Here is a 72,089-nt window from a genome sequence, read left to right as displayed (position 1 = left end):
GTAGATAGAGGCTTCATAGACTGAAGTGTAGAAATGTTGGATTGTTCTTTTGAGTAACCCTTTTTAAAATTATTGTCGAGTCAACGATTGTTTGGTCTTAACCTCAATTTATGAACAGTATATCATTAATTGAGTTTTACGCTAAGAGAATGTGATTGAATGAATGTGTGACCTTACTAGGTAGTTCGCTCGGAGGTCAAAAATAGCCTTCGAGTGCCAGCCACGCTTAGAGTACCCTCCCGGGGCGTGACAAATATGGTATCAGAGCCCAGAGTTCAAGAGTCCTAGGGAGTCTATGAAGCCGTGTCTAGTAGAGTCTTGCTTATGGGCGTGTTGTGCACCACACTTATAAGCAAGAGGCTATAAGGCATTAGGAATTTTTCCCCTTCTTTTGTACTCTGAATTCGTGCGATGGAGTTAAACTCTATAAAACTTCCCTTCTAATTCGTGCGTTTATACGTTACAGATAATGCCTCCAAAACGTACTGCTAGCCAGAGGAATGCCGAAAATGCAGATATGCCCCAATCCGAGGTACGCCCGGCAAAGGCTAGAGGCCGACCTGCGAGGTATGCGGAGGCGCCTCAAGTATCTGCTACTCTGCCTGCACCCACATCAGAGGCAAAATTTCGTGGGGCGATTGCAATGCTCACGCAATTAATAGCTGCCCAAAATGGTAACCAGAGTTTGTCAACTCTTAGCTCTAGTTCCCAAGAGCCGTCTGCTGCCGCCAGAATTTGAGACTTTTTGAGAATGAATCCGCCAGCATTCACGGGTTCTAAAGTCGACGAAGACCCCCAAAACTTTATTGATGAGATGTGGAAAATTCTGAAAGCTATGCATGCTACGGAAATTGAGGGGGTTGAGTTGGTGTCTTATCAACTCAAGGATGTGGCAAACATCTGATATAACCAGTGAGAGCAAGGTAGGGGTGAGGATGCTGAACCTGCTAGGTGGGATGAATTTGAGAAAGCCTTTCTTGACCACTTCTTTCCCCGAGAATTGAGGGAAGCGAAAGTGGAGGAATTTGTGAACCTAAAACAAGAAGGTATGACAGTTAAGGAGTATGGCCTGAAGTTCATCCAGCTGTCCAGGTATGCTCCAGAAATGATCCCAGATATGAGGTCAAAGATGAGGAAGTTTGTCTCCGGATTAGGGAGACATGTGAAGAAGGAGTGCAAAGCAGCATTGTTAATCTCGGACATGGATATTTCGAGATTGATGATGTATGCTCAACAGGTAGAGGATGAGAAGAGAAAAGACAGAGAGGAGGATCTGAGTAAGAAGGCAAAATCAGTGGGCCATGAGAATGAACAGAGGCAAAACAAGGGCAACAGGTCCTTCTTCTAGAAGAGGCCTCCCAATTATGCCTCATCTACTGCCAGTGCTCCTATGCCACAAAACAGGTATAATTGGCAAGGATAGAGTCGCCAGAATTTTAGACCCTAGGGTTCTCAATCCCAAGCTAGCATGGGTCAAGGTTCGCAAGGGAAGATACCATGCGTTAAGTGTGGTAAGCTCCACTTGGGGAGTGCAGAGCGGGAAGGGCTGGTTGTTATAAGTGTGGCCAAATAGACCATTTTCAGAGAGAGTGTCCAGCATGGGGAGACAGAGCTCAGTTCTCTACCACCGCACCGCCAGCTAGGGGAAATCAGAGGGGCACTACTTCAGGTATGAGTGGAGGTACAAACTGCCTATATGCCATGGGTAGTCGTCAAGATTAGAAGAACTCTCCAAACGTCATGACGGGTATGATTCGAGTCTCTTCTCTTGACTGTTATGTTTTGATAGATCCGGGTGCCACGCTATTTTTTGTGACTCCTTACGTGGCTAGTAAATTCAATAAAATTCCTGAATGTCTTCTTGAGCCTTTCAGTGTAGCTACTTCTGTCGGTGATTCTGTCTTAGCTGAGAGAGTCTATAGGGACTGCACTGTGTCAATCTATCACAAAGACACCTTGGCCGACTTAATTGAGTTGTACATGGTCGATTTTGATGTGATTCTTGGCATGGACTGGCTTTATGTCTGTTATGCCTCTATCGATTGTAGGACTCGGATTGTTAAGTTCAAATTCCTGAATGAAGCTGTCATAGAATGGAAGGGTAGTCCTGTTATGCCTAAGGGTAAGTTTATTTCTTACCTTAAGGCTAGGAAGCTAATCTCAAAAGGATGTATCTATCACATTGTCCGAGTGAAAAATGACAATGTTGGGTCCCCATCTCTCGAGTCGGTCCTGATTGTCAATGAGTTTCCCGACGACTTTCCCGAAGATCTACCTGGAGTCCCTCCTGATAGGGAGATCAACTTTGGGATTGATGTTCTCCCTGATACCCAGCCTATCTCTATCCCTCCATATAGAATGGCTCCGGCTGAGTTAAAAGAGTTGAAGGAGCAGTTAAAAGACTTGTTAGATAAGGGATTCATTAGGCCGAGCGTCTTACCATGGGGTGCTCCCGTCTTATTTGTGCAAAAGAAAGATGGGTCCCTTAGAATGTGCATCGATTACAGGCAGCTAAATAAGGTCACCATAAAGAATAAGTACCCTCTTCCCAGAATAGATGACTTATTTGATCAACTTCAAGGTGCCACTTGCTTCTCAAAGATAGATCTGAGATACGGCTACCATCAATTGAAGGTGAGGGAGTGTGATATTCAGAAGATCGCTTTTCGGACTAGTTATGGCCATTTTGAATTTTTGGTCATGTCCTTTGGGTTGACAAATGCCCCCACAGCTTTCATGGATCTCATGAACCGAGTGTTTAAAACATATCTTGATATGTTTGTGATTGTATTCATAGATGATATTCTGGTCTACTCCAAGAATGAAGAGGAGCACGCCTATCATCTTAGAGTCATTTTACAAACTTTGAGAGACCAGGTATTGTATGCAAAGTTCTCTAAATGTGAATTTTGGCTTGCATCAGTGGCCTTCTTAGGCCACATTGTATCTGGAGATGGTATTCAAGTTGACGCCCAAAAGATTGAAGCTGTGAAAAATTGGCTCATAGCCACATCCCCGACAGAGATAAGAAGCTTCTTGGGTTTGGCCGGCTATTATCGAAGGTTTGTAGAGGGATTCTCATCCATATCATCACCATTGACTAAGCTGACCCAAAAGAAGGCTAAGTTCCAATAGTCCGATGCTTGTGAGGAGAGTTTCCAGAAACTGAAGGCCAAGCTAACCACTGCTCGTGTCCTGACCTTGCCCGACGGAACAGAGGGCTTTGTGGTCTACTATGATGCATCCAGAATTGGTTTGGGTTGTGTGCTGATGCAGAAGGGGAAAGTGATAGCTTATGCTTCCAGACAGCTTAAGGTTCATGAGAGGGACTACCCAACTCATGACCTTGAACTGGTAGCTGTGGTGTTTGCGCTTAAAAATTGGCGCCGCTACTTGTATGGAGTGCATGTTGATGTATTCACCGATCACAAGAGCTTACAGTATGTCTTCAGCCAGAAGGAACTCAACCTGAGGCAACGGAGATGGCTTGAACTACTCAAGGACTATGACATGAGCATCCTCTACCATCCAGGTAAAGCTAATGTTGTTGTTGATGCTCTTAGCAGGTTATCTATGGGTAGCACTGCCCATGTGGAGGAGGGAAGGAGGGAATTGGTGAAGGAGGTACATAGATTAGCCCGACTGGGAGTTCGACTCGAAGAGAACAATGAAGGTGGAGTAAACATTCGAGATGGGTCTACGTCCTCCCTTGTGGCAAGGTAAAGGAGAAACAAGATCAGGATCCCGTCTTCCTTCGATTGAAGGAAGTTGTTTACAAACAAGGGGTGATGGTTTTCACCAAAGGGGGAGATGATGTGTTGAGATACCAAAACAGATTGTGTGTACCAGATGTCGATGGTGTTCGAGGAAGGATTATGGCTGAAGCGCATAGTTCCAGAAACTCTATCCATCCCGATTCTACGAAAATGTATCATGACTTGAGGGAAGTCTATTGATGGAGTAGGATGAAGAGAGATATTGCAGAATTCGTTTCTAAGTGCCCGAATTGCCAACAGGTAAAAGTCGAGCATCAGAGGCCATATGGTTTAGCCCAAAACATAGAAATTCCGGAATGGAAGTGGGAGATGATCAACATGGACTTTATCACTAGTTTGCCAAAGTCCAGAAAACAACACGATTCGATTTGGGTAATGGTGGATAGGATGACGAAATCAGCTCACTTCTTGGCGGTTAAGACTACTGACACCGCAGAAGATTTTGCAAAGTTGTACATTCAAGAGATCGTCAGACTGCATGGGGTTCCCTTGTCTATCATCTCAGACAGAGGAGCTCAATTCACTTCCCAATTTTGGAAATACTTTCAGAAGGGACTGGGTTCGAAGGTGAACTTGAGTACGACTTTCCATCCTCAGACAGATGGCCAGGCAGAGTGCACCATCCAGACATTGGAAGATAGGATTTCAAATATACTAACAGGTAACAAGAGTTTATACACAAACCTCGGTTTTTTAGCATACAATAATCCAACACTACTTCAAGAATTCAAATCGTAGACCAACCAATGTCTCAAGTTCCTCAACTTGTACACGATATAAACAACCTTGAAAATACCATTAAATGTCCTCTTAAATTTCTAGAATATCCATAATATTGACATAAAATAAGATTTATCAGTAAAAGTAAGCCTAACATATTTTCAACCGAACTATGTTACCAAAACAGTAACTTCGGCAAGCCAAGTACCTCAGGTTGTAACCAAAATTTGAAAATGAAAATGGAAAAACTAGACCTTATATCCTTCATAAAACTTTTAGATCTATGTCTTAAGTTTATAATCCAAAATAAATAACCACGAAAATCATTGTTTATAAAAACATATGCTCAAAACACTAACAATAATACATGTAGAGTTTGCAAAAACATAATTCTGGGCAGCACCTGCCTTGTACTTCCCCGTCCAGTTTCAAGTAAATACAAGACAAATAGGGTTTTGGGGAATGAACGAAAGTTGTAGGAAGATGAAATATCTTTATAGAACATCTTGAATCACTTAAAAAAAAGCTTTATACAAGGGATTATGCTAAAAACACTAACAGCAGTCCAGTCCAAAAATGAGTTTGTAACTTACCTCAATCGTGTGGAGTTGTTTGGGGATCAACCAAGGCAAGTCTTGATGACTGATTTAGTGGATGAATATTATGAGAGAAGAGAGGCTTCAGTGTCTTTTTTCTTTGGAGAAAACAAAATTGGAGGGGTGGTGGAGAGGATAAGAACCAAGGGAAATAAATAAAATAAAATGATAACAAAAAGAAAGGCTGCCCACTTTTGTAAATATCTAGTCCATTTATTAATTTAATAAGATAATCATAATAGGAGTAGTTTATATAACTACACCATAACACTTTAAACAAGTTTCAATGTCGTCAAGTTCACATTCAGGAAGTGCAAAGTAAAATATATCCTTACTATCAAGATACAATAAATCAAAAATTTAAGTATTTGCTAAAAAAAACTTTTGGGATGTTATAAGTGAGCTCCGACTGAGACAAAGTTCAAGATTTCATTATTTTAGAGATGGATCCGTCAAAAGATCTGTCCCGAGTATGTTCTTCTTATGACATTTCACCTATTCAACTACTTGTTTTCTTTGTAAATTGATCATTGTTTATTTTATGTGATTCGTATATGGATTTTAGATTAACCACAACCTCCTTCTGAATTCTTTTGTTTGACATACCAAGATTGTTTTGATTTTGTTGAAGTATCATGGTGCCTTGATTTGTTCTAAATATTCAATAATGTTTCTAACCGTTTGTACATAAGGTATTCCCTTTGGAAATTTTGATGATTAACAATGTCCTTGTATTTTTACACCGTTAAGTTGCTGATTCTTGGACTAATTTGGTAAAAACTTGATGTGTTGTTTGGAGTAACTTTGATATGAATTTGATTATTCACTGATTTTGGCATATCTCACTTCCTTAATTAATCATGTAGCTTGTTGAAATAAGAATATTTTGTGTATTTTAGCTTAATTATAGCACAATTTGACCTGTTAATTGATTACTTATTTTCAAAATTAATTATGGTAAGATATAGTATCCCTTGATCAATTTCCCTTTTTCATAATATTTATAGTTAATATTTGTTATTATTGAACAACTCTAATCCTTATTTCTTTGAGTTCTTACTTATTCTTATTATGGTAAATGTTATTGATTCTCTTTATGTGATTAAGGAAAAGACCTTTCATGATTCACTCTTAATTGATTCTACCTTTTATTACTATGCCCTCTGTTCTCCTTATAAAGAGATAACACTTGAACTTGATCATTGGCTCTATGCACCGGACATTTCCTACACAATTTTACTGACTAAAAAAAGAGAACAACTTCTCTTCTCCACTCCTTTTCACATTACTTATATGCTTTCATATTTTCCTTTGGTATTTGTTTTTTGGTGGTGAATATTACTACTCAAGTGTTTTGATCGTGATGGCTGCTGTTGACATCTCGAATCTTCTTCATCTCTTTATTATTTGATAATCTTCAACCGGTTAGTTCTTTATCGACTTTAAATTCCTCTATGATCTTTTCTTTGTATTTAGAGTTCTTTTATTAGTTTCAAAATAGTCGAATTGCTCGAATGCTTTATGCATTCTGTGGAAGTCATCCGGGTATGTCTCCTCAATTCATATGTCTGTAAACTTTATCTTTGGAGAGTTATTTTTTGAGAAGTATGTGAACCATCAGGACAACCTTAAGATAAATTCTTGTATAGTAAGTTATGCTACCCATTTTATTTGAAGATTTACAAGTATTAAAATCAGTGGGTTGTTCAAAACATGCTTGCTATACTTTAAATTTTTAACATTCAGTCTTTCATTCATGTTAAAAATAAATAATACATTTTTTGTATACTTTCTTTTGTATATTGCCTGTGTTTATTCTCTCGCATTTGTGTGTGTGTATTTTTTGGTGTGCTAACAGGGACTTGAATATTAAGTTCAAGACACGAAGAAGAGTTCGCTTGGGTCGAGACAAGAGTTGGATAGTTTTTTTTATGTTTAATAAATATTTCATGTTTAATTATTTTTTAAATTTCAATTTGTACTTAAACACTGCTATATATAATAAAATAACTTATGGGGTTGCTTAAGCGGGGGAGGGGACTTATGTGCTACATATTTTACTATCCATATTTTACTTATTAGATTTGGTGTTAAAATAGTTGTCTGTCTATATCACCTTATGCATGTTAGACTAGTTAATTAACCATCAACATGTGTTTAAAAGTATTTGAGTCTGGATTTTACTTAAATATCCATAATCATTTCAATATATTTGTATGTATTTAATTATGACTTCTTTGAACATCTACGTAATATAGATTAAACAAATTGCTTGTAACACCCCTCAAAAATTTTCCCTAAGATTCAGACCTTTCTTGTAAATGTGTAAGGTCGAACTCATTTATTGTGAAGCATATGCTTGAGCGAAGATGAGTCCCTGAGTAATTGAAGAGTGTTGGAAGTGATGTAGGGTCACAAAGGACCCCTAGGACCAAGCTAAGTCCAAAAGGTTTGTCGTGGCTAAGTTTTTAGATGAGTTCGTTAAAGGGGTCGACTTCTAACGACCCTATCTTTTGAAGGAAGACAATATGGGTGGCCCACGACCATTAAAGGTCATCGAGTTTTCTTTCGAACGCCACCAAGAACGTAAATTTTGAAGTTCAGAGTCAAAAGATATGACGATCCTAAGATAAACTAGCACGGCAGGGATTTCAGGCCTGGGTAGAAATTTCTGGAAAAATGGGCTTGCCGCCCCGGTGGCGCGATGCGACACTATCGCGCCAGAAACATGCCTCAATAGTTTGGTCCCTGGCGCGGCGCGCCACTATGAGATGTGCAGGGTTTTTCAAGCCAAATTCAAGAACCTAGAAAATATGGCCTTGGCGCTGTAAGGGCACGACGCGCTACTATCGCGTCAGAAACGTGCTTCAGTAGTTTGGTCCCTAGCGCGACGCGCCACTAAAAGATGTGCAGGTTTTTAGGCGTAATCAGCCTGGCGTTTTAATGGCGTGATGCGCCACTATCGCATCAGGATTTTTGAGAAGGGGCAATTTGGTAATTGTCCCAAATTATATATGTATCACCTAGACCATTTTGAGATCATATTTTCAGCTCTCTCTCTCTCTAAAAAGCCCTAGGAGCCTTTCTCTCTCTCTTCTTCTTTTTCTCCATTTCTAATAAGGAATTGCTTCCAAGAGTTTTAAGATTCGAGTTCTCCATTGAAGACCCAACATCAAGGTTTATTCAAGTCTTCACTAAGGTATGTAAGGCTATCCAAAACATGGGTTGAGTCCACCCATGTGCCCCCTACCTTCTTTGAGGATAAATGTCCATAGAAATAGAGTTTCTTACTAGGGTTGTGTTCAAATGAGTTTTGTTATCTATTGAAGTGATTCTTGTTATGTTGATGAGGTTGAGTCAAGAAACTTCTAAAAAGAGCCTTTATGTGAATATGAATTCATGAGGAAGAGTTGTTAAATATGCTTTATTGATTTTCTTGACTATGTAGATCATGATAAATGATATTGTTTTCTTAAAAGTGTTGCTTAGCTTGAATTGTTAATTTAAATCCTTGAGGTTGTGTTGAGTCTTAAATATTGATTAAACGAATAGAGGAAATGGTTGGTGATGTTTGAGAGTTGTTATAAATGTGCATTTAATTTCACTCTTGAAAAACATGATTTGGAGATGATTGATTGTGTGCTAGAGTTGATGAGTTGACGAGGTTTAAATGAGACTTGTCGATACGATTTGATTGAGTTGATTGGATGGAGTTTTATGAGCATTGAGTCTTGGGAGGAGTATCGAGCACCGAATTGGGTGAGAGTAAAGTCCATACTCGAACCCAATAACTACATCGCCAAACGTAGGAGGGGATTGAACCATTAAAGTTGGATGCTTCCCCAAAATGTTTGTCCTGACATTATAGGACTTGGTGGGATTGGATCCATGATTGGTTGACTCATTCATGCCCTGACAAAGCATGAACGGACTCGGCAACAACGTCGGCTTGTTGTATATTCACTGGCTCAAAAGTGATGGTTTTCGGGTAAGAGAAACTCCCACATAAGTCTTGATAGTACTCTGAGTCGGATTGAGTTGAATGGTATGCGATTGGTCCCATCTAACACGTATTCTTGTTTAGACCTAGGACACTTGATTGAGTTGCTATTTCTTTTGAGTTGAGTTTCCAATGGATTTGATGTTTCCTTTATGTCGTTTCAATCGGCCATTTTACATACCAGTACATTCCACGTACTGACGCCATTTGGCCTACATCATTTCATGATGCAGAGACAGGTACCAGAGATCATCAACCGGCGCTCTGTTGAAGATCCACATCCACTCCAGTTAACGGTGAGTCCTCCTAGTTCCGGAGGATGTTAAGCTCTTCTTGTATAGTTTTGATGTCACTTACTTTATTTTTATTGTTGGTAGCCATGGGCTTGTCATGGGCACCTTCTAGATTGTAGATAGAGGCTTCATAGACCGGAGTGTAGAAATGTTAGATTGTTCTTTTGAGTAACCCTTTTAAAATTGTTGTCGAGTCGACTATTGTTTGGCCTTGGCCTTAATTTATGAATAGTATGTCATTAATTGAGTTTTCCGCTAAGAGAATGTGATTGAATGAATGTGTGACTGGACCAGGTGGTTTGCTCGGAGGTTAGAAATGGCCTTCGAGTGTCAGCCACGCCTAGGGTACCCTCCCGGGGTGTGACATTGCTATTTTATCTTGGTGAAGCTAAACTGTCATAATGTTAAAATCATATGGATACCATTCTTACTTATTCTTATTATGGTAAATGTTATTTAATTTATGCCTAATTGATAATCTTTATGTGATTAAGGAAAAGACCTTTCATGATTCAGCCTTAATTGATTCTACCCTTTATTACTATGCCCTCTTTTCTCCATATAAAGAGATAACACTTGAACTTGATCATTGGCTCTATACACGGGACATTTCATACACAATTTTACTGACTAAAAAAAGAGAACAATTTCTCTTCTCCACTCCTTTTCACATTACCTATATGCTTTCATATTTTCCTTTGATATTTTTTTTGGTGGTGAATATTACTACTCAAGTATTTTGATCGTGATGGCTGCTGTTGACATCTCGAATCTTCTTCATCTCTTTATTATTTGATAATCTTCAACCGGTTAGTTCTTTATCGACTTTAAATTCCTCTATGAACTTTTCTTTGTATTTAGAGTTCTTTTATTAGTTTCAAAATAGTCGAATTGCTTGAATGCTTTATGCATTCTGTGGAAGTCATCCTTGTATGTCTTCTCAATTCATATGTGTGTAAACTTTATCTTCTGAGAGTTATTTTTTGAGAAGTATGTGAACCATCAGGACAACCTTAAGATAAATTCTTGTATAGTAAGTTATGCTACCCATTTTATTTGAAAATTTTGAAGTATTAAAATCACTCGGTTGTTCAAATCATACCTGCTATACTTAAAATTTTTATCATTCAGTCTTTCATTCATGTTAAAAATAAATAATAAATATTTTGTATACTTGCTTTTGTGCACTGCCTGTGTTTATTCTCTCGCATTTGTGTGTGTATTTTTTGGTGTGCTAATAGGGACTTGAATATTAAGTTCAAGACACGAAGAAGAGTTCGCTTGGGTCGAGACAAGAGTTGGATAGGTTTTTTTAATGTTTAATAAATATTTCATGTTTAATTATTTTTTTTATTTCAATTTGTACTTAAACACTGCTATATATAATAAAATAACTTTCGGGGCTGCTTAAGAGGGGGAGGGGACTTATGTGCCACATGTTTTATTATCCGTATTTTATATTTTAGATTTTGTGTTAAAATAGTTGTCTATCTATATCACATTAAGCATGTTAGACTAGTTAATTAACCATCAACATGTGTTTAAAAGTATTTGAATCTGAATTTTGCTTAAATCTTCGTAATCATTTCAATATGTTTGTATGTATTTAATTTTGATTTCTTTGAACATCTACGTAATATAGATTAAACAAATTGCGATTTTGTCTTGTGAAGCTAAACTGTCTTAATGTTATAAAATATTTGCTCAAGGACCAATTTTGTATTATAATTTGTCTTTTAGATATCATTTCTATAGACCTCTACTTATTAATTTTCAGCATACAAACTCATATAGCTACCATGTCCGTATGATCAAATAAATAAATTTCCATATTTAATTCTCCTTAAAGTGTGTCTATAGGATTTATTTAATATTTTTAGAATGTTAAAATTATATGGATACCATGTCTATAGGATTAAATAAATAATTTTTTTATATTAATTCTTATTGAAATCATGTTCACAGCATCATAATTGAGTTAGATATCATGTTAATAAATAATTTTCAACATGTAAACTTACGTAGCTATCATGTTCAAGATTTAATAAAATATTGCTTTTGTGTTATAGGAATCATGTCTATAGGAACTATATAATAATCCAAATAAGTTAAATATTTAGTATCATATTCACAAGCCTTATTATATTTTCAGCATGTTATCTGGTTATAATAAATATTTTTATGATGTTGTATCATATAGAAATCATGCCTATAAGGTTTCCATAAATAAATATGTTAAGCATGTGACACTTCCAGAAACCATGTTCATAAAATATATTCAATACTTTTAGCATGCCTGCAGAACTTATGTAAATATTTGTAGTTTATATTTAGCAGTCATGCCTATAGAATTTTAATATTTATTAATCATATTATTTTGAATCCATGCTTATAGCTCTTAATAAATGTTGTTATACTATTTAAGTCACGTCTGTAGTATTCTTTCAATATGTTATTCTAATTAGTAAATATGTTCATAGGATTCTATAAATCTTTTTAGTTAATATCTAAAGTTGCCTAAAATGACTTCTTATATTACAATTAGCCTATCAATTATAATCACCTTCATATGTTAAATAATTGATCTTTGGCCCCCATCATATTCAAGTTTTGTATTATGACTCTTGTATTTGCACACACAATTTATCATGGCCTTTACAACTTATATGTGTTTTCAAGCATACTAATTAATTTATTTAGAGGTTTATTTGAGATTTTATATGCTAATATTGCTCGTTTTATTTGATTTGTTTGACGATGTGTCTAAATAGGAAACTTATATTTCTTTTAGCCTAGAATCTACCCTAATAGTAAATCCAATGCCTCTTGGACGTTATGTTGGGACGTTAGGCACCTTTTAGGATGTTAGTTTTAATATTTCTTTTAGATCGCTTCTTAGGATAATAATAAATGAACTTACGAGGGGTAGGGGTAGATAGGCCCCCTCGAAAATGATGAAATGTGATTGGGGCATACTTCATGTATTTTGTCTTTCGATTAATAAGCTTGACGCTGATACGAGTAGGACATAATTATTTTAGTTAAATCCTTAAATATTTAAATGTTAATATTTTTATTTGTATTTATTTGGGGTAGCTTAACTAATAAAAATGATTATTTTCCTTCTATATGATTGTGCAAATTCTGTCTTCTCGCTTGTCTATTTCTTTTATCATGTTAGTTAATGTTTAATTTATGTTCTTTATTTCTTTGTTTTAAAATCTTTTCATCACTTAGTTATTCTTTAAGTTAATAAATAAATAAGAGACCCTATTTGCTATATTTTCACCCCCACATAGATTTATAAGATTCGGCTAGGAACCACACTTGTGGACCTCAAAAGGTGCCTAACACCTTCCTTTTGAGGTAATTTGAACCCTTATCCGATCTATGGTTTCGCAGATCTTTTTAAATTGATTTTTTATAGAATATAATGGTGCCCTAACGTGCCTTTAATTCGTTAGGTGGTGACTCCTCTTTTTTAAATCCTAAAAAGTATTGTCACGTCGTTGCAAACCCGTTTTTGAGAAAAATAGAGTGTGACATGTACTCTATGTAAAAACAATCTCATGGATGAAGATCCTAGCCAATTGCTCTGCATTATACCTAGTCTTCATCAGAATAAAATGAGCCAATTTGGTCAACTGATCCACAATCACCCAAAATAAATCATGCTAACCCAAAGTCAAGGGTAATCGAGTCACAAAGTCCATAGTAATGCGCTCCCACTTCTACTCAGGAATGGGCATTCTTTGCATAGAACCACTTTGTCTCTGACGCTCATACTTTACTTGTTGTTAATTCAAGCACTTGGCCATAAAGTCCACGATCTCCCTCTTCATACCATACAACCAATATTGTTGTTTCAAGTCATGAAACATTTTTTCTGCCCTTGGATGAATAGAATATGTTGAACAATGAGTCTCCTCAAATATCATATGCACCCAATCACCAATCTTTAGAAAATAAATACAACCACTGATCCTCAAAACTCCTTAGGGATCAAGGGAATTCGACTTAGCTTCACCTTTTAACACTTTGTCCCAAATTGTTCTTAACTTGTCATCATCAACTGGTGGGCACGATTCTGATCCATCAAGGTAGACCTAGATTCAATGAAGGACAAAACACTGTGAGGTTCCAAAATATTAAGTCGAACCAACTGTCTAGCAAATCAATGAACCTCCAATGCCAAGGGCCTCTCTTCTGCCTTAAGAAAGGCTAAGGTACCCATACTTGATGCTTTCCGACTCAAAGCATCCTCTACCACATTAGCTTTTTCCGGATGATAAAGAATGGTGATGTCATAATCATTCAACAGTTTCAACCACCTAATTTTCTTTATGTTCAGCTTCGACTGAGAAAAGATATACTTAAGGGTATGATGGTTAGTAAAGACCTCATAATGCACTCCATAAAGATAGTGTTTCAACACTTCAAAATAAAAAACACCACCGCTAACTCCAAATCGTGAGTAGGATAGTTCTTCTCATGTACCTTCAGCTGTCGAGAAGAATAGGCTATGACCCTACCCGTATTCATCAATACACCACCCAAACCAACACCCAAAATATCACAAAATACAATAAATGCCACATCCTCTTTTGGTAATGCTAGAATAGGTGTCGAGATCAATAACTCCTTAAACTTTTGAAAGCTCACCTCATACTCATCGGTCCACTGAAATGCCACAATTTTCTGAGTCAACCTAGTCAATGGAAATACAATGCAAAGAAACTCTTAATAAACTAATGATGATATCCCATTAACCCAATGAAACTCCGAATCTCAGTAGTGAAAGTAGGTCTCGCCCAATCATAAACCGCCGCAACCTTGGTCTGACTGACCATAATTTTATCCTTGGTCACTACATGACCTAAGAAAGTCACAGACTCAAGCGAAAACTAACATTTGAAGAACTTTGCATACAACTTCTCCTCTATCAATATCTGAAGTACGACCCTCAAGTGAAGCGAGTGATCCAAATACGATTGAAACACCGGTTCATCAACTCCATAAAAGCAACCAGGGCATTCTTCATACCAAAGGACATGACCACAAACTCATAATGTCCACAACAAGTCCTGAAGGCAGTCTTCGGGATATCAGAATTCCAAACTCTCAACTGATGGTAGCACGACCTCAAGTCAATCTTAGAAAATATCGATGCCTCTTGAAGTTGGTGAAATAAATCATCAATGCGAGGGAGAGGATACTTATTCTTGATTGTAACCTTGTTCAACTGTCGATAATCAATACACATCCTTATTGTACCATCTTTCTTTATCATAAATAAGATCGGTGCACCCCATGTTGAAACACAAGGCTGAATAAACCCTTTATTCAACAAATCTTCTAACTATTTATTTAATTCCTTCAACTGAGCCGAAGCCATCCCATAAGGAGAAATAGAAATAGGCTTGGTGCCCGACTACAAATCAATCAAAAAATCAATATCACGATCAGGAGAAACACCCGATAAGTTGGTAGGAAACATGTCCACGAACTCTCTCACCAAATTGTCTGACTAGATCTAGGTCTACCAATACCATTTGTACCCTAAATCACGACATGAACTAGTCTACCTAAATAACCTTAGGTGATCAAACCCAAATACTCTCTACCTTTAGATGAATAGCTACTAAACTGACTTTGATGATGAAACCTCTTGGCGTTGCCCTATCTAGCATGTCGTATACTCTCAATCATCCTAGCATTGTCAATAATACTCTGAATGTACCACCAGATAACATAATATAGGTTGTGGCCTCTTGAAGATAGCCGAAAAACCCCTTCACTAACTTATGGATCCGCTCAAACTCGATAGGAATACTCGATAAGGCATAATGAGACAACTTATGAAAATGAGCCTCATACTCAAAAACTGATAGAGAACCTTTCTCTAATCTACTAAACTCATCCCTGCAATAATCATGAAGACTATATGGCACATAACTCTCAGAGATGATATGCTTAAATTACACCTCCCTAAAAAAGTATAAAGCAACCGTTGATCAAATATAGAACCTAATAAAGGTTAGTGTCAATCTCACGAGGAATATGATTTAGACTTTGGATTAATTATTTATTATTTACCTTAGTAATTAATTTATTTCCGTAAAGAAAAGATGAGAATTTTTATAAAAACTATTTAACAAATCAAATAACAAGCATCAATGAACAAAGTGATGATTTAATGTGGTTTAAATCAATATGAAATGAAACTAGGGTTTTATGTGTTCTCCACGAATCCTTAACTAAATAGACCTTGTTTATGGGTAATCTTTTCCTAGTGTGTTACATGCAGAATCAGTAAGTTAAGTTCACCTAAGTCCTTGATCCGTCAAATAAGTAAATTTCACTACGCAACTTGATCCATCTACGAATGTGCTTTATTAACCCTTATCAATGATCCCATATTTAGCTATCCCTTGATCTGTTCAAGCTAATTAGATGGATGATTAGCCCAAATCTTGTTGTTTATTCCCTTTTCCTATTTGTTACCTCCTTGATCTGGGAAGTAGGGATAAGACGAGTTCTAATATTGGTCACTGTTAAAAAGTAATCAAAATGAAGGAAAAATAATTCATTCATGCACACTATTCACGAATTACTTTTTATTAAGTTCTACGTCGTTAATTCTTCATGGTTCCCACAACCCTAGTTGTGGAATTAGCTACTCATAACTACATGATAACAATCAATAATATTTTGGTTAAAAGCAATCATGAACTTATAATAGTAATTGTGAGAATCTCAAATTCTTCAATAAAATCTTAATGTAAAATATCGATAACAAACCCTGGAATTTAAGAATAAAAGCCAAAAAGTAGTTCAAATTCTATACTCAAACCCAAAAATATGCATAAAGTAAAATAAACCTAAGAAGTGTATTTATAGATAAATAATCCTAAGCAAATATGAATATGGAGAACATAGGAAACTTTAAGGTAGTCCGGTTCTACGGCTCATTTCTATGTATTGTAATTACTTTGACGAGTCGTTGACCCAGCTTGTAATAATTCACATTGCACTGAGGAACTCTTCTTCTTCACATAAGCTTTCTACTGCTCATCAAATGGAGTCATAGACACAACCCTTACTTCATCATTAGTAACTTCAGTTATGATTGTGTTCTACAACTCGTAGGAATATGAACGAGCCATATAACTAACTTGTCTTCTTCACTTTAATCTTTCATTTCTTCTTGACGACCCGTAAAGCTGAAAACTACTCGTGTAGTTTACTCATAATCTTCAGTTAAACCTTTATTTTTCTCTTTTATTTTTGAAGATTGATACCTACGAGTTGTAAGATGAACTCTTAAACACCAAAAATTCCTTCCTTCAGTTCTGCGATTCCTCAATAAATTCTCCGACTCAGTTTCCTACAAAATAAACACAATTAACATCAAATATGCTAACAAACACTTAAGAGACATGCAATTTCTTGAGTATAAAGTATTAAAAGTGTTGTAAATCCATGGTACATCAAGACCCTCAACTTAAAATAGTTACTTGTCCTCAAGTGAAGCGACTTTACTAAAATGACGAAATGTAATTATAAGATCAAGGATGTATAGCAATTACAAGGCTACTAACTTCCGACCCCTTCCAATGTCTATCCATTATACTATTGCAATCTATTATTTTAAATCCAACTAACTTATGTGGATCAATATTAGATACTTTAACACCAATAGACAATTTCACATGCAAAAACAACATTCATCATTTTCATGACTATTTAGACAACGCCACTTGTGCTGTCACTGAAAAGAAGTCTATTTTTCACACATATTGTAAATATTTCTTTAAATCTAAGGGACATGAGAAACATTCATGCTCACAAAAGAAATTCAGACCTTCATGCACAATACCATAGACTTGTACTTATTTTTAATGCTTAGACTCTTGAACCGTTTAATTAGGATCACTATATGACTTTTTTGGCTTGTAACATAGGCTCGGAGATAGGTGTGGTGTATTTATATTTAGTGAATTTTGGCCCTCCCCAAACACTACATGAACCTTGAGTCTACATCTTACAACCCACAACTCATTTCATTCCTTTTCTTCGCTTTTCTCTTTTGCTTTAGGTGTGGCTTTTGTTTGTTCGTTTCACAATATTTTTCTTATAATTTATACTTTTCATTTCTAACTCTTGCTAAGCTCTTTATTAATATTATCTATGCACCCTTTTCTTCTTCTTTTTTCTCTTCCTTATCACACATTTCTTTTCAAACCTTTTCTTCTCTTGATTTTCTTTTCTCATACCCCTTCTCTTCATGCTTTTGTCTCATAGTAGCCACCCTCAACTTAGGATTTTGGCCTGATTTGAGGTGCATATTATCCTAGGAGGGATCAGGACCAAAACAAAGGATTATAATTAGGATTAGGGATATTTAAAACATGTATTACTTGATCAAAAAGGTCTTTTAAAAGCTCATATCTTTGGTTCAAGGGTAAAACAATGTTTGATTAGTTCTTTTAAGGATAAGTGGACTAGTTCAAAAATGGCCTATGATCCTTTCCTAATCAACAGTTCAATTATCACAGTACGACCAACGGGACAAGTTCTAAATTGACACAAATAATCAAAACACACAAATACCTCACACACACTTGGCATCAAGTTTCATTATCAATTATCAATCTTTGGTTCATGTTTCAATCTAAGTCATATGTTATCATATCAGTTTACCTCATATCACATAAAGCTCCTACATAGTCAGTATATAAAAGAAATAATCATAATATTTTAAGTCAAATTTTGGAGGGGTCTATTTGTTTTCATTTTAAAACCCTCTAGCATCATGCCATAGATTCCTACTCTTATTTTACATTTACATCATAAACATGCTAGTTCAACATAAATTAAAGAAAATCCTATATGGAAAAAGAACAAAGGCAAGAAAACACCAAGGATATAGTCACCCCACCCCTACTTGAAAGACTTTACATTGTCCTCCATGCAACATAACATTTAAGTAAAAAGTAAGGGTAAGCAAAAAAACCTATGGCGCATAAGCGCCGAAACATAAATGGTGGTATTTGGGTCCATAGGTGTGGAACCCGATGCAACAATATGTGGTTACAAGGCATTCTGAGAGTCATCCGAAGTATGGACTAGTGAGCTCGAAGATCCAATGGAACGCTGCCTCTTCTCCTCTCTTTGCATCTCCTCGATCACTCTAGATGCCCGAGAGGCCTCCTCTAGATCATGGATCTCCTTCTTCTTCCTTCTTCTAGCCTCAGCCATGTCTGGAGTGTCATCTTTAGTACAAGGCCGTTTGTATCATGCCACCTCCGTATCATCATCCACAAATAGATCGAACAAGTGGGGTGGCTGAACGACTGGCACTGCAAATGGTATAGGGGCTGGTGTGGCTAAAGATGTGACCTCAGCACGTAATGCTCTAAGCTCTATTTGAATGGCGGCAATGTCAGAACTAGATGATGACTGCAACCTTTCATTCACCCTTAGCTCAAAAGCATAAATGCGCGCCTGAATCTTCCACTCTCGATCAGCTAAGGCTGCTTCAAACTTCACTGTCATGCATTTTTTTGATTCTGTAATGGCTTTTCGGACCCATGGCTTGAGTTGTTAAATTTACTGGACCAGTTGAGCCTCAGTCTGTGCCTGCCATTACATCAAGGTGTTTAAGGCTTCGACTGAGATAATGACCAAGCCTGTGTGCTGGAGGCGGCATACAAATAGACAGGACTGTCGAGATAGTCGGTCCAGCCTCAGATTGCTCTATGGGGGGGGTGTCTAGGTCCAGAGCAATTGCCACATCAGCTTGCACAATCGGCTAAACATTCTCAAACTTAGGTAACTACATTTTCAGATGGGGACAATTCTGCTGTCCAATCGAGTTTGTATCATCTTTAATGAGCCTCAGGTCTGTAGTCTTGTTCACTCTAATCAATGGTTCGAGCCTTGCAATTAATGGAACTATAGCATCCTAGAACAGTGCAAACATAAGACATGGGAAAGGTATTATGGTGTTCCGCCCAATAGCCCGCTCATGTATCACGAAAATGATGATTTTCAAAACAATCAACCTTATATCCAGCCATCAAGCTAACTACAATCACAGATTGATCCAGAGTCAAATGGTTGCCTGCATTTGTCTGAAAGAGTCGATGTCGGACAATAGCCCACTAATATTTTGCAGCAAAGTTCAGAGATGCCTTCTTGATCAGAGTTGGGTGTGATACCCAATCCACTGTTATACCTTGCTCAGCTATATAACCCGCTATCCATCTATTTATCTCTCCACGTTGCACCAGTTTCCTCATAGTATTTTCATCTCGCACCATCTTTATTTTCTGATCAATCTTGATCGTCGATACTGCCGATAGAAAGTTTAGGCTGTAGAGGACCCGTCGGACTGTCTCCTCTGATAATCTAACAGGGACCTCCCAGACTAATATGGTCACAAGCACCAGCTGCTCTAGCTCCTTTGCCTAAGAAGGAACCATATGTTTAATCGTTATCGCGTATGAAGCATAGAACTTATGTACCATGTTATTACTGTAACTCCTGGGATGCTCTGCTATCCACTCTATTCTTCGATGATGAAACAAATCAATAATCTTCGGGACTGCCTCTAAATAGGTTGTGATAACATGCGGCTCCTCACTAATGGGCCTCCATAGGTTTTGGCAATTGTTCCTCTCTTGCTCCATCATGTAGAAGTCAAGTAGCTTTTCAATATACCACTGCTTTGGTTGTCCTCCAATGTGGACTGGTATAGAGGGACGCTCGAACGTTGACTTTCCCTCGGAGGACACTGATCCTGAAGTGGATTGGGGTACCGAATCACCGTTGCTCTTCTCTACCTCTATTTAATCCTCCTTAGTTATAGATGTTGTAGATAAATAAGGAAGGGAAGAGCCCCCGCTTTGGTCGAACACCAGGACGATTTGTTTGGAGTGTTGGGATTTGGATTTCCTCACCAAGGGTGTCTTTGAGTCATGAGAGGAATCCTCCTCGGAACCACTCTATTCGGCAACTGTTGGCCCATCCCAAATGCGATGTTTTAAATTTTTTGCGGCTTCTTTATTTGAAGGCCTTTTCTTTCCACCACCCTTCTTTGGTGTTCGTTTAGGATGCATTATTACCTGTGGAGGAGGAGTTAGATTATAAATATCTATAAAAAGAAGCAAGAACATGAAAAGAATTAACTGGAAAATAAATATTTTTAGTTCTACAAAGGCAAATCTATGAGTCATAGAAGAGCCTACGAATCATAATATCGACTTGTAAAATCAGGCATGCGGGTGTTAGTCTCTAAATCTTGTCTACAGGTGATACTTACGACTCGTAGAAAATTGGACGGGTTGTAAGGGTCGTCCGTAGACTCATTTTTATTCGACTAAGTTTTGATACTTGACTTCTACGAGTCAATCCTATGATTTGTAGATAAGTCTACGACTCATACGATGTACCCGTACTAGAATTTGGTCATTTAGTTTGACAGATCCAATTGACGAGTCGTAGAATAGTCTATGACCCATAATCAGACTAGTAATTCTTGTTGTTTGTAATGGTTTAATCACTGATCCTGAGGTCTTATATATTTACGAGGGGCAACTATGACTCGTAGAAGACCCCCATTTTAGAAAATCTCAACTTCAGTGATTTGTTTTCTAGAAACAACACACAACATGTTTAACAACCCTCATTCATTCATCAATTAATTGTTCTCAATACTAAATTAGTCATCTACTCAGTTCCTCCATTCCCAATCTGTTCAAAGATCTAATTCCACTCTTAATTAAACTCATAGGAATTGTTGTTTGTTAGGGTTGGACCAATAACCTTGAGGTCTGTTATTTACGGGGGTAACTATGAGTCGTAGAATGACCTACGAATCGTAGAAAACCTCTGAATAAAAAACTCTCAAGTTCAGTGATCCTTCACAAAGGCAACACAATACTGAATTCAACATCCCGAGCAATCCATTTTTTTATTGATTATAACATTAAATTAACTATCTTTCCAGTTCCCCAATTCACACAACCAATTCAATAATTGGAATTTAATATTGCGACAACCCTAAGTGCATTCCAACTGATCCTTTTAGTTTCTCTACAATATGCAGTGAAGTAGCACATGTTCTAAACATAATAGCATAGGGAGATTTACTTACCATAAATGAGGTTTTGATCTTTGGAGTGTAATTTCGTCTGATCCTTGAAAGAAGTTGGGAACTTAGGGGAAAGGGATTTGATTTTTTATAGGTTTCAATGGTAGGGAATGTAGGTGGATGGAAAGATGGAAGTGGAAAGGTTGTTTTGGGAGGAAGAAGATAGGTCCTTTTTGTGTAGGAAAATAGAGGTGATTTTTAAAAATTTGCTCTTTTTTTTTCTCAATCGCGGGTCGGGTTGGTTATATTAATCCGAACCCTGACATAGCTAGTTATGACTCATAATAAGTATTATGGATCGTAATCTAGCTTCATAATTAGCCTTGACAGTTTGAAAAAAATTAGAAAACATACTTGGAGTCCACGAGTGTAGGCTACGAGTTGTAGAGTACACTCGTAGACTTAAAGCTGCTTCATGTATTATTTTTGAAGTTGACGAGGTATGTCTATGAACCATAGAAACTCCTACGATCCGTAAACATGACTTTTGTGCCGCTCTACTTCCTTTTTAGTTTCCATCTTTTTCATTTTGACATGGGCACGTACTTATATTTTGTCCTATTTTTTAATACTTTTTTGTGACTCTTATTCGACATGGACCCTAACAAAATCTATGCTACCCTAAAAACAAACACCATAGAATAGAGGGAGATAAAACAAAATTTAAACTTAATAAATAAAAAGTAAATTGGGTTGCCTCCCAAGTAACGTTTGATTTAACATTGCGGCACGATGCAGATATGCCTAGTTACTCAGACTTCACTAAGCTTCCATGCTTCCACAGTTTTGATTTCATCCTCTATGCCCATGTATTCCTTGATTTATTGACCATTAACTTTGAACTTCATACCATCCTTTTTTTCTAGCTCGACTACGCTATGTGGAAAAACTTGACTCACTCGGAGTGGTCCTAACCATTTTGACTTGAGTTTGCTAATAAATAAATGCATCCTTGAGTTGAAAAGAAGGACTAAGTCTCCGGGTACAAATATTTGCTTTTCAATCTTTTAGTCGTGGTAATTCTTCATCCTCTCTTTGTATAAGGTTGCGCTCTCATATACATTTAGACAGAACTCATCAAGCTCATTTATTTGATTCATCCTTTGCTTAGATGTGGCATCCCAAACCATATTAAATTTCTTCAACACCCACATATACTTGTGTTCCAACTATACGGGCAGATGACAAGACTTCCCAAAGATAGGTTGATAAGGTGACATACCTATAGGAGTCTTGAATGCAGTGTGGTAATCCCATAGAGTGTCATCAAGCTTTCTTGACCAATCCTTTCTATTTGCGCTTACCATCTTTGTAAGTATTTGCTTGATTTCACGATTTGAGACTTCAACTTATCCACTAGTTTGTGGATGATAAGGAGTTTCTACACTATGTTGAACCCCATACTTTTCAAGTAACACTTTGAACAATTGATTGCAAAAGTGGGAACCTTCATCGTTGATTATTGCCCTTGGTATACCAAATCTTGAGAAGATATTACGCTTGAGGAAGGTGGTGACACTCTTTGCTTCATTGCTGGGAAGTGTGATGGCTTCTACCCATTTAGATACATAGTCAACCGCAAAAAGGATGTACTCCATTGCACTTGAGCTCACAAAAGGACCCATGAAGTCAATTCTCCATACATCAAATAGCTCAATGACAAGGATAGGTGTGAGTGAGAGTTCATGTTTCCTTGAGATTCCTCATTTTCTTTGACAAAAATCATAAGACTTGGAGAAATCATGAACGTCTTGATGGATTATTGGCCAGTAGTACCCACATTATAGAATTTTGTAGGTTGTCCGAATACCACTATGATGACCTCCAATAGAAGACTAACGGCATGCTTCCAAAATACACATCATCTCAACTTCAGGTACACATCAATGAATAATCTCATCGGCACAAACACGGAATAATTATAGTTCTTCCCAAAAGAACTTTTTCACATCGGACATGAACTTTTTCTCTTACCAAGTAGTTAGCAACATCGGCAAACCATTGAATTAGGTCTTGTGATGCTGCTAATACTTGTTCATCCAGAAAGGTGTTATCTATCTCAACTCCATCTTCCAACTTTAACATTGCCTCTTCTTCAAGCCTAGAAAGATGGTCAGTAACTTGATTTTCAGTTCCTTTTTGATTTTTCATTTCGAAATCAAACTCTTGTAACAATAATATCCAACGAATAAGTCTCGACTCAACATCTTTCTTTGCCATGAGATATCTGAATATTGTATGGTCTGTGTGTACAATGACTTTGGTGCCCAACAAGTAGGATCTAAACATCTCAAAAATGAATACAATGGCAAACAACTCTTGTTCGGTCATGTGTAGTTTCTTTGAGCAACATTAAGGGCTTTGCTAACATAGTATATTGGATGTAGAATCTTCTTGCACCTTTGACCCAATACTATGCCAAGTGCTACTCCACGTGAATCACACATGACTTCAAATGGCTTCTCCTAATCTGGTGCAATGATGATTGGAGTCGATACTAACCTTTGCTTCAGCTCTTTAAACGCTTTTAGATAAGCCTTAGCAAAAACAAACTTCATCTCCTTCTCTAGTAGTTTGCATAAAGGATGAGCTATTTTGGAGAAGTCTTTGATGGAGTGATGATAAAATTTAGTGTGTCCTAAGAAGCTTCGAATGCCTTTGACGGAGATGGGAGGGGGTAACTTTAAGATTACCTCAATCTTTGCTCGATCTACCTCAATTCCTTTGTTTGAAATCTTATGACCCAACACTATGCTCTCTTTAACCATAAAGTGACACTTCTCCCAATTGAGCACAAGATTGCACTCTTCACACCTTTTTAGTACATCTTGGAGTTAGACCAAGTAATCATCGAATGAGTCACCAAACATTGAAAAATCATCCAGGAAAACTTCAATTGTACCTTCCACCATATCTAAAAAGATAGACATCATATAACATTGAAAGGTCATCGATGCATTACACAATCCAAAAGGCATTCTTTTGAAGATAAAGGTCCCATATAAGCATGTGAATGTGGTCTTTTCTGGGTCTTTGATGCTATAGAAATCTGATTGTAACCCAAATATCCATCAAGAAAATAGTACCATCGCTTTCTAGCGAGACGGTCAAGCATCTGATCTATAAAAGGCATTGGAAAGTGATCCTTTTCTATCCATGAGTTTAGCTTGCGATAATCCATGCATACCCTCCAACCAATGACAAGCCTCATTGGAATGAGCCCATTTTTTACGTTTGTCACCACAATAATACCACCCTTCTTTAGTACACATTGGACAGGACTTATCCAATTACTATTTGTGATTGGATAAATAACTCCAGCATCTAACCACTTGATGATCTCCTTTTTAACTACCTCTTTCATAGGTGGGTTGAGACATCGTTGGTGTTTAATGCTTGGTTTTAAATCTGGCATGAGTTGGATTTTATGAGTACATATACCCGGTGGTATGCCTATTATGTCGGCTTTGGACCATCCTAATGCTCTTTTTGAAATGCCTCAAGACAGATGTAAGAGATTTCATTTGCTTTTGATGAAGATCAAAAGCTATTACGACCGGCAGCGTGTTGTTGGGTCCCAAGAATACATATTGTAAGTGAGATGGCAGCGCTTTGATTTCTAAAGTCGAAGCTTCCTTAATGGATGGTTTTGCAGGCTGAGTTACTCTATTCTTCAAGTCTAAATCAAGCCTCTTTGGTGTGTGATTGAATGTACAAAGGCCATTTAGTGCACAAACCATCTCATCATATTCCCCAATGTAATCTCTATTGAAATTCATAATGATAGCAACTAGAGCTTCAACACCCAATCTCTCCTCAATAGGTATTTCTGGTTGCAAATCCTCAACAATATCAATCATGGAAATAACTCGTAGATCATTGTGATGCTTCATTGCTCGACATACATCAAAAACCACCACTTCATAGTTCAATCATAACTTTAGTTGGCCAGTTTCCATATCTAACAAAGCACGTCCGGTTGCCAAGAATGGTCTACCCAAGATGATAAGAACATCAAAGTCTACCTCACGGTCAAGAATGATGAAGTCGGCAGGAAATATGAATGATTCAACCTTAACTAGAACATCGTAAATAATTCCCACGGGTTTCTTAACAGTATGATCTTCCATCAAGAGCCGTATTATCGTCGATTTGGGGGCTTTTAAGCCCAATTGTCAAAACACAGCTAGCGGTATCAAATTAATGCTAGTACCCACATCACACAACGCTTTTTCAAAGTTGAATACCCCAATGGTACATGGTATAATGAATGCGTATGGGTTCTCTTTCTTTTGCACTGCACGAGTGAGCGAGTGGCGATTGCGTCACAATGATGCAAGTTATCAGCAAGTTCAAAACTTACCGTTCCCTTCTTTTTGACAAGATCTTTTATAAACTTGGCATATCCCATTATTTGTTCTAGTACCTCTATCAAAGTAACATTCACCGAAAGTTGTTTCAACATGAAAATAAACTTAAGAAACTTTCCATTTTTGCCCTTTTTCTTTAATCTTTGTGAAAAAAGAGGAGGAGGTCTTGGCATTGGAATTGGAGTTGGAGCAGCGTCTTTTGCATTGCTTGCTTTCTCACCATGCTTTGTATATCCTTTTTCAGGATGTTTGGTTCTTAGATCTTCATCAAATGCTTCTTCCTTGAGTTTACTTTCTATTTCATCCTTACTAACAACCATTTCGTGTGCATCATCTTTAAATTCTGGCATAAATGAATTCACTGTTTGAATGCCACTACGGATGGTCACAGTCATGCATTGCCCATCATTTTTTGGATTTTGTATTGTATTACTTGGGAGAATTCCTTTATGGAATGGAATCAAAGATGACGAAATCTACCCCAATTATTGCTCAATATGCTTTATAGATATAGAGTGTGACTCAACTTTTTGATTCATTTCAGAAAGATCATTGTGTATCTCCTTAAGATTATCCTTTGTTGCATCGTACTTTTCCATCATGTCTTCAATTCTTGCAAGTTCAGATCCCCCATCTCAATTTTCGGGAGGGATGTATACACCACTTTTATTGTTATCTCTCCTTTCCCAATCACCTTCTCTATCTTGCTCGCCGTTGCGATTATTGTATCAATTCTGATTGTAATTGTTCTTGCGATTGTAGTTCCCTTCATAATTATAGTTGTTGTCGCATTTGTAATGATTCTCTCGATTGAAGTTGTGATAGTTCTGGCCTTGATTTCCTTGACCTTGGCGCCAAGAATCCTGATTGGACGCTTGGGCATTAGTCCGGAAACACCACGCTTGATCATTCACATATTATGTATCTTTCTCATATCCATAATCATCATGAATTGGTGCCCTGCCTTGATGATCGATTACATTAATTTTCTCTAGTCCCATGCTTTTGAATGCCAGTTTGATTTCGATTTTTAATTGAGCAAGCTCTTGTAGCACCTCTTCGTTTTGTATGTTGGGACCTTGATTTGTGCGAACAGTAAAAGAGTTTTTTGAAGTTTCGGTGTCCCTGGTTCTCCAAGCTCTATTGGTCTTTGTAACATGATCAAGTCTCTCTGCAGACTCTTGGAAGGCATTGCCAAGAATGCTCCGCCAGTGATGGTGTCTGCGACAACCTTTCCATTATCATCAAGTGCGCGGTAGAACAGTTCAAGAAGTGACTCGTCTGCTATTTTATGATTTGGCACATTTCGTAGATACTTTACAAATCTTTCCCATTCTCCACTAATTGACTCTCCAGGAAGCTATTGGAAATTATTGATTCGGTTTGTTAGTTTCAACTTTTTAGACAAAGGAAAATACTTCTCCTTGAACGCCTTGTGTTATTCATCCCAAGTTGTGATGGAGTTGTATGAAAGTTTGGATATCCAAATTGAAGCTTCGCCAGTAAGTGATAATAGAAAAATGCGTAGTCCAATGACATCCATATTTAAGCTTGGGTCGCCAACACTACTCTGGCAAACGTACGCCATATTTTTGAGGTGAATGTGTGGATCCTCGGATGGAAATCTAGCAAATAGTCCTCTACTATAAAGCATTTGAATCAACCTGCTTATGATGCTAAACTTAGTTTCCGGTGGCAATGGAGGTAACCAATAACACCAGTAGTCCCGATGGTGTTAGGGTTGACCCATAGTTGTTTCATATGCAGTATTAAGAGCGTTGCCTGGGTAGAGGATGTTGTCTTGCTATTTGTGGGTTGTTAAGGACGTTCTGTGGTTGATGTTGCAGTGCATTGTCGTGTTGCCCTCCAAGATGTTCCGCGTCATCACCAAGTTCGTGTCCATCATTATTATTATTGTTGTTCGCTATCCTATGTAATGCTCTTTCAATTTCAGGATTAAATGAAATCAAAGGAATACTTAGACTTCTCGTATTTGGCATGCACTAGAAATCAAAACCTGTTTCAGCACAAACAAAAAAAATAACGTAAAATAAGGAAATAATGACTACAAAACAAATAATAAAAATTAATCTAATAAATCCAAATTTCCCGACAGCGGCGCCAAAATTTAATACACTCAAATTACACCTCCCTAAAGAAGTATAAAGTGATCGTTGATCAAATATAGAACCTAACGAAGGTTAGGTTCGATCTCACAAGAAATATGGTTTAGACTTTAGATTAATAGTTTATTATTTGCTTTAGTAATCAATTTATTTCCGTAAAGAAAAGGAGGGAATATTTATAAAAACTAGTTAACAAATCAAATAACAAGCATCAATGAACAAAGTTATGACTTAATGTGGTTTAAATCAATATGAAATGAAACTAGGGTTTTATGTGTTCTCCACGAATTCTTAACTAAATAGACCTTGTTTATGAGTAATCCTTTCCTAGTGTGTTACATGCAGAATCGGTAAGTTAAGTTCACTTAAATCCTTGATCCGGCAAATAAGTGAATTTCACTATGCAACTTGATCCGTCTACGAGGGTGTGCTTTACTAACCCTTACCAATGATCCCAGATCTTGCTATCCCTTGATCCGTTCAAGATAATTAGATGATGATGATTAGCCTCAAATCTTGTTGTTTAGTCTTTTTTCCTATTTATTACCTCATTGATCCGGCAAGTAGGGATAAGGCGATTTCTAACATTGGCCACCATTAAAAAACAATCAAAACGAAGGGAAAAATAATACATGCATACACACTATTCAGAAATTACTTTTATTAAGTTATACGTTGTTAATTCTTCATGGTTCCCACAACCCTAGTTGTGGAATTAGCTACTCATAACTACGTGATCACAATCAATAATATTTTGGTTAAAAGCAATCATGAATTTACAATAGTAATTGTGAGAATCCAAAAATCTTCAATAAAATCTGAACGGAAAATATCAACAACAAAAACCGAAATTCAAGAATAAAAGGCCAAAAGTAGTTCAAACTTTATTCTCAAACCCAAAAATGTGCATAAAGTAAAATAAACCTAAGAAGTGTAATTATAGACAAATAATCCTAAGCAAATATGAATTTGGAGAACATAGGAAATTTTAAGTCGGTTCGGGTCTACGGCTCATTTCTACGGATCGTAATTTCTTTGACGAGTCGTAGACCCAGCTCGTAATCAATCACATTGCACTGATGAGCTCTTCTTCTTCACGACAACTTTCTATGGCTCATAATTCTGAGGACAACTCGTCAACTAGAGTCGTAGACACAACCCTTACTTCAGCATCAATAACTTTTAGCTACGATTGTGTTCTACGATTCGCAGGAATATGAACGAGCCGTATAATTGACTCTTCTTCGCCCTAAGTATTTCTCTTGTTCTTACGACCCATAAAGTTGAAAACCAATTGTGTACTTCACTCATAATCTTCAGCTTAACCTTTATTTTTCTCTTCTGTTTTTGACGATTGATACCTACGACCCATAGAAGTAACTACGAGTCGTAAGATAAACTCGTAAACACCAAAAATTCCTTCCTTTAGTGTTGTGATTCCTCAGTCAATTCTCCGACTCAGTATTCTGCAAAATAAGTACAACTAACATCAAATATGCTAACAAAACTTAAGAGACATGCAATTTCTCAAGTTTAAAGTATTAAAAGTGTCATAATTCCACGGTACATCAAAACACACCTCAATAAACTGCTCCTAACTCATCATAGGAGAACCGACGGTCCTATGAGTAAGTAGCAATCTCCACCATTCTTTAGCCACTCCCGCAAACTGAAAAGAGATGTAAGACAATCCATGTGTCTCCAAGAGGCTCGGATTGAACAATCTATCCAGGCACTCAGTCAAAAATTCATAAGCCTCCTCACAATCATACCATCAAACTTATGAGGCAATACTCTGACGAATCTATCAAAACTTTTCTACTCCAAAGCAGACATAACAGCACTAGCAGAAATAAGAGGAGCCACGGATCTCAAAGGAATGACAAGCGGGGCTAATTGGATACCCAAAATTTGAAATCCAACACTCAGAGTCTAACCGACCATTTTTCCCACTTCTTTAGTTTGATGATCCACATCCTCACACTCATAATCGAGCTCAGATGGGGTCTCGTTAGATCATCCTCAAGCATGAGTTGCTTTTTCAAGCCCAATTATTACCTCTAACTCGAAAAGAATAGATTAGAGGTTTACGACACTTGATATGAATAAATCACATGAAAGGAATTAATGGAAGGAATTTCTCCTATTAAGTGTCTTATAACTTCTCGAAAATAAGTACGGACTTCTACATACTAATCCACAAGACTCTACTAGACACTCTACTTTTTAACTTATGAGACCGATGAACCTAGTGCTATGATATCAATTTGTCAAGACCCAATAATTGACGGCATGATGATACGCATCCTAAAATACAACCTGATGTGTAAACTGAATAATAAATCATATACGAGACTCCCAAAGAGGAAATCAGGACACTTATGAAAAGAAAAGAAATATAACAGAATTTTTCAAAATCTAGTGTCATAAGTATAAAGAGCATCTAATACAACTTTTGAGTATGAAGTACATCACAAGTCTTCGAATATAAATAAAGACTAAAATATTATATGTAACTAATGGTGATCCGAAACACAAGACCTCACCACTACTCTAAACGTGAATTTCAAAAGCTAGATATGATCAACCAGTGTGAGGGATACCCTGATCAGAATCTACATAAAAATGACATAAAAGTAGGGATGAGTACAATCCACATGTACTCAATAGGTTTGATCGACTAAGTATATGGAATTAATCAAACTTATGAAATAAACTAAGAAACGCTTCCACCTGCATACATAAAAGTCTCACTCCAGCATTGGTGCCGCCAATTTATAATAAACGATGCGACTAAAGTTAACTCATAAGATTAAAATAATACCACGTATCATCAGACAAGTCAAATAACTCAAAGATCAATGTAATGTAATTAGATGATACAATGATGAGGTGGTACGGTGAAATCAAGGTTGTCGCACAACCTATCTATTCACTCTGTCGAACTAAGGCTTCCAAACAAAGACCAATGGAGGACTCGCGGTCCGTATACCAATCACACAATCTTAATGTCTCATCAACTTTCCACTTATATCATGGTCAATGATATAAAAATGTGTCTTATTTTATTTCTAAAAAGGAATTTCCACATTTCTCAACTTCCCAAAAATAATTATATGATGAATGCATCACAACATTATAACATGGAGGCAACAATCAACACAACATATATCAAAAGGTTCAAAGTTCTCAAAACTCAATCAAATCATTATATACACCCTCATATGAAAAATAGTGGGAAAAAGTTCATTTGAAATAAGTGTCACCCTTTTGAAAAGTGTTTCATTTACACAAAGCATGATCAAAACCCCAACTATATCCCTCACTCGGGAATTACAAAACAAATAGTATTACAAGCCTCTGTCACAAGTAAATCGTGAATCACATGCTCACAAAGCAAATTAAATAACAAATAAGGCCCCCATACAGGCTAAACTGCACAAATAAGCCCCCACACAGGTAACACAATATAATCAAGCCCTCAACCCAGGCATCACAATATAATCAACAATCCTAAATCATACTAAAACTCCATTCCAAAGCCTATGACATAAGAACGATCAATTACTCAATTTCAGTCTCAAAGAAGAATAGTCAAATCTACCTCAAAGGTTGAAAACTTCGCTCGAACATTCTATCAGAGCTTTAAACTCAAATATTGACTTTGAAATAATCCCCAACTATCAAGAATGAAAGAATTCATCAAAAGGTGTTCAACATACCCATATTTAAATGTTTAAGAACCGAGGTAAACATAATCTAAAAATTACCTCGAATACAAAAAGGGTAAAACCAGAATTTTACTTGAAAATCAGGTTCTACACATCAAGAGGAGTTCGTGGTTGAAAATTTATTAAAGTAGAGTAGAAATCGAGTTCAAAATTATGGTCTTACTAATTTTAAAATTTGGGAGAAAAACCCCAAATTGAGAAGATTTTAGATAAACTTATAAATCTTATGGATCTTTAAGGCTTGCTTATATAGGTTTAGAGTACCGTTGAGGTCTTTTGATAGAGACGATAGGATTTGCTCCTTTCACATTTCAGATTATAAAATTCATTAAGTTCATTATTAGTGGTGGGTTGTCCATCAAGTTCTTACCTTTTTTTCCTTGGGTTTGCTTGTTCTGTTTCTTCAAAAGGTTAACTTCTATAATAACTGGGATATATTTCTTATGATTCCTTAGACTAAAGTGCACCTCTTTATTTCCCTCGGGCACAACACAATAATAGTTTCATTGGAGTGCACTTCGAATTCTCTCAAAATAATTTTTTAGATGGAACGTCTTTGTTCTTTATTCTCCAAAGACGATTAGCATTTGTTCAAACTCTTTGTTTCTCTACTTAAGGATTCTAAGTTGGTGAGGTTTCTCCTATCTAAATTTTCTGCATGGAGTTGATTTTCCTGTGGAGGGTTGGGGATGGAGGTTCAAATCGAAGTCTATTGTATTAAAATGGGGTCAGAGAAGAGAAATCAAATTGTTGTTGTGGGAATAAAGATATTTGTTGGTGAACTTGGTTCATTAAAATATTCAGATCATGAGCCGTCATTTGACTCATATCTTCATACAATTATGAGTACAGAAGAGCTTGCAGTCATAGTTGTTGGCCAAATCCTATGTTTGAATGGTTCGATCTCTCCTTGATGACCTGAAATAGGTATTGAGGGTTTTTGGAGGATGAGGATACTATTCTTGCCCTATATTCACATTTAAGGTTACCACTTGACCCTGCAAAACCAACTCCAACCAAGATAATAGGGTGTCAATCTGATGGCATATAATACATGATGAAAAGTAGAAATGATATCCAAGTCAATTTCAGAAAAATGAGAAACTGATTCGACTGGACGCTCCTCTTGCCTTTTTCGTTGCGTGCTCTATTACTGCTTTCTCAGATAGATGCCCACATCAATTTTGATGGTATCACATACAATTAGGGGGTTCAAATGGGCGGGTTGGGTTGAAATTAAGAATATTAAAATAGGTTGAAATAAAAATTGAATTGAATCATGACCCGCCCAAATTTACTTTGGGCTCAAATGGGTTGGGCTTAATTGGGCTAAAATTCGGGTTGGGTCATGACCCACCCAATTTGACCCGCTTAATCTCAATAATCTTAACATATTATTATTTATTTTTTATAACCACAATTTGAATTTCAACTCAAGAAAATAAAAAATAAAAATTTACAAATTGATAGATTAACCCTAAAAGATATAAAATAGCTAGTAATTCATTTATTTAATATGAAAACATACAGTACACTAATACAAATAAAGAACCTTAAAATGGGTTGAAATTGGAGATTAAGTTGTACTCAATTGAATATTCTTTTAAAATGGATTAAGGCTTGAATGAGTTGAGCTTGAATCCGATACAAATTATCTTGAGCCCAACCCATAAAAATTTAAACGGATTAAACTAGTTACTTATATTTGAGCTCATTTTGACAACCGTACGTATAATAATTTGAATTTGGGTAGGTCTTTGCTCTTTACTAAAAGAGGTAAAGTTAGTTGGGAAGTTAATTGACACGACAATTACGTAAGAAATTGTGATGTTATTCAAATACTCTTGCTAGGAGAGGTGATACAAAAAATACCCCTGGGAGAAGTCATAGATATTTCATAGGATTGGAGTATGGTGACAATCCGAGCAGAGTGACCTTTCAGTTTAATTTTTTTGGTTACTGGTGTACGCCTTTGACGGAGACTGTAGGTGGGACCTTAATTAATTTTCATTGTGGGTTCCTTCATTTTGTTGCCAATGACTTAATTGTTCTATTGGTTAGGTTTTTGTCTTTGATTTTTTATTTATTTTTTTTGGATTTGATTTAGAATTAATTTGATTAAGATTACATATTAAAATTGAAAAGTGTTATTCTTAAGATTATCATCTGACGCCACGCTACTTTGAATAATAACTTATGGCAAAAACTTTAGCGTAAAGCAAGACAATACTTAATATTTATTAGCAAATTTGCATACAAAATTTAGACTTTGTTTTGTTGGTTTAATTAAGATTTTACTTACAAGAGTGTAGGATTCGAACTTGCATCCATATAGTGGTAAACATGAGCTTTAACCACTGACACCACAAAATTCATTATTTCTAAGGATGCCACATTTAATATTTATACTTTCTTTATAAATATATATACAAATATACATGCATATATAGATTTTCAACTGAGACAAGGAGGTGGCGTGGCACCCCCTCCGAGCTATGTAAATCCGCCCCTGGTTAGGAAAAATGAACTTACAAAATTGTACATCGAATGCTTTTACCTAGGTATGTATTTATCCTTTGGGTCTGATATACCGTTTCAACAATGTCCTTTTGGTTTTGGATGTTTTACTCTTTTGAGAAGGTGATTATTTTCCATTGATTTTTTATTATGCTACTAGTGGATGCTACTAAAGATAATTCTTGTTGTGATTTGTTAATGGTAACTGTACAATTTTAGTTGATATGTCCAATTCTTTCACATTTTGCACACAATGTTCCCTCCTCTTCATAAATTTCCTCTTGGATGTGGTTGTCAATTGAGACATTGATTTGACAAGGATCCTCAATGATACTTGTATGCATATTCTTGCGTATGGATCTTTCAATATAGCAATGCGCAAGTGTTAATTTTTAATAGGGATCTCAACCTCTTTTCAACTTTTTAAAGGATATTTTTGTCATAAAACTCTATTGAAAGTTGAGGTAGTCTGATGATAGCAATGTGTGTTAACACAAATTTTTCAGAAACAAAGTTGGACAGAAAGAAAATCTCCCAAGACAAACCAAAGTCCTTCGTGTAATGTCTTATTCATATTTTTCTTAATGATTGAACTTGACTATGTAGAAGTTCCAGCCTAGATCAAATCAAAGTGAGACATTCTGTGGGTTTATACATTTTAGTTTACTTATTCTTGAAACAGTGATGAAAATCTTCTTTCCAACAAGTTTAGTGATCATTGAGAATCTTCATGGGTGGTAAATTTTTTGTTTTTTCATCCTCTGAAAATTGGATAAATTCATCAAAGGTTTTCTCATTCATCTTGTTTTTTCCATTGATTTCGTAATAGTAATGGCTAATTCCTACTTGTTTATCAAGTAGAATCTCCCTAAATGATTGTTTAGTTGGTTGATCTTCCTCCATTGTGGTCTGTTCATTTAATGGCTTTAGAGGTTCCTGTAGTTTAGAGGATGGCAAATTGGTAGTTGGATGAATTGATTAGGCCATGTCTCTAGAAGGGTTTAGTGCAAGACAATGCTTACTTGCTTATATTACTACTTTCGTTTAAAACAACTCAAAAGTTGCATCATTCATTTATGCCTTCTTCTTTTTTTTGAAAGAGTGTATTTGACAATCAAAATGAGCTAAATAATATACACAAAATTGAATGAATTAGTAAGTTTATTAGTATAGAGTATGTGTACTTAATAATGATAAACAATTTAAAATTTTGAAAAATCAAATAATAAAAATTATTGTAGTTGTAGTTGAAAGACCTACGCGGATTTTCAAGAAATAAATCTTCAGAGGAATTTTTTTGACTTAACCCACTACTTTAAATAATATCCATTAGACAAGAGGCAGAGCACAAAGCGGATTCGATCGAACTCAATAACTTTGATTCAAACTCTATATTTGTTATAAAAATTTATTGAATATATACAAATTATTAATTTAGAATCTACTAACTTGAAAAGATTAGAATTAAGTACCATAAACTTCGAATCATGTCCCCTTCTCTGCATTTTTAACATATCTTCATTCTTCATGAAGAAAATGAAGTAACAAATATTTAGGATTTTAAATTTTATAATAAAGAAGAAGAATAAGTTAAGTAGTAAATTTTGAGACATTTAAGTTTTTACAATAGAAAATAGAAATTGATAAAGGGAATAGTAATGACACATTTATTTTTGTACAATAATACGTAAATAGAAATGTAGGAAAAAATGAGAAAAAAAGATAAATACTATTCTTGTAAAAAAAAGGTATCACATCACTTCTTTAATATCTAACTTTATATTATATATAAATTTCATACATAATTTATGGAGTTTTTTCTCTCTTCAGAATTCGACAAAAACTTTTTATAAAATTTATACAAAGTTATATACATAAAATTGTGAGCGATATTTAAAGCCTAAGCGAAATTGAAATCCTCGTTTGTATATGTTTAGAAAGAAAACTAGTGTTATTATATTTGATAAATAATAAAATATTGCTACATTTGATAAATAATAAAATACTGCTACATTTGATAAATATGGATCTAATTTTGTAAACAGAAAAAATAATAATAATAAAAAACTTTATTCCAAAATGTTAGAGTCTCTCGGTGCAAATCCAAACCCGTTTACTTGCAGAGCAATCCACAATCTTTACTCTTAAACCCTCCATTCTTTTCTCTTAAGCCCTAATCTAAATTCTCTCTCTCTGTTTCTTCATATAAAATGGGTAGCCAAGCCGCAGTTTCCTTCCTCACCAACATAGCCCGTGCCGCTTTCACTCTCGGCCTCGGCGGCGCACTTGTCAATTCCGCCCTTTACACCGTCGACGGAGGTCAACGCGCCGTTCTCTTCGATCGTTTCAGTGGTGTCAGTGACAAAACCGTTGGTGAAGGTACTCATTTTTTGGTCCCATGGCTTCAGAAACCCTTCATCTTCGATATCCGTACCAGACCACACACTTTCTCCTCAATCTCCGGCACAAAAGATCTACAAATGGTTAATCTCACACTCCGTATTCTCTCTCGCCCAGAAGTATCACGCCTCCCCGACATTTTCAAAACCCTAGGTACTGAATATGACGAAAAAGTCCTTCCTTCTATTGGTAATGAGGTGCTCAAAGCTGTTGTGGCCCAATTCAACGCTGATCAGCTACTCACGGATCGTCCACAGGTGTCAGCACTTGTACGGGAGAGTTTGATTCGACGTGCCAAGGATTTCAACATTGTGCTCGATGATGTGGCCATCACACACTTATCGTATGGCGCTGAGTTTTCGAAAGCTGTGGAGCAGAAGCAGGTAGCTCAGCAGGAGGCTGAGAGATCGAAATTTGTGGTGATGAAAGCTGAGCAAGAGAGGAGGGCGGCAATTATTCGGGCTGAAGGAGAGAGCGAATCCGCCAAGCTGATTTCAGATGCTACTGCGGCTGCTGGAATGGGTTTGATTGAGCTTAGGAGGATTGAAGCTTCTAGAGAGATTGCTGGGACTTTGGCTAAGACTCCTAATGTTGCTTACTTGCCAAAGCAAGGGAATATGCTTCTTGGACTCAACCGTTGAGTAGGTAATCAACTGAGGAAAATGCTAGTTTATTTATGTATTTATCTTTTCGGAAAATCTTATGTTCATTGTTAACTTATCTAAAATATTTACAAAATCACTATTCCTCTCTCTGACTGCAGAGTGACAGAGACTCCTAGAAGAAAAATCAATTTTGCCATATAAATAAGTAACACATAAAATTATAAAAGATGCATAGGGTAATACAAAAATACTTTATCAAAGGTCACTTTCTTTCGTTTGTCTGAAGCAGAAACAGTCAGATAGCATGGGAGAAGGACTAACGAATTGGAAAGTCAGGACACTTTACTTAAAAGTAGTGGATCACAGAGATAGGCAACAACAACAACATACTCATGATAATCCCACAAGTGGGTCTGGGGAGGGTAGTGTGTAGTGTGTACACAGACCTTACCCCTACCTTGTGGGGTAGAGAGGTATGGAGAGTAAAAAAGGAGACTGATCATGTTTCAAAGACTCATATCTAGATGGATAGTTCATGATTTTACCATACTGAGGCAGCGTTGCATGTTATCCCATTTTTCCATCTTTGAGTGAGTCTTGGGGCTGGGTTGGCATAATAGTTTGACGTTGTGTAGGATCCTCTCACATTCCAATATGTTACATGGGCTTTGGCTATGGACAAGTAACCATTATAAGTGTGTGAGCATACTGAATAGGTAAATAGACCTTGTCGCTAACTTTTGGCATATAATGAAGATTTGTGTGAAGAACCATAGCTTGTGGAAAAGTAACAGTCGGATTAATGGCTAATCGATATCAGTTGTAGAACTGCCTGAATTGAGGACAAGAAGGTTTCTGGTGCAGACAGGCTTATGGAATACTTACTGGCCTCTTCTTTGCTATCCCAAAATATTAGATTTGGTTTTCCGGCATTTAAACACCAAACATGATTTATTTATGTAATGATTTTTTTGTTATAAATTTCTAAGAAATGTTTTCATTATTAGCAATTGGCTAGACCCGAATGGTTGGGATATTGTGATTTCAATCATAGAAGAGGCCCAATCTTTTTCATGAACACTTGCATAGACTGCTGAAATACGTCCCAATCTTTTGCTCTTGTTATGTGATTTGCTCTTATTACTAAATTGAGGTATTGTTTGTTTGTTTGAACCATGTTAACAATCTGAGGCTTTTGTAAAACCTGTATTAGATGGTGGTGTGGTATCGGCCGATGCTTTTTTGGCTTCCTCAAATGAGCACTGTTTTATTTCTATCTACCTGATCCTCATGAATTTTTTTTTTATCTGGTCAAAAAAACATCTCATCTTTTGCTTATTTTTTCATTGTGGCTCTTTTGTTCCTTTTGCAGGCTGTTTCGTTAATGATGGGGTATTTTACTGCTATTCTTGGTAAGCTTCGGTGGCCTCTTCTTACCAGTCTGTTTTTCTGGTTCAAAGATGACACTTTGATTCATCCTGGACAATGTATGTTAGAGCGCCGTGCGAAGAAAACCAGGAACACTGAGGATGTTTTCTGTTTTGGTTCCCTTTAGTGTGTTTCTTTAGGCAATCCGTTGTTTCCCTCAGCTTACCCTATTTACTAACCTACTTTAAATAATTGTGTCATGCAACATTTTGAAGAGCCTAATGCAAAGTTTTGCACGTGAATCTCCAATTAGTAATTTTTTTGCTCTTTGCATTGCATTTTATTTTTATTTCTATTTTTACTTTTTATTTATTTATTTATTATTTTTTATTTATTTCTTTTTTCTTTAGGCTATATATTATTTTTTTCTCTCGTACTTGGAATTGTGACTTTTGAGCCGAGGATTTTTCGAAAACAACCTTTCTATCTCTTTGAGGTAGTGATAAAGCCTATGTACATCCTACTCTCTCAGACCCCACTTGTGGGATTCCATTGGGGGGTTGTTGTATAACCACAGCTGAAGAAAACAAACTAGGTAAGCCGCGTATCATCTGGCCTAGCCGAGTCTGATTTTAATTCTTTGGAATCTGCATGGTTTATGTTAGTGACACAAAAGGATTTGTTTGAGCTAATTTATTTTATGAGAAAAAGTGTTAAACTCTTCTACAAAAATGGTTTGAACAAATAAAAGTTTGTAAAGTCAACTTTCCTTTTTATTTGCAAACTTTATTTATGGTATTTTCGATCAAATGCCATGACAAATTCTCAATACTTTTCAAACTGTTAAAATGTAACAAGTCATGAGAAAACAAAAAAAACTAGGCTGCAAATTGCAATCTTTGTAAACTTTACAAAGTAGATGCTATGACAGAGTAGGAGCAAAATTTTGGTTTCAACTCATGTTGGTGTGGACGTTATACTGCCTTGCCGCTTTTCCCTCAAGTGTTTGTGAATGGAGCTTCTCCTCTATGTCCCAATTTAAGTAACTTTTCTGAATGATTTGTTTCAAAAAGAGTCTCTTTCTATATTTAGTAGGTTTTTCAATTCTAACATTGTATGTGACAATACAAAATTTAAAGAACCACACCTCTTCAATTTAAGACCACAAAATTTTAAAGTCTCGCTTTATTTTTTAATGCTTAAATAAGGATAGACGGAATAGTTGATCGTAACCTGTAAGTCATCAATAACGAGTTTAGGATATAGATTATTTAAATTAATGTTTAAATATGTGGAAACCATAAAGTACCTGCAGTTACTTTCATTATGAATTTTAGTATTGGTTCCTGGTCAGGTTATTTCATTTGTTTAATTTATGTGCAACAGTTCAAAGGCATAGTAGAAAATACGCAGAATGGTTGATCATTCTCGTTTCAACCTCAATATACTTAGTACAGTTCACTTGAAATAAATATTGATATCTAATCAACACAGTAACATTCACTTTATAACCTATAGTACCCATTTCTCATGCAACATGTTTAGCAAATCAACATACCAAATATAATGCCACCGCCGTAACGTGTTCATCACTTAGACTTCTAACTCTACTGAAATTAAGTGCAAAATATAAAGCAAAGAGCTTGTGTTTTGCATCGAACTACACATGCCATAAACTGTCTGTTTTACGTTATGCCACTAAATACACATTTCTTTAACTCTGGAATCACCTGTCCATGTCACTCTACTTGAGCACATCTCAGTCCACTACTATATAAAGCATTACAACTGGTAGACTAAACGAGCACAAATTTCCAAAAGAAATGTGAAGGCAGTAACAAATACTAAGAAGAAGAGAGAGAACCAAAAATCTATACCATAGAGATCATAACTGAAACCTTTAGGATCTGAGAAACTGATATCAACTACAGATAGATCAAATGTCCTGCCTAGCCGGCTAAGGTGAATTTCGAGATGCTTTAACAATCTTCGATTCCTGTAATCAATGTTGGACTTGGAGCTTTGGATCTATTCTACCACTCCCCCATTGGCACATAAAGTGACAGACCCCAAAATGATTAGCTGGAAGCATATGGAAATAACATGGTAGCAAGTGGAGACTTTGTTACCGTTACAGAGGTAACAAGCAAAACAGAAGAGTAACTGGTGCTTGCAAAAGGATCCCAACTAATTGATCAACTTCGGCTGCTCAAAACAGAGGAAACTTAGAACTATGGACCAATCTCAGCGATCGACCATGAGGTACGAATTACTACGGTTAGTAGCTCTTTTTGACTCCCAAAGACACCTGCATTCAGGCAAAGGATTCGAATAGATAGAACCTTTTCTGGTGGACTTCTTAACTCTAGGTACCATAATGCCCTTCCTATCACTTTCGGCCAGCATTGATCCCATTTGATCCTTGAAATCCATCCAGCTGTTTACCAGTTTAAGGAAAACAAAAAAAAAATAAGAAAAAGGAAAAACAAAAAGCAATATTGATGCTGTGGCTCTTGATGATTAAGACAAAGTTGCCTGGCACTTCAAGAGAATATGTGATGTGAAAAGATGAAACGAACTCAGAGATGATACTAGATTGACGAGATTCGACCTAGAATGCATTACAATCGGCTCATACACAAACTTGTTGTGTTCCAAAATCAAGGTAGATTCAGCCTCGGAAACATTCTGAAATGATAAATAATAGGGGCAGGTTCGTTCCATTTCATCCCCTTTACTTTGTTATTATGCACATTTGAGCTCACCATTGATTTGCATTTCAACTATTTTAGTAGACTTTTAGAGCTCCAGAGGAGGCACAAAATCCTTCCTGATTCAGTTGAATGATCACGTCTATTTTAATTCCTCGGGGCAACAGAATTAGCAGATTTGCTATATTAGAAACTTGATCTTTTCTTCTTATTCTTTTAATATTACTTTTTGCATGCAGGTTGGTTAGATTTTTCACGACTAGATAATATCATGATTTATGAGCAAATAAGTTCTCATATGCATAAAAATGCTTCTAGTTCTACCTTTGGGATCAAAAAGTGTCAGCAACTGAGGCTTTCATGAAATCACATCAAATTCTACCTATAGGAGTACAATGCTGACAGGCAAGGAAAGCTGGAATTTATTTTCAGTTATATCAGAAGCAGAAAGAGAAGAAAATAGAAGAGAGCTATAGGAAAAGGATCTCACCTTGTACTTGTGTTCTGCAATAAAGTTACAAGCTTGATTTTATCAGGTTTGATAGTCTTGGCATGTCCATTGAAAAGGTACCTTCTATGACCAATCAAAAAATGAGGGAAGTTTCCCCCTTGAGTGGTTACAAATACCTCACTAAACAAGCATACTAGGTAGTCCACAGCAGCTAGTCTTGATGAATAACCCTGTAAAGCAAAAAATAAAAAATAAAATAAAAGAAGGAAACGAAGTTAATTTGTTATATAGTTTGTCAAAGAATAAGATAATTGCTTTCAGAAAATAGTAAATTAGTAACAGGGAACTCTAATCGATACTCAAATTGACACAACACAGCTATGACATGATTCATGGTGAATGTTCCAGTAACTAGAATCTTCTTAGCCGGTTTCTGTTACATGTCAAACTGAACAAGGGCTCAAATTTTTGAAATGGCCTAATCAGTACTACTGCTAACTCAAGCTTGTTGGGATTTGGAAGTGCTTTCTGGCATTAATGCAAATCCGTATTAGTTGAATTTGCTATGCAGAGAGCATTTCTCTTGATTCAATTCTTTTTCTTTTTCTCAGTATTTGGAAAATGGTAGCTGTAAAAGAATGTAAGCAACTATGTCCACGGTACCTCCCTTATAAAAAATACTAATCCGAGAAACTTAGGTTCAGTTAGAGCAAAAATTGACAGAGGACACATCCATTTTTCAGTTTGTCCAATATCTAGTCCATTTGATGGTATAATAGGCAGGCGGCCAGTCATGTCCAGATGTACGTAACACTATTTCTTGAAGAAATGGCTTGCCATCAACATATACCTCAAATGGAGCAAGCTCATCTTTGGTTGCCAAAGTGTCCTTGGTTTGCAGGAGAGGAAACATCTTCCGCAGAGGTGCTAGATATCTATCTGCCTGGTAAATCTTTCCAGAAGCCAAATAGATTGGAGTATCTTTGGCAAATCCCATACCCCTGAGCATCATGCCAACCTATCCTGACAAAGAAAAATATATGAAACGAAAGAGTATCTAAACGAAGTACTAAATGCAAGAATGTAAGACTTGACTCGTAAACCTGCAGTTGACTAATGAATAACAAAAAATAGGAAAGGGAAAAAAGACAACAAATCAATGAAATGGCAGTTTGGCGCACAGAAAAGAAGAAATAAAAATTGGAAGTTTTTACATTCAATTTTATCATGGTTTACTGAATATAGTTAGAAACATACTTCTCAGTATTTATGATCAAACACATGCAATTAGAAATTTAGAATAAACATCTCTCAGTTTTATGAGAATGAGTTGACTGATTAAACAAGCCTTCAAAACCTCCATCTGAAAACTTATCAGGAATAGAATGAAGTTTTAATTCAATTGCTAGGCAAAAAGCTACTACAAGTCATACCAATACTATATTTTCCTCTTCTGATTGCCAGGGTAAAGTTGGGAAAATGAAATTTTTAAAAAGGTGCATTTACTCCCTGTATCAATCCTAACTCCAGCTCCTATTTATCAACAAAAACCACATAGAAGAAACTTAAATTGATTCACAATTCAAGACCCCGCCCTCCTAAAAAATACACAACAAAAGAGTGCACAGGTGAAATATTAACCTCTTACATTTTGCTGCTTTAAGTATGCACTTTTGGCTTGTAGCAATTTGTAGTAGACACTCCATGTTTTCTATGAATTTGTGAGACTGAGTAATATCCATTCTATGGTTAACAATGAATAACAGCGATAAGATCACAAGATACGACATGTAAAATGCACATAATGTAAACTATATTTGGTTCAGGGGCAGAAGGCTAATGGAGATATTTATTACTCCCCTTTTCTTGTTCATCACAACTAGCGGGGTAAGTACAAGAAATTTCTATTCTCCTCTGTCCACCTTTAGAAGGGTTGCAAATACTACCATGGAACTGCATACTATTCCTCCACTTACAGTTGCTGACCAAGTCAAGGGAAATAGCTTTGCCATTTTCTTTTAAGTCCCCTCGCTAGAATCCTTTCTTCTCATCCCAACCAAATAAAACGTGATACTCAACGCACTAAGCAGAATTAGATAAAACAAACAACTAATTGCAGGACGATACAGATTTCCCCTCACGTGTCACCTCAACAGTCTTCCCTAATGTTGTTGTAATTATATTTAACTTTGAGGTTAAATATGTCTACCCCTTCCTATCTTCATTTGGTGACGAAAACTCACCATAAATCCTAAGATATACTAATAGCTCTCTTGAATACAAACGTCATCAAAGTTGAATTCACATAATATCTAAATTAACAGTTTATAATAACACTGATATATTCATTTTCTTCTCCAGATGAAAATCCAAGTTTCATTTGAAGGAAAACAGCTAATAAAGTCTAACCTCTACAGGGGTCATAGGACATTTTCCATTTTTACGGTTGAGACCAGGTGCAATAACACGATATTTTTGTTTGAACTTCTTTCCCCATCCCATCTCACGTACTACATCCATTTCTGACTTTTCAACCTGTCCTCCATCGTAAATGCAGCACGAAAAGGCTACCATGTCCTTCACATAAAAGATGGATGTTTCATCATTAGATTAAAGATCAACAGGTTCACTGGATCTCCAGAAAATCCTATGCAAGTAGAACTAGGAAAAGAGAGTGTACCTCCTCAAAGCGAAGGTGGACAGAAATATACTTCCCACCAGAGTTAGAGCTCCTCTCAATCATGCGCTTGACCAACTTCTTTGCAAGTGCTGATATGGCTAAGGAGAACTTCAAAGCTTCATAATTGGAAAAGCATCTCAGGAACTGAAGATGAGATGGAAGATGCATTGACAATCTATTAGCAAAGGGGGAAATACGAACAACCCTGCATGATAAAGTAACTAGTGAATACAAATAATATAGGTCTGCATAAGTAACAAAATAATGTGATATTAATGTCAATGCCAGCTCTTAACTACTGGGAAAGAAGTGCTATCCGCTAGATATAGAAAAAAGATAATCAATAAGTGCTATCTGCTAGAAATTGAAAAAAACAATAAAAATACATGCTTAGAGACAACTCAAGAAAGTGATATATACGCAAAGAACAATTTTTCTCTTTATTTATGAGACATTCCATCTGTGCCATTTTTTAAAAACCGGAAAGGACTTCCTCTCTATCAATAATGACTTCAAAGACAATAATATCATGGCTGTGCTACAGATTGTTATTGTCCCTCTATTCAACCTACACCCTTCTAAAGATGTCCTGTGTCATGCTTTAAGACTACACAAGCTAATCAGATTTCATTAATCTTATCCCATATTAATGAGCCTTCATAAGCATATGTAATATTACAAATTTGAGAATGAGACACAAGGTGATGCATCTTTTCACTCTGGCTGCCATGACAGCAATATAGTCATGTAAACACATGCTGATAGTAATAAGCTGGCATACTCCTAGGGCTAACTTTTTTCCTTCCAAATGAAAAAGAGGAAGACAGTAGAAACACAAGCTGCTTTCTGGTGGTCATTTGGCAGAATTGTTTTTGGGAATGTTACTGACACAAGTGATTAATTAGATACACAGAAATCAAAAAACTGCATACCGCTGCTTAAATAAGACAGGATAAACCTCTTCCAGGTAATATCTTGGAGGTGCCCAAGCTTGAACTCGCAAATTCTGAATATTGCTGATATTAGAATCATATCTCTCCATCAGTTCTACTGGTAGTTCTTTGACCACTTTTATATAATCTTTAAGGGTGGACATGAAATGGTCTTCATCATAAATATCACCAAATTCACTGCTTTGTGACAAAAAACAGAAACACCAAATAACCTTTGTGAATACAGAAGTTCAACTGGATGTGGTTATTGGTGTTATTCAAAAGTGAAATAGTGATTTAACATGAGAAAACTTGCACAAGAAATGAAGCACGTAAAGACGGAACCTACACTATTCATTCTGGTGGTAAATGAAGCGGTTACTTTAAATTTATATTTCACAAGATAAATAGAAGTCAATGGAAAGGAATATTCTTCAATCACCCTACACCTATTTCATTGTAGAAGTTAGGTGTGCTTGGTTAGAAATACAAAGGGCAAAGAATGTGAAGAAGAGTTCATTAAGAATGAAATATAGGAAACCTTTCTTAATCCAACAAAACATTGACGTCCTTGAGATTGTAAAATGTGTAATTCAGAGAGTATAAAACCTTGAGATCAGATAGGAAAGGCGATAAAGATTTGTAAATTTTCAACCATTACTTGGTAGGATTTACACACTAGTAAGCACTATAATTTGGAAACTTGCCTCGAATCCCTCCAGACATTGTGAAACTCCAGACGAGGAATAAGTAATGTGGCATTCAATAGCCCAGCAATGACTACTGAGTTGCATATCTGCAGTAAAATCAATAAGGGTGGTTAAGCTACATCATCATTTCACATTAATGAATAAAGAAATACCAAAAAGATGTCTTATCACCGGCTTGGCAACTTAATAAGCTATTACATGACCTAACTAACAAACCAGTACTGCCCCTGATCTACCCAAAACCAACAACTGCAATCAGCATAACTTCTGTCTTCTTACTGCTTCTCTAATTAGGTATGCTGAAAACAATTACTTGGTGTTTATTTAAAAAGGAAAATCAAGTTGAAATAGGAACACAGCAGCATTGTACTTTAGCAACAACCAAAAAATTGAAAAAGGATGGACAAATCCAGTAAAATAAGAGATAGAACACTCAAGTACCATTTTTTTTATAACCGAGAAATCCTGTAAGGCTAGTTGCAGTGTGGCAAATGTTCCAATGAATACTAGAATTTTTTGGCAGGGTTCGAACTCGTGACATGAGCCTGCCTAACCTACACATCACTTACTGCTCTTACTAATAGACCAAAACCCTGGGGGTCTCAAGTACAAATGAACTATAACCAATTTGCCGTTTTAAATTACTTCGAAAATTCAGTGGCATTTTGACTCAGCATGAAATTACATACCGATGATCGCTGCTGATTGAGGCCACCATTGGCATCAACAATTAAATAAAGATTGGTTCCAGGAGAATCTGAAATAGTACATTCTGTTAGGTTCCTGATTTAATGTAACTATATACACTCCAATAGTGTCCACCAACTTAACAATTTTGACTAGATGAAAACTAGTAAATGCGCAGTTGATCTCAATGCATCAATTTGGACTCGGTCAAGTTAAAATTTGATTTTCAGCAGGCTAATATTCAGTACAAAATTTATAAGGTGGTTTGGAAATCCAAACCTTCCAATGATAGTGCAAATTGATGGTATGGCCTATAATAATTTTGTCATTTCACCATGAAAATGCAATTTTGACCAAAATCCAGTTCGAATGATCAGTGGTGGAAAGTGAAATGGAGACAAAATGTCAAGATACAGAGAAACAGTTCAGTTTTCAGGAAGAACAAAATCTAGCACAAGGCAACAAGACATGTTGTTTTGATACCTTTAGTTGAGGCAGTAGTCCCAAAGGAACAGGGTCTTTGCTCCTTTAGCTTCCTTTTGTATATCCAGACAGAGGACAGCTACAATAAGATTGGAGGATCAATTCAGCTAATTATCATAACATAACAAAAAGTTAAAACAAATACAAGGATTAACACAATCACTGGACTAATTCATCATCTGCAGAAACCCAATACTTAAAACAAGATTCTTCCTTGTTTCCTGCAAAATGCTGTAAGAGGAGAAGGGATGGGATGCAATGAGAGAGGCATCGAGTTGCATGTGAGGTGGCCCGAATATCATTATAAAAATTATAGCTGCAGCCATAGAACTATTCTCTCATCCAAAATAAATTATTAAATTTTTTTTGGTTTTCCAATCGATGTCTGACTAACTTCAGGACTCGAACTCGAAATTTATAGTTAAGGAAATGACAACCCCATCCATAGCATCACATGTTGTTATTAAAAAAAAATTTGGTTGTGCTTTTTAGAATTCAATTCAACTCCTTTAAGTGACCCTTTTTTGGTCTTCTCAAAGTGACATCAGACGTGGACAAATTAGTCACAAAAGAAGTAATATTTATTAAGAAGTTACATTTTGCTTTCAAAACATCCGAAAAAGGTCTAATAAATTCATGTAAAAGTTTTAGAGAATTGACCGTCACAGAAGCACAACAATTTTGGACCGTCGCAGAAAGTAACAAAATAGATCTTTTATACTCTCTTCTAGGGGGTTTTCACTGATCGATTTGGATCGGTTATTGATCAAAATTAAAACTAAATTAATTTAATCGATTTTTAAATTATCATAACCAAAGCAAATCAAATATAATATGCATTTATCAATATGGTTATTATCGGTTTGGTTTGATTCAGTTATTAACCATACATAAAAAAGAAAAGGAATGATTCATTCAAAAGAGGGAAAAAAGATAACAATTCATTCAAAACAACAAATAGTTAGAACGACTGACATTACAAAACTTTCGATCACTGAATTTACTGGAAATAAAGTTTTAAAATTCACATAAGATAAATGTTCACGTCTTGAGCGTTTTTGCTTTCATAAATAAATTATAAGTAAATTTTGATAAAAACACATATATAAGATATGTAAAATTGTTTATTAAAACAATATATTATGTATGTATAATAATAAAATATATGTATCTAATTTACCCGTTTGGTTCGGTTATTTTTTTGGTTTTTTTTGAATAAAATCAATACCAAACCAAATACTATCGATTCTTAAAAGGCTAAAACCAAACTCAAACAAAATCGGTTTATTTAATCGATTTGGTTTAGTTTTTTCGGTTTGAATCGATTTTTATCCAAACCATGAACACCCCTACTCTCTTGGATCACTTTTAGTTGTCCATTTTGGACTTTGAATTGACACAGAGTATTTCATCATATTAATTAATATTTAAGTTTAGCTTTTGCGAGATAATTTTCAAAATAAGTAATTAATAATAATAATTAATTAAAATGTCCAGTAAAATTGAAAATGTGAGGGAGTATAAGGCCTCATTTTTTTGCACTTAACTAAGGTCTTAATCTTAATTATTTAGATCTTAGCCATTAAGTTTGTTTATTTTCAATGTTTGAATCTTAACCATTCAGATGTCAGTCATTAAGTCTGTTTGTTTTCAAGGTATGAATCTTAATCATTCAGATCTTAATCATTAAGTATGTTTGTTTTTCTTATTTTACAACCACTTAATGGGTCTGAATGAATAAGATCTATAACAAAATCTTAATATCATTAAGATGTCTATTTAAATTTTTTCTACAAATATGACAGTTTACCGTCACTCCATCTACTTTCACCCACCACACACAACCATTATCAATCACCACCACCTACTATCCACAACCACCATCATTAACCTAACCACAACTATCACAAATCATCACCATCTATCATCCACAATCACCATCCTCAACCCAACCATAACTACCGTCAATCACAAAAATCAACTGTCATCACCATCAGCCGTCAATAACAATCACCACCACCAACCATTATTACATTCACTAATCACTATCGATAATTACCACCATTAGTCATTAATATACATCGCTAACCCCATCATCATTCACCACTGTCATTAGTTATCAGTATCATTTCACTATTAATTATCAATTGTGATCAAGAATAATCACGTTAATCACTAGTACCAACCACTATACCATAATACTACACATAACCACCATCATCAGTGAACACCATCCCAAATTGACAAATATAATCACCATCATTAGTCATCACCATCACTATTGCAATATAAAAAATTTAAAATATTTTATTGATATAATATTAGATCATTCAATTATTTTATTTGAATTTTATATTTATTATTTTTTAAATAAAGACAATTTTCATACATTCAGATGTTTAGAAAACAAACAGTATTAATTATTTAATATTTAGATCTTATGATAATATCTTAATATTCATTGTATTCAGATTCAGACCTCTAAATCTTAATACGCATCTTAATATTCAGATATGCATTCAGATTCAAGTGTCTTAATGTTAATATACGTATTAATATTCAAATGTGTATCAGGTTAAAAAATGAAATTGCAAAAAATACTCGTGCATTCAGATTTACACATCTAAAATCTTAACGAAAATCACAATTTAAACTCAACTTAAGCTTTCTCCCTACCTTTTTTGCTAACGAGGTAAAAGACTAGAGCTAACACTAAATTTCCTCTTCCTTTCGCTTTTCAAAAAGTAAAGTTCAGTAGGGTTTTCACGAATTCCGAGAACACGAAAAATCATCAGTTTAGATCCGCTAACCGAAGGCGAGCAAAAAAGTACCTCAATAGAAGAAGAATTATCAGCTTCAATGTCAGTCCAAAGCTTCTGAAAAATCTCATGGCTGCGATAAACAGCACCAGCTCCAAAACCAGAATATTGCAGAAGGGAAAACAGGGGGCCCACGCAGCTGATCAGTCCCGTAAAGTAGAGAACAGAGACAAGCAGCAGAAAGTGCCGTCGATGCAACATTGCAAAGCTTCCTCGCCGGCGTAGTCTCCTCCGGCAATTTTGCCGGTTCCGCGGTGATGTCGGCGGGGAGCTTTGTATGTTGTTAATGGCGTGACCATTTGCACTTTTGGAAGACATGGTGGTACAAAGAGAGAGAGAGAAATCTTTGTGACAAATTATATGTGATGTGTATTGCACTTTGTTTTTTTCGAAGATTTTAGTGAAACAGTGAGAAAGAAAATAGTGCAATTCAATACTTAATAAGTAGAGTGGCCGTGGAGTATGGAGCCAACAATGTAGGAGAGGAGAATGAAGATGCTGACAGTAAATCCCTTTTGACTTTGACCTCCCAATGTCTAAAATAATGTAAATGAAAAAAAGTAATATGTTGTCTTGGTCATGACAATGTTTTCATTTTTTCCCCAAAAAACTATTGCACTTTATTTTAAAATAAAAGCGAAATGGTCTGATGGACCTTTGTACTTGTATGAATTTGTATTTTAAATTCGTCTACTTAATCATTTGTTATCTGAACCCTTCAATATAATTAAAATGAGATATTTAAGCTCTTTCAACCATGTGTGTAACTTACTCTTCTTTACATAAATGATTTGTCACATCCACATCACAAACGCATACAAGTACAAGGGTCCTTCAAACCATTTATCAGTATTTGGCTATTGTATTTGAAATTTGAAAACACTCAAAAAAATTATTTCACTTTTTTAAAAAACTTTCACTATATTTTTCTTTTTCAAATTTTTCCTAAATTTTTTATTTTTATATAATAACCTCATTTATATTGTCAGCTAATCAATATTATCTACAGGGAAAAAAAAGAACAAGCAATGATGAGTTTCATGAAGTCTAAAATCAAAAGATTTAGGTGGCACAATAATTTCTATATCTGAAAGATTGAGATGATGGTGTTATTGCGGAAAGAAATTTAATCCATGTTATTCATAGAAAGAATCCAGATGGTATATAAACTTTCGACAAGAAGAAGATTAAAGGGGATGCATTAAGTGTAATCCAACAATCTCTTGCACCTAACATCTTTTAGAAAGTGAGTACAAGTACCGAAGAGACAACCAGACAATTATGGGACAAGTTGTAAGGGTTTTACTAGGACCGATTTATGACAACATGAATATTGTTACAATGACGTTTTCACATATTTAAGATGGATTCAGGTACTTTATTACAATATCGTTTAGATATGTTCAATAAATTTGTCATGGACTTATAGACTGCGAGAATTAAAAAAAAATGAAGAAACACTTGCATATGCTCTGATATTTTCATTGACTTCAAGATATCATGATATCAAGAATTCAATGATGTATAGTAAGGAGTCATCACACTTGAGCAAGTACGATAAATACTTAACTCTAGCGATGTGCAGAGGCATTTTGAAAGAGACATGGATAATCAAGCTAGTAGGCTCTTTGTGAGACGTCAGACTAGCTAACAGGGATAAAGCAAATCAAAACACATATCAAAGTCTCATATGAATAAAAAGAATGTGGAGTGTTGGGGCTACCACAAAAAGGGAACACTTTGAACGAGATTGTCCAATGTCAAAGTTCTAGAAAAAGAAAAGTGCATCCACAATTGAACAAGTACATGATGTTTATTATAAATATACTTATAGCATCATGCAATAGTGAAGTCTATGATAAAAATGAGTGTTAGACACGAGTTGTATTCTGGATATGATGTTCCGAAGAGAATGATTTGATATTTATGAAAAAAGTGGAGTAACTGTAGTTAGGGGTGTACATGGACCGGATTGGTTTGGATAGACAAGGCTACAAGGACATGAGTGTCATGATTGGAGACTATCCCATAGTCAGGACACAGTGCTTAGAGTTACAAGTGACCCCATTAAACCTCATGACATGACATGACATGACACTAAGATCAACCCAAAACATCTGAAGGTAACTCATTATAATGTGGAAATTAAAACTGAGATAGTTTATAATATCAAATAGATAAATATCTGAACATACAAAAGTTGAATCTAACTGACGGTATGAAAAGCCTCTGCTAACACGAGTTGCTAGGACAAACCCCTAGCTAACTCCAATGTCTGAAACTAAAAGTAAATGACTGAAAAGAAACATAAGGATTGTCCTCGGATAGATGAGGACTCACCAAGTTGGCTGCCGCCAACTGGAGATAGTACTAATCGCGAGTTGGATATGGAGTGCTAGAATCTATATTATTAAATAATATAGGCAAAAAATATGTGGTTAGTGCTTTGAATGTACTGAGTAAATAAGATAATGCAGGGTGAATGTGATAACTGAACATGTTGTATCTGTAAAACATGATGATGTAATGACCAAATAACATAACATGAAATTGAGATATACTAAACTGAAATACATAAGTACCTGGTCATGCAATAATCGAAAGACTGACTGTGGGAGATACTATACCGACATAGAACCATGTGAGCTAGAGTTTGATGTATAACCCCATCAAAATAATCCAATGTACTTTGCCAGGGTACAAAGGCGGATCTGAGCTAATATGGATCCACTAAGCTAATGTCTATAAATACTAAGGAGCCGGCCAGGGAAACCTCTTAAATTCTATTGTGGCACGTAATTTTGGGACTTAGATATTGCTACTAAAAGTTCACGGACGTTGACCGGAATCCTTCATTCCTAAACCCGCTCAATATTAAGTATAACTCCCATGAAAACATGCAATAATTGAAGACAATAATAATTTAATACTACTGACTTATACTGATAAATTGAATATATCGAGTACCTCATGAATCATGATAAACTGATAATAACTGAAAGATACTTTATTTGAAAGAATCTAAATTTATGAAATCTGATAATCTGAAACATTCATTTGAAATTACATAATGCTAAGTCATGAAAATACTTATATAATAAGGGTTCATGAAAAATACCATTGAAAATATGGAATTATAATTAAAATCATGCAATTGAAGCTAATCATTGATAAGAACTCAATTTCATCAAGAACCTATAAAAATCATAGAAATCCTAGGTTTGGAGAATTCTTAAACTTGAGAAATTGAAGTTTCTTTGGGACTCAATGGGTAAAAGAAAATCCATTGATAAAATCCCACATACCTGGACTGAATTACTCTAGCTTAAATTCCTTGAATGGAGACTTGAATCTTGGAACCCAAATTTTTATTTGAGAAAAAACTTGAGAGAGAAGAAACTTGATTTGGGAAAGTTACGAGTGAATGAGAAGTTAGGGTTATTGGGAATCCCTTAATCTCACTTAGAATAGTCCAAAACGATGTAGTACAGGATTAAAAGAATTAAAAAGACCAAAACGACCCTGATTAAAAATTATGAGAAGTCATATATGAGGGACATCTACAAACCATAGATCCATCTACGGACCGTAGATCTCTGTCCGTAGAACTCAAAGAAAATTTCAAGGTTTCTAAAGTTTGGTTTACAAAACCCATGTATGGTCCATAAACCAATCTATGACCCATCTTGCTAATTCGTAGACTCAGTCTGGAATAATTTTTTTGAAAATTGATCTACAAGACCCATATATGATCCATAGATCAATCTATGATCCGTAAAAATGTGCTCTTAAAAATCGGGGAAATTTTGAGTTTCTGGACTTGAAATCACGAAGTCATCTACGATCCGTAAAAGTTTCTACAACTCGTAGACCTAGTCCATCCTATTCAAGTCAAAAATTCAAATTTTTGAAATCTCATCTACGGAAGATTTCTACGAACCGTACTTCCTTTTACGATCCGTAAACTTCTCTCATAAATTCCAAAAATTTTGCGGACTTGAAATTTTCAGTATTGTCCAACCTAATCTGCACTTATGGACTTCTAAGGTGTTACAATGAGGGAAAGAGGAACAATGAAGGTGCCTAAAAATTCTTTAGCCATAATAAAGGCAAGATGTAGGATGAACTTTATACACCGATAGAAATTATTGGTTGGATCTACAAATGTAGTTATCTAATGATGGCAAAATAAGATTATGACACATGAAACTGGGTCATTAAGTGTGCGTAGATGTGATGTGTTGAGAAATCATAACCTTTTAAAAGGTGAGAAAATTAGCACACTTGAATTTTGTGAGCACTTCATTCTGGAGAAGCAGAAGAAGGTCAGCTTCAGCACTGGCAAGCACAAGACGGGAGGAAAGATAGACTACATCCATTCATATGTATGGTTTTTTCCTCTAAACTTTCATCGAAGGGTGGAAAAATATTTCTTCTCACATTCATTGATGATTTTTCACAAAATGTTAGGTACATTTTTTAAGACAAAAAGTGGTGCTTTTGAAGCATTATAGAGTGAAATATATAGTTGGGAATCAAATGGAGTGAAAAATCACGAATCTTCGCACATATAATGGCTTGAAATTTTGTAGTGAAGAGCTTAATGATTTCTATAAGGTTCATAAGTTCTCCATACATAGGATTGCTTGGCACAGCATCGCAGTAGAATGGAGTTGTCGAGAGGATGGCAAAACTCTTCTTAAAAAGGCTCATTGTATGCTATTATAAATTAAAATATTTAAAGTATTTTGGGATGAAGTAGTTCACAGTGCTTTTATATTTTAAATTAATCTCCAGCATCGACAATTGACTTTAAGACTCTAAATAAAATATGATCAGGTGAACCCTCTAGCTATTCATACTCGCGAGTATTTAGGTGTCCAACTTATTATCATGTTAATTAAAAAATCACAAACCAAGGGCTAAGAAATTCATAATCGTAAGATATGTGATGAAGAAAAAGGGTACAAGCTTTGATGTTTGTCTTTACTCAAATTTCTAGTTAGTAGAATTGTCAGTTTTGATGATTCCTCTATACTTAGATCTCATAAAATTTATGTGGAGTTTGTTGAAAAGAAAAACAATAAGCAAATAAAGCTTCTGATGGATCTTACAAAAGAAAAGGATCAAGAAACTCAATTTTAAGATGAGTCAAAAGATGTACTTGTTGTCAATGAAGCACACACAATAGTGGAGGGAAGGCACAAGAAATAGATACAAAGATCGGAATGCCTTATAGAGAAATCAAATCTGATTATATATGAGTTTGTAGCTGCAGAAGAAGAGATTAAGGATCTTTATCCATTCTCGTATGTTGAAGAAACTTCTTGAAGGATGTTGCATAATGAGGATTATCAATTCACAAAAATCAGACATTGGTCTTAGTGAAAAAGCAAAAAGGGAAAAGGATAGTTGGATATAAATGGATCTATAGAAAGAAATAGTGAATTTTTGAAGTGGGAGATACTAGGTTCAAGGTGAGATTGGTTGCAAAGGATTTCAGTCAAAAAGAAAAAATTGACTACAATGAGATGTTTTTCTCCAATCATGAAATATATCTCAATTCCCATGCTACTAGCACTAATTGCACAATATGACTTGGAGCTTCAACAACTTGATGTCTGCTTACATGCTGATTTAGAAAAGACAGTCTATATAGATCAACCTGAAGGTTTTCTAGATAAGGAAAAAGAAGATCACGTGTGTCAATATAAGAAAAAAAATTATGATTTGAAACAATCCACTAGATAGTTATACAAGAGGTTTCATGGATTATTGACTACATAAATTCTTAAAGAATGCATTTGATATATGTGTGTATCACAAAAATGTTTCTGATAACACAATAGTATTTACTGTTGTATGTTAATGGTATGCTTATTGCAGCTAACATCATCACAAAGATAAATGCTTTGAAGAAAATGTTGAGCAGAAAATTTGATATGAAGAATTTGGGGGCTGCAAAGATAATCTTTGGTATGAAGATTTAAAAAGAAGGCAGTGTTGTACATCTTTCTCATAATAGGTACATCAAAAATATTCTTGAGAGATTCAATATGCACATGTGTAAGACTATAAGTATATCGTTAGATCCTTATTTTAAACTTTCATAGTTGAAAATTTCTCACTCCAAGAATTAGGTGAAACATATGTCAAATATTTCTTATGCTTATCATAGTTGGTTGTATTATGTAAACTACGGTATGTACATGTCTAGATATGCTCAATCAATAAGTGTAGTAAGAAAATACATGTCCAACTTAGAAAAAAGGCATTGAAAAGTTGTCAAATAAATATTTAGATATCTCAAAGGAGCTTTTGATGTTGGTAAAACCTTTTGTGAAAGTGGTAGATATTGTTACTCTTGTTAAAAGTGTGTTAGTTGAAAATTGACTCTATAACCAATTGCCGATTTTCTATAACAGAAAAAGAATACATGACAATAATGGATAAATGAAATAATCTGTCATGATCCAATCCCGTAGGTCGTGTCTGGGTCCAAACTGGACCCCGTATACATAATTATCAGATATAAGAACTATACATAAGAATTCCAATGGATTATAACATCTTCTACACGTAGCCTCTTTCATTTGTATCATAACATGAAAGGGAACGTAAGCCGACAAGGCTGCAATAATATAACAACATTTATAACACGTCGTGTAGGCACAATTGAAACAAACTTACAAATAACCCACATACATATGTCTACAGACCTCTAAGAGTAAGAAAGGTAACTTATGGCGAGACAGGGCCCCCGTCATACCCCTGAACAAACAAATTTATACATCACAGGTTCAGTACCAGAAGCTAGGATCCGATACAGTGGAGCTTCTCCCCAACTCGTGAGTGGAATCCTAAGTTGACGGATCCCCAGAACATGCACCTGTACCTGCGGGCATGAAATGCAGCCCCCCGGAAGAACGGGGGGTCAGTACGATATGTGTACTGAGTATATAAATCATAACATAGCATAAATAAGATTACAGCTGAAATAAGGATACAGGGGACAAGTATAACCTTTAATAAATCATTGTACCTGCATCTTATAAAATAAAGTCATGTATACCCTCATCACACACCATACCCGGCCCGCTAGGGGACTCGGCATTACAAATACATCATTCTATCATCATAGGTATATATGTACTATTAGCATTGTGGAACGTACAACTCGGTCCATGTACATGCAACATGTTAGTGCCGAGAAACGTTTGGCCTGATCCCTATATAATATAACATGTTAGCACTGAGGAACATTTGGCCCGATCCCTATACATACAACTTGTTAGCGTCGAGGAATGTCCGGCCCGATCCCTATACATACAACATGTTAGGGTCGAGGAACGTTCGGTCCGATCCCTATATAATATAATAATGCATATATGTGCACGTAAACCTTGGTAATATATCAAACATCTCCCGAATATCATCATAAGATATGTTAAAAAGCCTCTAGGTATAGGAGCTTACACATCCAATCACTATTCAGCATATAGAAGGCTCGAGGAATAGGAGTTTAACCACTTTAAGAATCCTAACCTCAAGAAGTAAATACGATTCATGAGTTATATGTCACGCCCCGAGAGGGTACCCTAGACGTGGACGGCACTCAGAAACCATTTCTAGCTCCCAAGCAAACCACTTAGCCTGATCACACATCTGTTCATTCATTCAATCAGCGGAAGACTTAAAATAAAGAGAATATTTGGCAGACAATCCAAATCAATGATCTAACTTAAGAAAGAAAGGCCATGGGCCAACAAATCAAACTCCAATCTTTGTCATTAAAATAGTTTGACAAGAATAATTCAAGGAAAGAAAATACTCAATCCACCCATCATTATCTAGTCTATGAAGCCTCTATCACTACTATCTAATTGGTGCCAATGACATATTCATGGCTACCTCAAATCAAAATAAAAAGGGCTAACTCGACGCAAGAATAACATAAGTGGTGTCCTCCGAATGTAGGGGAGGACTCACCAATAAGCTGAGCATGAATAGATCTCCAATGGTGCTCCTATTAACGATCTCTTAAACCTGTCTCTGCATCATAAAAAGATGTAGGTCCAAATGGACGTCAGTACATGGAATGTACGAGTATGTAATATGACAGAATGAAACATACCTCAAGGTAGAATAACATCGGTTTAAATATCTCAAATCAGAAAGATAAGAGAGACTCAATCAAAGTGTCATAAGTCTAAAGTAAGAACACAGTTTAGACAAAAATCAATCATAAATCATCCAATCCAATCTAATCATGTACGATACAATTCAATTAAATCATTCAATTCAATCCAATCATATATCATCCAATCCAATCATATACAATTGGCTCAATCCAATCATATACAATCTGATCTAATCCAATCATATATAATCCGATCCAATCCAATCACATACCATTTTGTTCAATCCAATCACATATCATTCTATTCAACCCAATCACATATCATCTAACCCAATCCAATCCAATCGTATACTATCCAATCACATATCATCTAATTCAATCCAATCATGTATATTTTGATTCAATCCAATCCAATCATATGCAATCAACTCCACCATAAAGTCAAAGGACTCAATTCAATAGATATGCAAATTAAATTATGTAATGTTTTATAATTCAACCCAATCATCTACAATCACAATCAAACCAATCATATTAAGCACAATCCATTTAATTGTGAGTTTTTCTAACTGACAACTATCACCATATGAGCGAGTGATAGTACAACAAGCCAACGTTGTTGCTACGTCCGTTCATACCTTTCCAGGGTAAGAACGAATCAACAATCATGGATCCATAACTAATCAAGTCCTATCATGTCAGAACAGTAATTTAGGAAACATCCTACTTTAACGGTCCAATCCTCTCCTATGTTTGGCGACGTAGTTTATTGGTTTGAGTATGGACTATACTCTTACCCAATTCGGTGCTCGATACTCCTGCCAAGACTCAATAGGCTCATATCTATCAAGTGAGTAAAATACTCAAAATACTCATTTAGTCTCATTGGACTCTTTCAATTCAACTCATTTAGTCTCATTGGACTCTTTTCAAAACTCAATCAAATCTGGCCTCATTAGACCTTCTTTCAAATCAACTCATCTCAAACCATCAAACTCTTCTTTTAAAAATTTGATACCATCTCAACTCAATGAATGCATAAAATATTAGATGTCTTTAAAATGAAATTTCAACTCCTCAACTCAAACTCAAAATAGGCATTTTTATGTAAAAATGCTCAACTCGTTTATATTCAAAATACTAATGCTTAAAATAATTAAAAGACTTCTCAAACTCAACTCATGCTTAAACTCTTTTAAATCAAAGATGAAAATAATCATTCCTTAAACTCAAAATAGTGTATACATAGTTTATGCAAAAATGTTCACAATTCATTTATTTAAAACTCCTTCTCAAATAATCATTTATACTCATATGACTCCAATCAAATCAAATTATGCAAATCACATATCATGTAGTCACATTAGACTCCAATCCATTTCATCTCAAAACATCATCATCAACCTAACCTCTTCATCAATCATTTTCCTTAGTTAAATAAACATCATTCACCTCATCATCAAACATCATCATTCACATCATTATCAAACATCTAGCTCCAAAATTCTTATTTAATTTTATATTCCATTTATAGAAACAAAAATGACATTCTAGCTCTACCAATGTTTCATTTCTTTTTATGTCATTCACATTCATAACTATTCAATTCATTCTTTTCATTCCAATCAATACATATACACAAAAAATATCCATCTCAACCTCAAGACAAATTATGACCAAAAAGGAAATCTCATCTTGGTTTTCATGTAAATGAAACATGAATCCATACTCTCAACAAAACTTCACTCAAGAACACCATCAATACATATGAATTTATATACAAAAATTCATTTGTAGTCAATAATATGAAAGATAACTATTTAGTAACTCAAATCATGAAAATCATCAATCAATTAATAGTATATAAAAATATTCTATAGTTTAGGAAAAATTCAAGAAAACCTTCATAGAAGGTTCAAGCCTTTCACACTCTTCATCCAACACATCTATGGGGCATATGTAAGAACTCAATCCATATTTTAGGTTAACCTTACATTCCTGGAAATTGAAGGAAATCAAGTCTTGAAGAAATGGATTCAAATCTAACTCCTCTTCTTCTTCTCTAATTTCTTCTCTCCAAGTCTTCCATGCCTAAAATGAGGAGAAAACCCTCCTTGGTGTGATGAAGAACTGATTTTTTTGTCCCAAAATGGCTAGGGTTATATTTGAGATGGGTGGGGAAAAGTTCAGAATGTCCTTCATCAAAGAAAATCTAGAAAACGGGTTAAAAACCCTGCTGGCGCGATAGCTGGCGCGTCGCACCAGCACCCAAACTACTGAGGCTAGTTGCTTGAAATTTCTGCAGTGATAGTCTGCGGTAAAATGGTCATACCTTTTGACTTCAAACTCTAAAAAATACAATCTTGGTTTCGTTGGAAAGAAGACTCAAATACCTTTACTTTGATAGGTCATGGGCGACCCATTTCATTATATTCTAGGAGATATACTCGTTTGAAGTTGACTTTATACTAACTTATTCAAAAACTTAATCGATTGGAATTCTTTGGAATTGGTTTGATGCTAGAGATCCCTTATGACCCATAACAACATCTAACACACTTCAAATACTTAGAAATTGATCCTAACTCATATATAAAATTACAAGTCCTTCGATTCGAGTCTACACACACGTGAAAAAATGTTCGAGTCTTTGCGAAATTTTTTTTGGGGTGTTACATTATACTCGGAACGTTCCTAGTTTCTAAGCTACTGATGAATCTAGCTATGAGGGATTCCTCATCTCATAGATGAGGGTCAAAATGAAAGAAGACAGGCAGCCCACCCGTCTGCTGCTAGGTCCGCAAATGGCGCCGGGCGAGGGCGTCGCTATGCCCCTTAATGAATCGAATGGTCCTTCGACCTTCGTCCATAGCTTTACTTACTAGTTATCTGTCAATTGCCTTCTCTCCCATTACCTTAAAGTTCAATCAGAAGCCTAAAAGAAAGACAAGTTGAATGGTCTGGTTCCACTTAGTAGCCCAAATCCGCGTACCCCCTTTAACACGCAAGTACGCTCCGCTTGCACTCGCTCGCCTGGCACGATAGAAGAAAGTCAAACTCGATTGAAGGCAAGAAGTAGACATGGGCAGGGAAATTCCTAGCTAGGTTCTTCGTCTCAGTGCTCTCTCGGCGGCCAGCTGGCTCAGATGAGTGGCTCTTGGCTTCGTAAACATATCTATGTTCTTGCTTTTTCACTACCAATGAGTAGGCAACTTTGGATGCTTATGGAGATATGGCTTTGGTAAAGATCTACTTAGGGTCGGTTGATAACCCACAGCGGAAGGCATTCTACCCAATAAGGCCAATACTTCGGATCCTGCTTGGACATCTCGAGTTTCGAACTCTCCTCACGCTTTTTTCATCACGATTTTCTCTTTGAGAATACTCGCCTCGTCGATGAATGGAATTTCCCTCCAAGCGCATATTACATTCCACTTACATCTAAGACATGACGAAAGAAAATAAGGGATAGCTTTACATACTCATCACTTCCTAACGTATGGAAGGCTTGAGAAGCCTTAGTTCAATTACTGTAAGAGTGCTTTCATCAAGAAGTAAATAAGGACCATGAATTACGCTTGGAACTTATGAGTAGATTTACCCTCAAACTCATATCATTCATTACTTAATTTGAAGACATGCCAAAAGAAAGGAGAGATAGGCTTTACATACCTTTATGGATCAATCATAACCAAGCTCGCCCCATTACTTCTTCAGCCTATTTAACACGAAAGTAAACTATTATGAGTACACTTTTGACCTTCCGGCTTACAAAGCTATAACTAAGTGGCTATAGGAATATACTTCTCGACTAGTATCTCGACTAGTTAAGAAGTTAACGGAAATCGGGTAGCACCTCTGTACCTTGCCCTATCCGAACTTCAAATTACACCTCTGATCGGTACAGCCATATCAACACAATAATCAGCAGCCATACAGAATTATACCACCTCAATACTACGCAATACAAGCTCCAAACAACTCGCCCAAAACCATAACACCAAAATAGGATTCTTAATCTTTATTTCACAAAATCTTAACCACACGAACACGGGGTATTATGTGGCTGCAAATAGAAGTGTATACAGCCATTTTTAATCATGTTCCAGCCCTGAAACATAGATAAATCACCTCCAAACACAACACCATGCTAACAACAACACTAGCTAAACTTAAACTCATTAGAATAGCGTCAAAACAGTCCCTACGCGACCTACAATATCCTTCAGACGTAACGTACCTATATTTACGTTTCAAACTCATATTTATACACCCATAACCTGCTTAAACATTTGCCTAAACATGGGAGAAGGGAATCAAGCTATACCTTAACAAATAAGCTTCCGAAACTTGCCGAAAGTTGTAGATTTACATTGAACCTCCTTGCTACCCCAACTATCAAATTTTACGTGGTTAAACACCTTCTTTTAGTCGGTGAGTACCTTAGATAATTAATTCACGGATCAAAAATGGAGGGCTTACCTTAAATGGGCCAAATTCGTGGCTGCCTCCCTCTTAGTCTCTAGGTTTTCTCCTCTTTATTTTTGTTCTAAGTGCTGAAAAATGAGATATGTTCAGCATGTAACACATATATACACCTCCTTAGGAGGTGACATGTGTCATCCCCTAAGGGTGATACGTGTCCAGCCACCATTAGGCCATCGCACCCATGCATACCTTCCTAGGCTACCACGTGGCAGTGTGAGGTCCACCCCAAGCTACTGCATCACCTACTTGACCCTAAGTAGGTGCATCAGCTACTACCATGTGTCCAAGTAGGTGCATCACCTACTTACTCCTTTTTCGTGGGTTCGTAATTTCGTCTCACTTTAAGAACTTATGTAGTCCTTGCTACTTAAGCTCGACATGTACTCAAGTAGATTAAGTACGTAAGACATCCAAGTTGGGAGCTTACACAAGTAGGGCGATGACCATGACTCACTACTTGACCTCCAACTCCTTCCCAATCCTTCCAAACCTATTTCCACCCATCACTACTCACATAAAACTTCATAGATAACATGAATCCCATGACAATCGTTTAGAGAAAAAGAAAAAAAATATGCTCCAATGTACAGAAGTGCAGGGTATAACATAATCTATCTGGTTGAAAGATTCATTAGCAGAATCGAGTTTGATTTAAGAAGAAACAACTCTTAGATGTGAGTCATAGTTTTATTCATTTGATTAAAAATCAAAGATTTCATGAAGCACTAAGCACATTGATATCATATTTTATGTTCTATGAGATGTTGTTGAAGATGGATCTATCAAGATCATAAAAATTATCACAAACGATAATACTAAAGACATGTTTACCAAGATAATCCTGCTCACTAAGTTTGCATACTGCAAGGACTTGGCGAGAGTGTATATCAATTGATGCAACTCTGATAGAACAATTATTAGATGGAGGGGATATGTTTAACAAGGGTTTTATCCATCTTGTTTCTTACAACAGGGTTGCACCATAAACTTAGTAAATTTGATCAGAGCTTTTCATACTCATGCTCGAAACACAAATCAAGATGGAGATTGAAAGAGTTGATTTTTTGTAGGGTCTAACCCAGGTGGTAGTAAATATCATGTGTCAAATTACTTGACTAGCAAATAAACTTGGGAGCACACCAAATTTATGGAGGAGAGATTTCTTTTTCTTTTTTCTTTTTGAGCTTGGAGCAGCTTTTGTCATCTATAAAAAGATGAACATTCTTCATTATTTAACTATCCCCAGCTCACAATCCTAGTAGAGAGTTGAGAGAGAAATTTTCTTAGGTGTAATTGAGATATCTTTCCTTTCTTTGATGATAATATAAATGTAGTTATTTTTTGGTGGATGCAAAATTACTTTGATCCGAACCACATTATATTTTGTGCTCGTTCTTTTACGTTTTCACTAACAACATTCAAACAATCAAATATTATTTTCAAAAACTATAGCCCTCAACTCTAACTTCAAAAATTTCAAGTAAAATGAATAAAAAATATTTGTAATAGTATATAGTAGTTCGTATCTGGAATATAATCTACGAAATTATGTGACAATTGATGCTGGTGAAATTACCACTAATTTAGAATCTCTTTTATCAGACTTTATGTCGTTTACTACTATTATGAAGAGAGAAAATAGCCTAAAACCCCCTCAATCTATACCCGAAATTTCAACTACACACTCCAACTATACGGCTGTCCTATCACCCCCCCCCCCCCCCCGAATATTTTTTTAATCTATTTTGTACACCCTTGAGTGCTGACCTGTCATGGGAGGTGAGAACACCTCCTCTAGGCGCGTTACAGGAGGCAAAAATGATCTAAGTTGCCCAAAATTACATACACCTGTATATCCACCTAATTTTTGGAAAACAATATTTCTAAAAGTCATCTTCCCCAATATTAAATATCATTGCTTCTTCCCCACCATTTACATATGATTTTTTTCTTCAATTTTTTTAGTTTTCTTCCAAAAATAGCTAGGATTTTGTCGTTAATGCTACTTTCTACTTTAAATCTTGAAGTTAGGGTTTGTAATCAGCTCTAATTTCTTATTTATGGTCTTTAATTTGAATTTTTCTCTAAACTCGTTAAAAATGGCAAATGGAAACTTGAATAAGATTTGTATGGATGAATCATACTCAATGCTCAATGATGAAGTGAGATGCAAACACGAAATTTGACTGAATTTGCAAACTTATTGGTCGAATCAATGGGGTGAGGAAGATGAGAAAAGACAAAAGAGTTGGGTCTGAATTTTTTGGAGGGAATAGAAAGAGAATATTGAGGGAAAAGAAAAGAATTCGGGTGGGTGGATCTAATTTTAAGTGGGATCTACGCGTGTATACACAATATTTACTATATTTGGTTTATGTGGATAAGTCAGCATTCAGGGATGTATAAGATAGATAAAAAAAATGTTTGTAGGGGGGGTGATAGGACACCCGTGTAGTTAGAGTGTGTAGTTGGGATTTCGGATATAGGTTTGGGGGGAGGGGTTTAGACTATATTTTCTTATGAAAACGTTATGATATGTATTTTTCTTATTTCAGGTATATTTAATGTGGATGAAGCATTGAGGTGATAAAAAGTAGCACTGAACCACCCCTTAACCCCCCTCCCCCCCCCCCCAAAAAAAAAAAGAAAAAAAGAAGAAGGGCTAAGGCCATCTCCAAACCCAACACCAAATTCTATTTTGATGTTTTGGTGCTCCAACCCAACACAAAATCTAACACCATTTTGATGAACAAATTTGATGTAACACTATTCATCAACATTATTCATGAATATTTTATTATTATTTTATATTTTTATATAACACTTTTAATTTAATATATTAGAAATTTTATTTTTTTCATTTAAATCACTAATATACCTAATTACTTTTTTATGTAATATCTTTATAATATTAATGTTACATCTTAATTTTGGTATATATTTTTTTATAAATTAATTTCCGTATACTTTATTTTTATCTTAAGTTTAAGTTAATTTTATTATAAGTTATAATTGAATAAATATAACCATCAAAAAATTAAAAAAAATAGAAATATAATATATTGTTAATAAATAATACAATGTTCATTAAATAACATAAAAATAAATATTTAATAAAATAGTGATTGTCATTCATTAAAATTGAATCATTTTTATGGGCTGATTTATGGTATAAAATAATTTATATTAAATAGTTATATAAGAAAGTAATATAATTTATATGATATGTACGTGACAAAGAAAAAAATAGAAAAGATTTGTTTTATGAAATAAAAAATAACAATTTAATATAGAAGAAAGAGGAGAATATAAAAGAGATATACTTATTTGATGTAAAATATAGTGTCATGGATTGAAGTTAATTTATGCTATAATAGTGTTAAAAAAGATGTAATTGGTTGTAGATGGCCTAAGGACAGAAAGCTGGCAAAAAAAGGTACTCTATGATATCGCAAAATAAGGACAAACTCACGATTGCGATACATTTAGGTAGAATCAGAGGCGGAGTCAGAATTAGGAGTTTGATATTTTAAATAAGAGAAAAATATTGCAAAGTATGCTTCCTTTTAAAAAGGAAGAGAAACTTTTGATGATAGTGGAATTCGAACCAATAATTCTACTATGGAAAAATATTTCCATGACTCCTTCTTTACCGCTGAGCCATCAATTAATTTTGTTAGGAGTTCACAAATTAATACATATGTATTTATTTAATTTTTTAATACAAATACAGGATCTACGGAAAAGCTACTAAATTCGTTCGAACTTCCGAACTTAGCTCCGACCCTGGACAGGATGAGCAGACAGAAGCAGAAGTTGCAAAAACAACCCAGACATAACAATTGTGATACTTACAAGAAGCAACTTATAGTAATTGACCACCAAAGTCATTTAACTTTGTTTTATCTTTCATAAGTCATTCAATTTTATTTACTTAGCTTTCATGTTATCCAAATAGGCTTAGTTAACTTTCATAGTCATCTAACTTTGCCTCTTTTGTGATCATTTTAGCAGGAAATACAATTTTCGATAACTATTTAATGATGTGATAGATGTAACTTTTTAGGAAAAATTATTTTTAAAGCTAAAATCACTACTTAAAGTCACAACCCACCCTAAATTCGACCCAATTCTTGACTGACTCACTTAAAATAAGTTGAATATAGAAATGCCTTTAATAACAACTAACTACAAGAATTTGATGGTTCTTCAATTTCTAACATTTTTAATATTAGAGATGTCCTTAATAACATTTAACCATCGTATTTTTTTTAGTTTAATATTATTAGGAGAACATTTTATATAGTCAACTTATTTTAGCAGATCGGGTCAAAATTGGGCAGGGTCTAAATAAATCTAAATATTGATTTTAATTTCTAAAATATTTTTTCCTACAAATTTACAGTTTTTACGTCATTAACTAGTACCAAAAATTGTATTTCCAATTAAAATGAATTGAGAAGCTAACTAGACAAAGTTGGATGAGCATGAAAATCAATCAGACAAAGTTGGATGGCTTTGGAAAGCAAAACAAAATAGAGTGACTTTGGTGGCCATGTAACACTATGAAATTTTCTTAGCTAAGACCCGGATCATCTTTTTTATGGTATGGGATCATACTAAGTGATTATAACTTTGCATACAAGTGTTAAGGTCAATTCCTTATCACGATAACAAATTTGAGATGAATTAAGGTCACAAGAATCCCTTAGCACAAAGTTGAATTGAAATCTTCGTTACCGATCGGGTGTTGATACGAGATTTTATAGAGTTAGGTGATCCAATGACTTCTAAGTTGTGAATGTATGTTAAGGTCATTTCCTAAGTATTTGAAGTGTATCATATGTTGTTTAACGTCATAAGGGACCTCCAAAGTTTTTATACCCTAGAAATTACCAAAATACCCCTAGACGAGAGATTTCTCGCATAATGCATCATCCCAAACTTTTTTGGAAAATTCGAGGCCGTAATATTGATCAGTGCAAAAAATTAAGTGGGACAGTAGTCCCGGTCGAATTTTAGGTCAATCGGATCAAAAAAAACTTTTCGAAGCGAAACCGCAGAAAACAGAAAAGTGGGCGACATCTCAGCATCGCAGAGCTGCCGAAAAATAGGTTAAAAATTTATTTTTTGATTTTCGACGATCCTAGATTTTTATAGAAAGTTTTCGTCAAAAAATAAACTAAAATGAACACCCGGCGCGACGCGAAGGTGCTTTACGACAGTTCAAAATTCGTTGTTTTAATGAGGGGCATTCCGGGCTTTTCCCCCACCCCTCCTATACTTAACCCATGAATGATATAGGCCTTTTTCGACCTTATAAGGGTTTCTAAACCCATTCGTTAGACTTTTTATGCATTTAAGCAACAGAAACTAGGGTTAAAGAGAGGAGAAAGGGCTAGGATCTAAAGATTTCAAGCCAGAATCTTGCCAGTTTGATTGTCTGTCTTCATCCAAGGTATGTACGACTAAACTGAAGCATTGATCTTGTTCTTTCATGTGCCCCATGATTGTGATAGGTTGATTTATGAATGAATTGAGTCATCATGATTGTGTTTCTTTAGAATTTTCTTAACTTTAACATATTTTACATAATATTACGTAATTAATGTATTCTATTAACTTGTTTCTTGAACAAATGATTTAAACTACTTATTTCATAAACCCTAATAGTATTTTGACTAGTATTAGATGTATATGCCTAAGAATTGAGTCTAGAGCCTTGAACTTGTGAATGCAGATTGTGATTGAGATGTGAGCATGATGATAGTCTTCTTGAATCTTGATAGTCCTTCATATCTTCATAATTGAACCCGCTTGAATGGTCTCAACTGAATGTTGATTATACCAACTACTCTTAAATGATTGGGAATGAATGGATAATTGATTGGTTGAAAGGATTGATTGGATAGAATAGATGAACTGATAAAAATCCATATGAGACTTGTTGATTTGGTTTGATTGGAATTGATTGTCTTATGAGTATTGAGTCTTAGGAGGAGTATTGCGTACTAAATTGGGTAAGAGTAAGTAATAACTCAAACTCAATAACTACATAGCAAACGTATGAGAGGATTGAACCGTTAAAGTCGGATGTTTCCCTATTTTATTGTACTGACAAGATAGGACTTGATTGATTAATTGTAGATCCAAATTTGGTTGATTCTTTCCCTACCTTGGCAAAGTATTGAACGGATGTGGCAATGACTCGGCTAGTTGTACATCACCAGCTCATAGATGATGGTTGTCGGACTAGAGAAACTCCCAGATAGGTCTTGATAGTATTCTGATTGGACTGAATTGGATTGGATTAGATTGTACATGATTGGTCTCTGTCTAAACTTTACTCTTGCTTTAGACTTATGACATCCTAATTAAGTTTCTTACACTTGATTGAGTTACTTTAGTTGATGTTATTCTACCTTACGCATGTTTCATTCTGCCATATTATATACTCGTACATTCCATGTTCTGACATTCATTTGGGACTGCATCCTTTAATGATGCAGGGACATGAATTAGTGATCATCAACAGGCGCATCGTTGAAGATCTTTTTCAATATTTCAGCTGATTGGTGAGTCCTCCCTGCTTCCGGAGGATACCACTCTTTTATCATCTAGCTTTAGAGTTTAGACTTTTACTTTTATTTTGATTAAGGTAGCCATGAACCTATCATTGGCACCACTTAGACAGTTGATAGAGGCTTTATAGACTAGATTGTTGATTTGTTGATTGGATAATTCTTTTGTCTAGTTTTATTCATACTAGTCTTGTTGATTGTATTAGATAGATTGTTGGCCTTTGACCTTATTCTATAAGTTATCTATTTGATCATCTTGATGACTTAAGTCTTCCATTGATAGAATATTGATTGAACGAATGTGTGAACATGCCAAGTAGTTTGCTTGGTGACTGGCAATAGTCTCTGAGTGTCAGCCACGCCTAGAGTACCCTCCTAGGGGGTGACAGTCCAGTTACTATAAGATGACGGACCATTTAGAAATTCAACTCAATATTTTTAGGATTATATATTTTACTTACATATCAAACATGAACACGAATATCATGTTGGATGATTTAGAGAACTCAGAGAGTCACGTGATTTTGCTTACTATAGGTGTTTTATGATTGAGGAGGTTAAGGGTGATATATGTAAGATGATCCAGGGTAGAGCTTCTGGATGAGATGATATTTCGATAGAATTTTGAAAGAGCATAGACAAGACGGGTTTGGATTGGTTGACTAGGTTTTTTATGTCATTTTTAATATGTCTAAAAATTTTGACGAATGGAGGTGGAGCAAACTGATTTTGTTATGCAAGAACAATGGTGATATCTAGATCTGTAACATCTACAAGCATATTAAACTGGAAAGTAACACATTGAAAGTTTGGGAGTGGGAGGTGGAGATGAGGGTGAGGAGTGATGTGTCCATTTTCAAGAACCAATTTGGATTCATGCCAGAGCATTCAAATACTAAAGCCATTCATCTTGTGAGAAGATTGATGGAGAAATATAGGGAGAGAAAAACGAATTTGCATATAGTGTTCATTAACCATGAAAATATCTATGACAAAGTCCTAAGAGAATTCCTTTGGCGCTGATTGGTTTAATGAATCGTTCCCTTTGTATTATATAATTCAATGGGGAAGAAATTTGGGCCGAAAAATCTCCAAGTAGTAACTTGGAAATTTCGAGCCTAGATTAGACTTAGACAAAATCTGAGTCAAGTGAGTGCTGGGATAATTCGATAATGGATGAGGGATTAAATTATGAGTTTGATTGTTTGAGTAGATAGCCAAGATATGAAGGAGCCTATACGACTTTAGGGAATCGAATTCAGGCGAGTAGAACTCCCGTAATTGATCTTGACGTGACTAAGTTGTTTTAGAATGTCAAGGTTGAGGGTGTATTGCAAAATGGGGGATTGGAAATCAAATTTTAAGTATCTATTTCAATGCAATCTACCATGACGGGATGATTCCTGCTATGGAGGGCCAATCGCGAATTAAACAGGTAAAAGTTCCCAAAAGCTGGATTACTTCCACAGTTTCATTTTTGGGAGAGAAAAGAGCGACCTAGGGCCATTATTTTTCAATTTTCCACCAATCTCTTTGATAAAGGTAAGTAATTCATTTCTCTAACGTATAATTTGATTCTTAGTCATTAGAATGTATAAAACTTAACTTGGAGGTAGGTTTTAGCCTGAAATTAATGGTGGAAAAGGCCCTAGTTGGGTGTTAGAATCATGAACTTGGCCAAGGGTTAGTCCTTGTTTTTAATATGGGAGAATTAGTCCATTGTAATTGATTCTTTGAATTAATTGTTTGTTTTAGATCAAGAACAAGCCAAGAAATTCCAGAAGGGGAAAGCTCAAGTTCTTTAAGGACATTCAGGCTTGATTTCAAGGTAGGTGATGGTTTATTTTCCTGTACACCTTATTTATCCTGCCTGCAGCCCTTGGAAACAACCGTGTTATATGTCCCTGTTAACTACATTGATAGTATTGCATGCATGTATGTGATTGGGGAAATATGGAATGAACCCAATGCAATGACTATTTATGATCAATTACATGTAATGAACTTATTACTTGATTGTGCAAGTGTGATATTTAAAAGTCATGTAGGATCTCAGTCCAATTCCTTCGGACTTAGACCTTTCAGACTCTATTTTATATTATTGTTTCGGGATTGTATCCCCTTACTCTAGACCTTTATTAGAGTTTTGGTACAACGACTTTCAGGTTCTAGGGGTTAACTTCCGCATTTTCATTTTGTTTGGTTAATTTCCTGAGTTTGTGGAAACTCAGTTTAAAACTATTATTTAAAATTTGCTTCCACGTTGTGAAATGCATATCTTTTTCTAGTATTGCTTTGTTTGGTTGTATTAATGGTTCTTCCACCGAAGGGTTAGTGTGAGTGTCACTCATGACCGTTTGGGTTGTGACATTTGGAGTCTAAAGGTGCACTAGTGACTTACATTAGAGCAATAAAGGACATGTATAATAGATCCAAGACTCAGATAATAATAATGAAAGGAGACTTAGAGCATTTTTTTCAGTCGAGATGAGGGTTGCACCAATGATCAACATTGAGCCTGTTTCTATTTGCCTTGGTGATTGATAAATTGATGCGACATATTCATGGTACAGTACCTTGGTGTTTATCATTTGCAGATGAGACTATTTTGATCGAGGTGACTAGCGAAAAAGTTAATAATAAATTGGAGATGTGAAGACAGACTCTGGAGTTCAAAGGCTACAGGTTGAGCAGAAGTAAGATAAAGTATCTGAAGTATAAATTCAGTAATGTAACATATGAGATGGG

General features: G+C 35.5%; 3 protein-coding genes across 4 annotated transcripts; 1 reads left to right on the top strand and 2 right to left on the bottom strand.

The window, feature by feature from the left end:
- Window positions 1-25,474: 25,474 nt before the first annotated feature.
- On the bottom strand, window positions 25,475-26,307 carry LOC129903606 (uncharacterized). Its single transcript, XM_055979153.1, has 2 exons — window positions 25,872-26,307; window positions 25,475-25,701 (listed from the first exon to the last, which is right to left on the bottom strand). Exons 1-2 carry the CDS (start codon window positions 26,305-26,307, stop codon window positions 25,475-25,477), a joined length of 663 nt encoding a protein of 220 aa, XP_055835128.1.
- Window positions 26,308-36,371: 10,064 nt separating this feature from the next.
- On the top strand, window positions 36,372-38,961 carry LOC129903993 (prohibitin-3, mitochondrial-like). 2 transcript variants are annotated; one of them, XM_055979526.1, is made up of 2 exons: window positions 36,372-37,327; window positions 38,664-38,961. In XM_055979526.1, the coding sequence occupies exon 1, from the start codon at window positions 36,497-36,499 to the stop codon at window positions 37,325-37,327; it is 831 nt and encodes a 276-aa protein (XP_055835501.1). In that variant the 5' UTR covers window positions 36,372-36,496; the 3' UTR covers window positions 38,664-38,961. The 2 variants fall into 2 exon arrangements, with proteins under 2 accessions (XP_055835501.1, XP_055835500.1); XM_055979525.1 differs by having other exon boundaries at window positions 36,373-37,331.
- A 1,646-nt stretch (window positions 38,962-40,607) lies between these two features.
- On the bottom strand, window positions 40,608-50,650 carry LOC129904175 (O-fucosyltransferase 10-like). The gene is made up of 10 exons (XM_055979718.1): window positions 50,145-50,650; window positions 47,314-47,392; window positions 46,833-46,900; window positions 46,141-46,229; window positions 45,434-45,631; window positions 44,502-44,706; window positions 44,231-44,398; window positions 42,672-42,839; window positions 41,861-42,051; window positions 40,608-41,096 (listed from the first exon to the last, which is right to left on the bottom strand). Exons 1-10 carry the CDS (start codon window positions 50,448-50,450, stop codon window positions 40,904-40,906), a joined length of 1,665 nt encoding a protein of 554 aa, XP_055835693.1. The 5' UTR covers window positions 50,451-50,650; the 3' UTR covers window positions 40,608-40,903.
- Window positions 50,651-72,089: the final 21,439 nt, after the last annotated feature.

Source organism: Solanum dulcamara, chromosome 9, assembly GCF_947179165.1.
Source record: "Solanum dulcamara chromosome 9, daSolDulc1.2, whole genome shotgun sequence".
Taxonomy (NCBI): domain Eukaryota; kingdom Viridiplantae; phylum Streptophyta; class Magnoliopsida; order Solanales; family Solanaceae; genus Solanum; species Solanum dulcamara.
Note: the sequence above shows the minus strand (reverse complement) of the source record. Positions and strands in the feature narration are given on the sequence as shown.

Bases quoted from the DNA above. Each gene is read 5' to 3' on its own strand.
- LOC129903993 (XM_055979526.1), top strand. From the start codon at position 36,497: ATGGGTAGCCAAGCCGCAGTTTCCTTCCTCACCAACATAGCCCGTGCC.
- LOC129903606 (XM_055979153.1), bottom strand. From the start codon at position 26,307: ATGACTGTGACCATCCGTAGTGGCATTCAAACAGTGAATTCATTTATG. The intron at 25,702-25,871 runs GTGACGCAATCG...TGGGCTTAAAAG, and splicing joins TGCTGATAACTTGCATCATT to CCCCCAAATCGACGATAATA.
- LOC129904175 (XM_055979718.1), bottom strand. From the start codon at position 50,450: ATGTCTTCCAAAAGTGCAAATGGTCACGCCATTAACAACATACAAAGC. The intron at 44,707-45,433 runs GTATGCAGTTTT...TTTATCATGCAG, and splicing joins CCTGTCTTATTTAAGCAGCG to GGTTGTTCGTATTTCCCCCT. The intron at 42,052-42,671 runs GTATATGTTGAT...TTTGCTTTACAG, and splicing joins ATGAGCTTGCTCCATTTGAG to GGTTATTCATCAAGACTAGC.